Below are 67,951 nucleotides of genomic sequence, written 5' to 3'. Positions count from 1 at the left end.
TAAAAACTAGGTGCCATCACGACCTCCTAAGGAGGAAATTTGGGGTCGTGACATTCACACAGTTCTGACTACAGTCCAAATCCTAAGGCTTAAACCTCCATTTAGGGACTAAGTATCCCAAAATACTCCGAAATCAAAAATAAAATCTCCCGGCAAGTCACCTAAGCAGAAAAAAGTACGGGGGAAACAGTAAATAGGGGATCAAGGCTATTACTCTCAAAACTACCGGCCGGGTCATTATACCATTATATCATCTCGGCCACTGTGGGCAAAATCATAAACGTATACCAACTGATCAGGTGGTGATGTGTATATAACGCTGTAATATTTTCCCATATCCCATATACATATAATATACGCGTATATAATGCAATCTGGTCATGGGTCAATATACATGTATAAATGAATGAAGTGCATATGAAATACGTCAACAAAATCTCTCGGAACGTCATAGGACCATTATGCCTTTGATTAATGTCATAAAAGAAACTTATCAACTTACGTATTTTCTGAGACCCATGAACATATGATAGAATAATAAGACACACGGGGAAGCAAGAATATAGACACCCCTAGTATTTCTATGAATAGAGTCATTTATGAAAGTTGCGTATTTTGTTCGTTTCATTTGTATCATTTGGATCATGCCAAAAGAAAGAAGGGATAGCCTTAATATACCTGTACCGATTCTCTACTTTTGTCAATTCCTCTAACACACGTCTTTTGAGATAAAACACGTGCGAATCGAAATAGGAAAAAATTCGTACGATATCCTTGAGAAAGATTGTACCGTGCTCTCTTAGAATTGCATCTCGACCAATCCAGATTCGTGCTTCTTTTTCCTTTCCGTGTTTGTACACTCAACATAGTGTACTTTTAGAGATACTATTCATACAAAATCTTACTTTCTCACTAAAAAGATGAACAAAGGAATGACTTTTAGGCAAAGTATACCATCCGTAACTTAAAACACCTAGCATCCTCCTTAATAATGTAATATATCTTCTTAAAATTATTGGCTTTTGTGAGCCCCACTTTAGGATGACTAAGCCTTTAAGTGTGACACCTTAACAAATGAATTAAGAGTCATTGTCCTCTATTTGTCTTGCTGCCACTTTGGGCCCTTTAGGCTTATCCAAAATATGCTAATTAATCACCAATATCTTAATTAATTATTAATCTCCTACTAAAATTAATAATTACCTAATTATCCACATAATTAAGAATTATCTCAAACTACTTAAAATACTATTTACTTTTAACATACTTTATACATCTTACTATCATGGTTATACGGTACCTTGTATGGCACTAGTCCACAAATACAGGGTATTGTAGCTTGGACCGTATTTTATCTCAAAATATCAAACTTCGACAAAATTTATTTTCTTCTATTTGCTTACCCTCTAACCTTCACGAATTTACTTATCACTTGTTTGAAATAGCATAATGCTTATAACCTCAAAATAATCTCATTCCCGAACTTACGTCGATTAACTTACGACGAAACTTTAATGTATAATACTAGAGTGTGTAACATCATTGTAATATAATATTGCGGAGCATAACATTGATGTAATACTGTGGGATGTAACATCATTTCCCCTTTGGAATATTCTTCCTCGAATGTTGACTGATGCACTTATCATTTTCATAACTTATGTCTTCCAAATACTTTAGTACTCTTCTTGCCATCTAGGAATATGTTCTGTGAATAAATCCAAAGGCCTGGCATTCCCCCCTCTAGGCCTCTTTTTCACACCATGACTTGTGGTCAGAATCCTTCCAATCTCGTAACTGTTGCTACCTACTGTCATGTAGCCTATACGACTCTGACCTTGTAAGTGCCTATTCGACTCTTCTCTCCTTTTTCCTCCGGCTTTTAGCCAATCTCTAGGCCTCACTTTGTAAACATATACAAAGCTTGATAAGATGTCCCTCTGGGCATATATGAGTATACTGAAGTTCTTCGCTCGGTACTTTGTTGAACTTATGAATATTGTTATACCTTATTTCATAGATCCGTTTATCCATCCGTATGACTTTACTGCCATAACTCTTACTTTGATTTATCGTTACTGAGGTCTGCTACCAAACTCCAGGTTACTCTCGTTGCTTATCCCATATGTATAAATCTAAGTCCTTTAATGCTTCCTCATTACTGTTCATCTTAAGAATGATAGTTTAATCTCATCTTATACTTTGTAACTTTTATCTATCCATTGTTGATTCACCTTAATATCGATAACTTAACCTCTTATGTAACACTGCCGCTAGGGCTCACGTCTCATCGAGGAACATCTGAAATGATTAGACTGATCCACCTGGGGGCAATACCATGCTTCTAAAACCGTATTTCATAGCATTCCAACGTGATTCATCCTATGGGGGTATTTTAATCCTCTGTAGTTCATGAAATCATTACTCAATCGAAGTCCCAAACATCATCCTTCATCCATCACAATTACTCCCTTATTCTACTACCAGGGCAGCATTCCATCTCTTCTAAATGCTACTAGTCTTAGAATTCTTTGAGTTCATTCAGGCTATACTGAGCTTTCTATAACTTAGAGAAACCATCAGCTCTCTTGTTTTCATGGGCTTAATCCTAAGAACTTATCCACTCTCATCATCTTCTCATTCGCCCTTTCTTATCCTTACTCCTGTCTTCCTAAAACCTTGTCGCTTTACCATACTTTAGCTTGCGACCTACCGATATTCATTTATACTACTCGCAATCTTACTTCAACTTGCTTGCACCATAGATTTCCTTATGTTATTCTGGAACATCAAGCGATACATCACATTGTCTCCAACTCTTCTTTACTCTCTTGACTAGGTATCTCGATACCTAGAAACCATAGGCTGGAAGATATGCCACTGACGACGCCACTATCATTTCTGGATACTGAATCCCAGCGCTTCTAGCCTTCTATATGCAGTATGGATTATTCGTAACCTTCTACATTTAAGTATCTCGCACGTTGTTCACATTTTCCTTAGTTACCTTAAAATCTTGCATCACATATTCTATCTCTTTCATGACCTCGCTTTAACATAGGTATAATTCACATCCATAACTTGAAGCTCTATTATAATACTTGTACCTCTAGTGCATACACAATTTGGTGGGAGCTTCATACTGACTTCTTATGAGGCTGGTACTTTACTAACTGACTCTAACGTAAGGCCGTTATAGAATATGGTTGTTGTACTATCTCTCTTGTACCTCTGATATTAAAAGTTATTCTGCAATGTTCTCAATCATGATGTCTATAATTTTCTGGGTCCAATAATCAGACTCCTGATTTACTTCGTTGATGCAACTCTTTAGTTTCATTTTCCTTCTGATTAGCCTTTATGTAGGCTTAAGCTATCTTCTGATCTGCGGCTCATGGTATTAGTTATTACTTTAACCTTTCATAGAAGCTACAGAATATCCGTGATACCATCATCTATCAATTCAATCCCTTGTCTATGAACTTGACTCAATTCTTTCTTTTAACTTATACCAGAGTCTTCTACGGCTGTATGATTGTCAACATATATACTGCATGGATAATACTCCAAACTCTTAGGTGCGTTCATAACGTAACTAACTCTGGATCATTGATCGAATAATTCCTTTCGTTCCTTCTCAGCTTTCTTTAAACATAAGCTATTACTTTTCCTGGTCTTTCTGCCCCTTTGTTGCGTGCATACTTAGCTTATCTTAGTTTCCATGCATGTCAGAATTTTTGTGCAACTCATATGGCCTCGAATATTACTTTTGATTTTTACTTCCCGTTCATTAGCCACGGTATGTGTCACTTTCCTTTGGAGTGCATACAATTTTGTAGTGAGACTGTTTTTACATGACCATTTCTTCTTCAAATTACTATGCTTAGGTTGAAGCCTTTTTCCTTATTTTCTCAGCTAGCCTTTCATTGTAGTACTTAGGGAGGACCCTCTGACTCTTGTAAAGCTGCAAGCTTATTACATCGTATACCCGATAGAATTCTTGATGTTCGTACTCACCTATAATTATCCTTAGTTACTTACCTCCATACTCATGTGCTCATACAGTTGCTTATGAACTGAAGTTTTGACTATCTTTCCAGTGGCATTCTCTTTTATTTCCGTAACACTCATATGGTACCTTTAACTACCCTAACTCCTATCTGAATATTTCTCAAGGATTATAATGTCATAACTGCGAGGCTGAATTCACTATGTTTATCTTGCACGATCTGCTGATTTGTCTATATCCTCTTATCTATCCATAACTAGGCTCTTCTTGAATCAACTACTAACTACTCGTTGGCCCATTCTCATATCAATGTTCTGCGTAATCTTTCTTGGGTTATTTACTTTGTCTTAACTTACTTCTCGCACTGGCTCTTTATTTATCCATAACATCTCGGGTAGGAACCCTTACTTCCTTTCCTTGACGTCGTGTTTGCATAATATTCTGGAATCATTGCATATCTGTAGGATTTGAATGAGTGCAACCTCATCCCTTTATCTTTTTTATCGCATTCTCCCTTTACCATTCCATAGTTACTAAAACCACTTAATTTTGACTTAATGCCACATCACTCCATATTCCCCCTTTAGGGGAGTACTAAGATTTAGTGCTACGACAATCTACCTATAGATGCTTTACCTCTTCATCTTTGGCGTCTTCTCACATCATCGATGACTCTTACTAGCCTTGCGGTAATCCTTTTGTACCAAGGACAACAAATTTCCTTACTCGCGAGGGTGACATTTAGTATAACTGGCACATACAATCTCTTAAGCTTAACTTTGCTCACATTGCTTGCTTTAGGGAAGCGTCTTCCTGAATGACCTTTCTTTGAATTTCTTATGAATATTCTTTTGTTGTCCATTCTATTATCGCCGGAACGCGATATGAAATTCTCATGATGTTGACCATTATCAAATCACTCAGTCCCTACTTTATGTTTAGTTTATCTTGTTCACCAGCCCATACTGATTTCTATTATTCTAGGGTCTAACTTTTCCTTTTAGTAGTCGCGTTGGAGTCATGAACTTATTTCTCGAAGTGAGGATATGACTTTATGGCCTATACTCTTTTGTTGTCTCAAGGCATATCACCTCTCGTCTTTTTCTTCACTTGACTATAGACTCTGTAATACTGTCATATTTTTTATCTACCGTTGTCATCCATGTATCACATGTTACTCATAATGCTTCATTATCTCTCTTCTTATTTCCCTGCTAATATTTATGTCTATCACTATATTCTGAAAACTCGAACAACACATTCTTTTGCTTTTAGCTCCCCTTGCTCCATCCACTGGCTCTTCAGGTTGCCTAACATTCTCTCTCTACTAGGTACGGGAGCCATACTAAGGTAATATTTATCCCTTTCAAGATTCCAGTACATGTCTTTGTAATATTTTTTTTTTTGGAACACTCTAGTATTCATATCTAATTGTACTATTCTAGAATGCACCATCTGGGTATCTCACAAGGAGAATTATTACCACTTTTGTAATATCCTTTGAAAATGTCAGCTAATGCTAACAATCCATCCAACATTTTGGGTTACTTTAACCCCAGCTGGATCCTGATATCCCGTCCTTCTCTTAAACTATATCTGTTGGCTCTCATGGAGCATAACTGAGATGGGTGTGACTAATTGTACATACCTCTGTTGCAATTGATGATAACTCAAAATGCTTATATTTCTCTCCTTGAATTGTAAATACTGATAATCTTCATTAATTGGGTACCTCGTATCCTTCTTCACCTTACTTCTTTTACTTGCTGAGACTTGTGTCTACTTTTCGATTCTCTTATTCCTTTTTTACTGTAAGAGTGGATAGACATTCTTTCCTTAGGGATCCTTATCAAGAAGCTTACACATCTTAGTACACACATGATCTGCTGAATACCTCATATTTATCCATCATAAGCATGATACAAAAATCGAGTTCCTCTAACTCAACTCTTCCACAACTATATCTCTTACCAACCGTCTTTCTGGATGTAGGTATCGCCGTATTATGAATAAGATAGAGTTTAGGAAATTGAGTTCTTACAACTGAGTTCTACCACATGATCTAGAATAAGAAGAAAGAGTGACAGTCTTAAATGCCATGTAGCCTCCTACTTATAAGTGTGGTGCACAACACACCCATAAACAAGACTCTACTAGACACGGCTTGTAGACTTCATAGGACAGAACTGCTATGATAGCACTTTTGTCACGACCCAAATCGATGGGCCGTGACGGGCACCCGGTGCCTTAATCAACCGAGTACCAATGTAACATATCTTTCTTATTACATCATCATAGGTAAGTGGGCCAGAAGGGGCGTCACGAGATAACCAGAGTAAACATGAGGGAATACCCAATATAGAACGACCCAACCTGATATTGAAACTCATGCATGTGACATACGGGCCCATACAGCCAATGTGATCCATTATATACTTAAAATATAGGCCGACAAGGCCATACAAGTATCCGTATGCATGACATCTGTCTACAAGCCTCTAAAAATACATACTTATCATAAAGGTCGGGACATGGTCCCGCCATATCAAACAATACATGCCTAAATCATACTGATCAAACAAGCAATTCCGGAGCAAATGGAGCGCACCAACATTTTCCGTTGAGCTGATAGCCTACTTGGAGGACTCTCGACCTGTCTATCGGAACCTGCGGGCATGAAACACAACGTCCCCGGACAAAAGAGACGTCAGTACAAATAATGTACCGAGTATATAAGGAATGAAAATAAGTAAATAATAGACATGAGAAAAATATGAAGTAAAAGACTCAACATGTATGTATGAACAGCTTTGTGAATTAGTTAATATTATAATATCATACATATCTGTATAAATGTCATACCATGCATGAGTATATGCATTCATAACATCATCAAGCCTCTGAGGGCATCCCATCATATCACATCGGCCACTGTGGGAAAAATCATCAATGTATACCAACTAATTAGGTGGTGGTGCGTATATAATGCCGTAACCTTTTTCCATATCCCATATACATATAATATACGCGTATATAACGCCATCTGGTCATGGGTCAATGTACATGTATAAATGAATGAAGTGCATATGAAATACGTCAACAAAATCTCTCGGAACGTCATAGATCCATTATGCCTTTGATTAATGTAATAAAATAAACTTATCAACTTACGTATTTTCTGAGACCCATGAACAGATGATAGAATAATAAGACACATGAAAAATCAAGAATATAGACACTCCTAGTATTTCTATGAATAGAGTCATTTATGAAAGTTGCGTATTTTGCTCATTTCATTTGTATCATTTGGATCATGCCAAAAGAAAGAAGGGATAGCCTTAACATACCTGGACCGATTCTCTACTTTTGTCAATTTCTCTAACACGCGTATTTTGAGACGAAACACGTAACGGTAGATCAAAGTAGGGAAAAATCCGTACGATATCCTTGAGAAAGATTGTACCGTGCTCTCTTAGAATTGCATCTCGACCAATCCAGATTTGCGCTTCTTTTTCCTTTTCGTGTTTGTACACTCAACATAGTGTACTTTTAGAGATACTATTCATAAAGAAGCTTAATTTCTCACTAAAAAGATGAACAAAGGAATGACTTTTAGGCAAAGTATACCATCCGTTACTTAAAACACCTAGCATCTTCCTTAATAAGGTAAGATATCTTCTTAAAATTGTTGGCTTTTGTGAGCCCCGCTTTAGGATGACTAAGTCTTTAAGTGTGACACCTTAACAAATGAATTAAGAGTCATTGTCCTCTATTTGTCTTGCTGCCACGTTGGGCCTTTAGGTTTATCCAAAATATACTAATTAATCACCAATATCTTAATTAATTATTAATCTTCCACTAAAATCAATAGTTACCCAATTATTCACATAATTAAGAATTATCTCAAACTACTTAAAATACTACTTACTTTTAACATACTTTATACATCTTACTATCATGGTCATACGGTACCTTGTATGACATTAGTCCATAAATACGAGGTATTGTAGCTTGGACCGTATTTTATCTCAGAATGTCAAACTTTGACAAAATTTATTTTTTTCTATTTGCTTACCCTCTAACCTTCACGAATTTACTTATCACTTGTTTGAAATAGCATAATGCTTATAATATCAAAATAATCTCATTCCCGAACTTACGTCGATTAACTTATGACGAAACTTTAACGTACAATACTACAGGGTATAACATCGTCGTAATATAATATTGCAGAGCGTAACATCGATGTAATACTGCGGGGCGTAAACTTTAATATATCACTTACTTTTTGGTCCATTTTATTATAATAATGATAACTAGCAACACACAATTATTCTTAATTCAATGTATGTTAAGTCCATAAAATATTCTAAGAGTTTGGCCAAACAATCAAGGGTTTTAGGATTTCAGATGATCTTAATTTTGCAAAATTTAGTAGATTTGGGAAAGGACAACAACAGTGAGTAACTATATGGGGAAAAGACAAGCCTCAAGTAAATTTCTATTATATAGAAAAGCAGGACGACCAAGGGTAAAAGAGTAATTTAGATATCTCTATTAAAATAATCACTTTTATCGTTGGGTGTTTATTTCTTGTTGTTTCCAGGTTTGGCTCTAGAAACATCCTTCTTCAATCTTTCTCACCCCCAAAATCAGACGCAAGACTACTCTTATTCCAACATCAATTTCATACTATTCTTTCACTTCTCTTCATCTTCGCATCTGGCGTTGTCGTTTCAGGTATGCTTGTCTGTTAGTAATTTTTTGCCCAAATCTTCTTCTAATTCTCTTAGAATTTTCCAAATTCATGGCTAATGTTGTTATTTTTCTGGCTATCTTTTCAATGTTCTTCGGCATTTCATTTTCTTTTTGTTTATCTTTTCGAACTTAATCTGTTGTTTTTGCATGATTTTTATTTTTTCTTCAGTCTTCCAAAGACTACCCTTTCAGTTCGTTTCGTCTACTCGGCTTGGGGATATAATTAATTTCAGGTTTGATTTTCTTATTTTTTGCCAAAATTTCTTCCATTTCTCTTTTGTCTTCCCAGTTTTATGGCTGGAGTTAGTGACAATCTCTTCGGTGTTCCCCATTTTTATTAATTCATATTCTTGGAAGATAATATGAATTTTCAAGTTGGTAATTAGTTGAATTTGTCATCAGCTAAAACGATCTCTTATTTTAGCACATTTCTGACACATGATCTATGCATGTTATGTGTCAAGACAACAACTTAAATTAATTCGCAGACTTTTGAGTATAATTCTTCTTCTGCTACTTGAAATTATGGTACGAGTCCTCATTTTTTTATTTTTTTATTCGAGTGTATTCTATGTTTTGGAAATTTATGCATTGCTACTGTGAAAGGATTACCTACAAAATGTCATCATTGGAATTTGATTTCTTTTTTTATGATGCCCCTCTTTTGGAACTCCGAGCTTAGGCCTTTAGATATATAGCATAGTACACATTAAAAAGGAGATAGAATGGATGTCGATGTCAATTTGTTGTGTATTTCTCTCTTTATTATTTGTCGATCAAATGGACTGTTGTGACAGAATCATATTCCTGGGTAATGTACTTTTTCAGAGTGTTTAATAAATTAATAAAAGGTGATTGTATATGCTTTGTCGTATAGAGATGAAATGTTGTTGCATTCAATGTTTTCTGAAGTACTACGTTGTATTGATTAAAATTAACTGTTTATTACACCTAGCTTTATAACTTCCTATCTGAACATGTTACTGCAAATTCTTTTATTCATGATTACAGATAAACTGTTGTCAAAATAAAGTTATTTGTTTTCGTTATTTTCAGGAACTCTGAATTATAGTGAGAGGCATCGTCAACCTAAAAAGATAAGTTTATGCTATTTTACTTGACAGATATATAACTGATAAAAACTATTATTTTGTATGTGCCATTGGAATGAATGAAGTGTACTTTGTATCATTGTTAAGAAATTTATGCTCTTTGTATTAGTAATACCATAATATAATTTATTTCGTTTATGTTTGCTTTGTCGTGCAAGCTTTGAATGAGACTGTACTTTTCATTGTCTTTATCTGGTGTTAGATTTAAATAAACAATAAACAAAATTTTCTTGCGAAAAGTTTGTAAACCATAATAGCCCTTTGAGCTTAGAATTATTAAGGTCAAAGTATATATGAATTCTGGGATGAATTTAAGACAATGTGAGACATCTATATCGTCGTCTTTTTGAACATTCTATTGTTAATAAATTCAAGTGGTATTTCATCGTCATTTTATTGTCATAAGAAACTCATCTTTCTCTCTTCAAAGAGGTTATAAAGTATAGTTTCTTATTTTCAATATAGTCTATAGCACTACGTTTAATCGTGATTATGTGAACATTTGTCTAGGCTTCTGGCTTATCTCAGTTGGTAATTAATTTAGTTAGACAAATTTGTCAGATACATAAGAGCTTGAAGTTATAATGCAATAATAGATACCAACTATCGTTAATCTACTTGAGTACAACTTCTTATAATTGAAAATTGGATAATCGCATTAGAGAAACTACTGCCATGTACTAAGTTTAGGGCAAACAACCTACTTTTTTCTTGGCCATATTGACGTCTTCCTCTGCCGCCTTTACAAGTATACAAGGCATCGTTATTAGTAGCATGCTCCGATAGAATTCGTTTCTAGACTAAGAAATGAAAATGACAAGGACGAGATACTTTTAGCAAATAAGTTCACTTAACAATTTTTAGTTTAGTTTTTTTAAGGGTAAACTATCTTCTATTTTTTGCCTCTTTTTCAGTTTACCGCACTTAAACTAAATCTTATCTTTTTCATTTACCTTGTGTGATTTTTAAGAACCTACTCAATGCTTAAACTTTTTCAAATTAGAGCCTTACTCCGTTTAAAGAAGTTTAAATAGTACTCCCCTGAGATATCATATGATGTCGGAAATATTTGTCCTACTACCTTAATAGGAATTTTGATATGCTCTTGGGTTACTTTAATTATATTGGTCTACATGGCAGTTTGAAACTTTAGATTGTGATTTCGAGTATATCATTCGAATAAAATAAATCCAAGAGTTGCATTTTGTTAGTTTTTAAGGTATCAGTATAGTATGTAAAATACTGAAGGAAGATCATGATTCAACCTATCATGACAGATTAGTTTGTGAGAATGAGATTCTATTTAGTTTAATATTTCACCATCCATTTGCTATATGAATTCCCTTCTACCAAAAAATCTTCAGTACAAAAACAAAACTTTTATATCTATTCTCTTAAATTATACAAAAGTGTTGACATGAGCGGTTTTGATTTTGATGATTGACAAAGGAACATATGCATGAACCAGGTCCATGGACAGTGTACAGAAGTGGCCGGCAGAATCAAGGCATGCACGTGAAAGGGATAAGTATAAGTGGTTATTTTTGATAATCCCTCAACGAAAAGGTTGCCTATTTGATAAGGAGCAGGACTCATTACTTGAAGAGAACTCTATCCAAAATAAGAAAAGAGTTAGAAGTTGAAGATAACTAAAACTCTTCCACCAAGGAAGAGTAAAGCATTAGACTTCTAGTTAATATTTATTTACTAACTCTATATATATATATCAGTTTTGTTCTCTTTTACAGGCGATGCACACATACTGAAGTTAAGCACGAACTGAGAGCAAAATAGCAAGGCATTTTTTGAGCAATTCCTGTGAGATTTAAGAGTACGATCCTGAAGCTACACGAACCAGATTGAAGAACCAACTCCATAAAGAGTTTTATGTGTCTTTCTTTATTTCTAGTTCAAAGTGTAGTAGGCGTTTTGAGTTGTACCTTTCATCTTTCTAAGAAGCAAATTATACTAGGTACCTGAGTTGTATCTTTCAAGTTAGAGGTAACTTGAAGTTGTTGCAACAGTCTGTGGTGTGTTGCTATAAGGGTTAAAGTTAATCCTTAGGTTTACGAGAGGTTGTAAACTCTAGTTGTATTGTTCAAGTTAGAGTTAACTTGAAGCAGTCGCAACAGCCTGTGGCTGGTTGCTACAAAGGTTAGAGGTAATCCTTAGGTTTGCAAGAGTTTGTAAACTTTGTTGTTGGCTTAGAGTTGTAGTGAAGTGTTTGGAGAATATCCTACTGGGTAGTAGGTCATGGTTTTTTCACCTTTTGAGCCAGGTGTTTTCCACGTAAGAATTCTTGTGTTCTTTACTTTCTGCATTATTTATTCCGCAACTGTAGTGTAAGGAATGTATAAAAGAACTAGGTCCTTTGATAATCCAGTGCACGCGAAAATCAAACATCACACAAACCACCTCCTTCTTGTATGATATTGAAGTATAAAACATCAATTGGTATCAGATCCAGTTATCCTTAAAGAGGCTAACACATTAGGAAAATATCAAGATGAGTGCATTACCTGAAAACTGTAAAGTGCAATTCACCGCTAGGCCACCACTATTCAATGATCACTGCTATTCTTTGTGGAGGGAGAGGAGAAGAGATCACTTGTAGATGACTGATGGATGCTTCAAATGTGGTAAAAAGAACCACATGATCAAGAACTGTCCTACGTGGGAAGTCGAGTGGAAAAAGGAGAAATCTGAAAGAAGGAACATGTTCATGACAAGAAGAACTACAACAAAAGGTCATCCAAAGCAATGGTTGCTACTTGGAAAGATAGTTCAGATGAGGACACTGATGATAATACTGAACGAGCTCTCATAGCAATTCGAGAATCTGAAGATAAACATGATGAAGAATCCGAGATAAGTTTTCTGGACCTTAAGGATAAAATTAAACTCCTTTCTAAAGATAGACTATCAGAAGTGTTGCTAACTTTAATTGATGAATCTAAGAATATAAGTTATGAAAAGGAACAACTGTCTAAGGAATGTGTGATTTTGAAAGCAAAGTGTAAGAACCTGGAACTTAGGGTTAGTGAGACTATAAGTAAAAATACTGCATTAAAGAACCAGGTTCATGCATTTGAATCAAATGTCTTAGAACTTAGATCTGAAAATATAAAGTTAAAGTTAGGGAAGGGAAAAGAGATAGCAAGTGATATACAACTCAACCTAGAGGATGACTTAAGGAAAGTTAAATATGAGCTATACAAAAAGGAAGAAAATGTAAGAGTTTTGAAAGAGGACTTAACAAAGGTTAAACATGAGCTTGATAGAACATGTAAATGGAACAGGTCCTCCAATGCACTTTCATGGCTACAAGAACACCATAGTAGCAACAGAAAGGGACTTAGCTTTGGGAACTCTGCACCTAAATGGGATCCCAAAAATTAATACCTAACACTCCCTGAGAATAAAATTTGCACACACTATGAAAACACTGGTCACTACAAGAGTGAATACACTGCAAAAGAAAAGGCAAGTCAAAAGAACAAAGAATTTGTTCAATGGAAAAATAGGCTACCATGTTGGGCTAAAAAGAATTTGATTCATCCTTTTGCCTATACAAAGGGACCCAAACTAATTTGGGTTCCTAAGACTAACCCCTTATTTCCTTTTGCAGGTCAAAGTGAAGGGGAACAGCCAAATATGGTACATGGATAGTGGTTGCTCAAAGCACATGACAGGAAGCAAAAGCCAGTTCCTTTTACTTTAGGACCTCAAAGGAGGTAATGTCTCCTTTGAAAATGGGAAGAAATGTGAGATCATTGGGGTTGGAAAGGTAGGTAAGACTGATTCTCACTCTATTAAGAATGTCTGCTTGATAGATGGTTTAAAATACAGTCTAATAAGTGTATCACAATTGTGTGATAGAGGTAACTTGGTAGCATTCACCTCCACCAAATGTTTTGTGATTAATCTTACCACTGACAAGATTGTTTTGCAGGAAAAAAGAGTGAACAATATATATATTGTAGATCTGTCCATACTTTTAGAAAATGAACTCACTTGCTTAAGTGTGTTGGACAATGATCCCCTCCTTTTTAATTTTAGTTGATTTCGGTCAATATTTTTGATAAATGGGTCCGGATCCGTATTTTGACGGTCCCGGTGGATCCGTATCGAATTATGGGACTTGGACGTATGCTCGGAATCGAATTCGGAGGTCCCTATCTCGAGTTATGAATTTTTGATGAAAATTAAGAGTTTGAAAATTATTTATTTTTAAGAATTGAGTGATGTTTGGCATTGTTAGAACCAGGTCCGTATTTTGGTTTCGGAGCATGGTATAGGTTCATTATAATATTTATGACTTATCTGTAAAATTTGGTGAGAAACAGAGTTGGTTTGACGTGATTCGGACGTCCGGCTGTGAAGATAGAAATTTTAAAGTGTTCTTGAGAATTTTATTTGATTTGGTACTAAATTCGTAGTTCTAGATGTTATTTTGGCGATTTGATCGCGCGAGAAAGTTCGTATGATATTTTTAGACTTGTGTGCATGTTTGGTTTGGATCCCCGAGGATCCGGGTGAGTTTCAGATAAGCCTCGAGATGTTTGGACTTTGGAAAATCTGGTTGGCTGCAGATTCTGGTGCCTTCTGGATTCCTTCTTCACGTTTGCGAAGGCACTCTCGCGAACGCGAAGTAGAAACTGGGATGACTGATTTTTACACTTCGCGAACACGAAAGCCTGGTCGCAAACATGAAGTGATGGGGGATTTACCCTTCGCGAACGCGACCGGCTCATCGCGAACGCGAAACATACGAGACCTGGGGGAGGGTTGGTCATTCCTTCATCGCAAACACGAGCCATGTATCGCGAACGCGAAGGCCAATGGGGGGTAGCCTACGCGAATGCGAAGGCTTGGCAGCCAATGCTCTTCGCGAACGCGATGCACACTGTCGCCCAACACTTAACAGAATCCAAACACGGGATTTAGCCAAAATAATTCATTTTCTCAAAAACCAAACGGTGAGAGGCGATTTTCAAGAGTCATTTTCTTCCCTAAAGTGTTGGTAAGTGATTCTAAACCATTGTTTTTCAATTATCAATTACATTTTATGAATTATCAACCTAAAATCTAGAGTTTTCATTGTAAAATTAGGGGTTAGGGTAGAAACTAGGGATTTCGAAAAATTGGGGATTTAGACCTCAATTTGAGGTCGGATTCCAAAACCAAGTATATATTCGGGCTCGGGGGAGAATGGGTAAATGAATTTTGGTCCGAACCTCGAGTTTTGACCAAGCGGGCCTCAGGTCGATTTTTTTGACTTTTTGGAGAAAAATTTGAGAAATTAATTTTTATGCAATGTAATTGATTCCTTTAGCAATATTTGATATTATTGAGTCATTTTTGAATAGATACGAGTGGTTTGGAGGTGAATTCTAGAGGAAAAGCTGTGATTGAGAATTAAGTGGCATTCAAAGTAAGGTAAATGTTGTGTCTAACCCTGACTTGAGGGAATTAGGAACCTTAGACTATTTGCTATGTGAAATTCATGCGAGCGGCGTATATGTGAGGTGACGAGTACTTATGCGCCGCCAATTTACCTATTTTCCATGTTTCTTCTATTTTTCTTATATTGTCTCTTTCCTATGCTTAATTGCTATGTGTTTATACTAGTGTTGTTAAATTGATCGTTCTTATTATGTTTACGGATTTTCTGGTGATAATTGAGAATTTATTTCAAAGCTGATATTGATATTGTGGAACCAAATATTGAAGTAAGGCTTGTACTTGTTATTCTATCTCTCTGTTGTTATTTATGCATTGCATTATGGTAAGGGAGAGTGTTAATGCACGAAGGGTAATGTCGTGCCATACTGTGAGTGTTAATGCACGGAGGGTAATGTCATGCCATACTGTGAGTGTTAATGCACGAAGGGTGATGTCGTGCCATATCGTGAGTGTTAATGCACGAAGGGTGATGTCGTTCCATTTTGTGAGTGTTAATGCAATAGGGGTGATGTCGTGCTATATTATGAGAGTTAATGCACGATAGGTGATGTCGTGCCGTTTCTATTGATTTATGGTGAGATTGAGAGTAAAAGCATGAAGGGTGATGTCGTGCATTTTTTCTTTACTGTATTTGTGTTCCTGTTGATTCATAATATGTTGGTTGTTCCAGTTATCATTCTGCTGTAGTTCTTTATTTCGTATTTCCCCCAGCATGTTTCCCCCTCCTGATATCTTCTATCTAATTCTTCATTACTGTTATTTGTATATATATTGTTAAACTGTACAGGCTGATTTGAGGGTGTCTTGCCTTAGCCTCATCACTATTTCGTTGAGGTTAGGCTCGACACTTACCAGTACATGGGGTCGGTTGTACTGATACTGCACTCTGCACTTTCTGTGCAAATATTGGTACCGGCTCGGGTTGATTGAGATTTTGCAATTGGACCGCTATCCGGATACTCAAGGTAGATCTGTCGGCGTTCACAGACCTTGAAGTCCCCATCTATCTTTTCTGTTCTACTGTTTCTTTCATTCAGACAATTGTATTTCTTCCAGACTATTACTTGTAGTAAATTCTAGAATGCTCATGAATTGTGACTCTAGATCTCGGTGGTAGTAATTGATACAGTCTTTATATTATTTCGTACTTATTATATTTCATCATAGCTAATTATTGTTATTTACTGAATGCAAATAAGGATTTGGTTTAATGATTCTGTAACGTTGGCTTGCCTAACAAGTGAAATGTTAGGCGCCATCACAGTCCCGACGGTGGAAATTTCGGGTCGTGACAGACCTGGTGATAGGGTTGCCTAACATCAAGTTCAAGGAAGACAAAGTTTGTGAGGCTTGTGCAAGGGGAAGCAGGTAAGATCCTCTTTTAAATGCAAGAAAGTGGTAAGCACCACCAGGACGATGGAACTGGTCCATATGGATCTCTGTGGTCCAATGAGAACATTAAGCAGAGGTGGTAAAAGATATGTGATAGTGCTTGTTGATGATTATTCTAGGTTTACTTGGACATTATTTTTAACATCTAAAGATGAAGCATTTGACATGTTTACCTCTTTTGTTAGAAAAACTCAGAAACAACTAGGTAATCAACTTGCATCAATTAAGTCTAATCATGGCACTGAATTTGAGAATGCTAAATTTGCTGAATTTTGTGATGGGCATGGCATAGATCATAATTTTTCTGCTCCTAGGACTCCACAACAAAATGGAGTAGTTGAAAGAAAGAATAGGACACTTGAAGATATGGCTAGGACTATGCTTCTTTCTAGTAAACTGCCTCATAGCTTCTGGGTAGAAGCTGTAAACACTACATGCTATATCATAAATAGGTGCATGACTAGACCTCTTGTAGAGAAGACTCCATATGAGTTACTTAAAGGGAGAAAACCAAACATATCTCATCTTAGGGTATTTGGATGCAAGTGCTTTGTGCAAAATAATGGTAAAGACTCCCTAGGTAAGTTTGATCCCAGAAATGATAAGGGAGTATTCTTGGGATATTCTTCGCATAGTAAAGCTTATAAGATTTATAACAAAAGAACTATGTGTGTAGAAGAAAGTGTACATGTGGTTATTGATGAAACTAACATTCTTTCTGAGAAGCAGGAACATGATGATGAAGTAATTGGGCTGGTGAGAAACTCAAATGAAACCACAACCCAGACTGAAGTTGCACCAGAAGTAGGAAGAGGTGATGGAACATGTCCTTCCACCCAGGGCAACTTGACAGGGGAAAATGAACAAAGAGGAAGTGATCCTCAAATCTCGAGGGAACCTGTCCATGAACCTGTTCCTCAGCAACAAAACATTGAAGGAACACCCAGGGGAAACCATTTGGCTGTGAAACCTTACAAGTATCAAAGTTCTCATCCCATTGAGAACATAATTATTGATCCAACCTCTGGAATCAAAACCAGATCTTCGTTGAAGAATCTTTGTACTTTAGATGCTTTTTTTATCTCTTATTGAACCTAAAAATATTGCTGAGGCTTTGCAGGATGCAGACTGGGTAAATGTAATGTAAGATGAACTCAACTTATTTGAAAGGAGTCAAGTTTGGCATCTGGTACCAAGACCCAAGGACATATAAGCAATTGGCACAAAATGGATCTTCAGAAACAAACTTGATGAAGATGGAACAATTACAAGGAACAAGGCAAGATTGGTGGTTCAAGGATATAGCCAAGAGTAGGGTATAGACTATGATGAAACCTTTGCTCCAGTTGCAAGGTTGGAAGCAATAATACTCCTCATAAATTTTTGTTGCTTACATGGAATTCACTATTACCAGACGGATGTCAAGAGTGCCTTCCTCAATGGCTATCTAAAAGAAGAAGTGTTTGTCAAGCAACCTCCGTGCTTTGAAATCAAGGAATGCCCTGATCATGTGTACAAGCTTGACAAGGCACTATATGGGCTCAAGCAGGCTCCAAGAGCATGGTATGAAAGACTATCAAATTTTTTGCTTGAGCATGGCTACAAGAGAGGTAAAATTGAAAATACTTTGTTCTTGAAAGAAAAAGGTAAAGATCTCTTGGTAGTTCAGATATATGTTGATGATATAATCTTTGGAGAAACTACTGATAAGTTAAGTAAAGAATTTGCTAAACTAATGGGGAGTGAATTTGAAATGAGAATGATGGGTGAGCTTAATTTCTTTTTAGGCTTACAAATTAAACAAAATTCAAATGGAACTATGATCCATCAGCAGAAGTATGTAAAAGAGTTGCTTAAAAGGTTTAAAATGGAAGATTCCAAAGAAATTGACACTCCTATTGCAACAGCTAGAAAATTGGATGTGGATGAACCTGGTTCATCTGTTGATTATAAGTTGTATAAGGGAATGATTGGCTCCTTGTTATATCTTACTGCTAGCAGACCTGACATTGTTTTCAGTGTAGGACTTTGTGCTAGATTTCAGGCAAATCCAAAGGAGTCGCACTTGACTACTGTCAAGAGGATCTTTAGATACCTAAAAGGCACCACTGACATCTGTCTATGGTATTCAAAGGTTGTATCCCCATCTTTTGTGATAACACCAGTGCAATTAGTATGACCAGAACCCAGTCCATCACAAAAGAACTAAGCACATAGATGTTGGGCATCGTTTTCAAAGGGATAATTTTGAGAGGTGTTGATCACTATGGAATTTTATGCTACTGAGAAGGAAATTGCTGACATCTTCACAAAAGCTTTGAGTAGAGATCACTTTGAAAGGAACAAGTTAGAATTAGGGATGATTAAGATCACCTAAAAGAAACCGATTCTAACTCAATGATTGGTTAGATAATTTGTGAATTTTGTGAATAATTAGATTAGATATTGCTCAGTCTCATGCTTTTATTAGTATACTCTTGTGCCATATGATAAAATGTCTCACTGATGTCTAATGATATTATCCTTATTTTCTTGGAAAAAAATCAATCTTACACAAGAGAACTTTCAGTGAAGAACCTGGTTCATCGAGCTTATAAGGTAAGTATTCTACGCTCCGCATAATTTGAAATAACTGCATGTGGATATGAACTGAAAAGAGTCCCACTTTATCCCAAACTACTTTTGAACCAACCAGTTACAAACGAACCAGTTTCACCAAGAGCCTTACATGCCATAATTGTCGAGATTTATGGGGAAGAGTATGACGCCTCTTCAAACTGAAACTCCCAAGATGAAAAGACTTCTAACCTCCAAAAAGTTGTTGTTACACACTCAACCTTTTCATCTTTAAATTGATCTAACCTTACCCTCTTATCTCAAATATTTTTGAAAAATCAAAATCTCCTAAACCTCAAAACTCTCTCTATTTCTCTCAAGTTTCTGAACTGATCAAATGGCAAACACCCATGAGAATCCCAAAAACTCTGAACCCTTCCTCACCACTCAAAGAACCTTCACCCACACTTTCAACCACCCAAACCCCCAAGAAAAAGCATATCAAAATAACTGCATGCAACACAATGGCCAGTAGAGAACAAGCTAAGAAATTGAGTGAGATGTTACAAGCCAGTCAAGCAGAAGAACCCTAAAAATCTGATGAGTCCTTCAAGTCTGCAACTGAGGGGGAAGAACCAGTTTCATCTGAAACTGAGCAGATAACTTTTGGGTTAAAAATTTCTGATGTTGCTGCTAAAATTGCTGAGAATCTTGAAAATAGGTTTGTGTTGGTTGGTACGATTGCTGGTGTAGAAACTGGTCGGTCTGGAAAAATTGGTGGTAAAAATAAAAAAGAAAAAAAAAAGTGAGGGTGTTGAAGTAGATGTGAAGGGAAATGGAGAAGAAAGAGTGGTTGGATCTCTTTCACCCACTCTTGTTGGTTTGACTGAAGAAGCTGGAGCAATGATTGTATTAAGTGAAGAGATTAGTGATAATGAGGAGACTATGAATGAAAGTATGTGGATAGAATCATAGGAGATAGGTGATGGTTCCAATGTAGAAGTGCAGTAGAAGGGCTGGTTAGGTTAAGAAAACGGTTTCATGAACCAGTTCCTTCTCTTGCTAAAATAGACAGGAGTCCTGATCTGCTGCAAAAGGTGTCAGAAAGTTACAATCAAAAGAAGAAGAACAAAGTTGGAAATACTGCAGGAAAGGGCATGCGTGGCACTAAGAAAAAGAGTGCTCCTTCTATCCCTGTAGCAACTCCTCCCACAGGAGGAAGAACTAAAAGGATCCAGAAGAAGTAGAGTGAGGCCAATGTACAAAAGGCCTTAGCTGAGAATACCGAGAAAGTCGCTTGAAAAAACAAAAGAAGGCTGGTAAGCCAAGTGAAGTAGTCTAGATTGAGGAGATGAACCTGGTTCTTAAAGATGAATATGAGGATGTGGAAGTACTCACACCTAGTGCCAAAAGGAGAAAGACTTCTAAAAAGAAATTTCGAGAAACAAAGGCTGAGGCTGAGGGCTCAATTGTGTCTAAAAGAACTAGGTCTGCTAAAAGGAGCAAAGAGGCTCAAATAGTGGAAGAAAATGGCTATGGATTCTCATATTGAAAGGTTGAAGAAAGGATTGGCTGAAGTAGAGGATGAGAGAGACTCTCTCAAGTGTGAGCTTTCAAAGTAAAAGGAGAATAATGATAGTATTCTTCAAGATATGTTGAAACTGTTGCAAGCCAAGAACCAAGAACCTGGTCCTTCCCAGTTTTTAACCCTTCCTAAGCCTAGTTGTAACCAGTGACCCAAGTGAGATTTCTCTGTCTTTTGTTCATGGTTCTATGTTTTTATTTCTTCTTATGCTTTGTGGTAGGATCTTATCAATCAATAAAATTCACTATTTTTGCTCTCATTGTTTATTGATATTTCTTAGATGGCTAATATCCTTAAATTGATAAAGAAAAAATTGAATCCATGATTGCACTTGAAGTAGCCCTAGTGGCCATGAGTGATATCTGCTAAAATCGGGTTACTTAACTTAATTATATAACTTTTCGATGATGCCAAAAGGGGGAAGATAAGGTGTGCCTTTGCTTTGGACTGTGATGTTTATAACCTAATGAACTTGGTCCTTGATGATTTGTGACTTTAAATGAAAAGTGTTCTAACATTGTGTTGATGTTGAACTGAGTTGAAACAGGTTCCATGCTTATGAAAAGCATTAAGTTTGTCATCATCAAAAATGGGGAATTTGTTGACCTGAGCGGTTTTGGTTTTGATGTTGACAAAGGAACACATGCATGAACCAGGTCCATTGACAGTGTACAGAGGTGACGGACAGAATCAAGCAAAAGGAATGCACGTGAAAGGGATAAGTATAAGTGGTTATTTATGATAATTCCTTAACGAAAAGGTTGTAAATTTGATAAGGAGCAGGACTCCTTACTTGAAGAGAACTCTATCCAAGATAAGGAAAGAGTTAGAAGTTAAAAATAACTAGAACTCTTCCACCAAAGAAGAGTAAAGCATTAGAGTTCTAGTTAATCTTTTTTTACTAACTCTATATATATCAATTATGTTCTCTTTTACAGGAGATGCACACATACTGAAGTTAAGCACAAATTGAGAGCAAAATAGTAAGGCATTTTGTGAGCAATTCCTGTGAGATTTAAGAGTGTGATCCTGAAGCTACACGAACCAGATTGAAGAACAAGCTCCATAAAGAGTTTTATGTGTCTTTCTTTATTTCTAGTTTAAAGTGTAGTAGGTGTTTTGAGTTGTACCTTTCAGCTTTCTAAGAAGCAAATTGTACTAGGTACTTGAGTTGTATCTTTCAAGTTAGAGGTAACTTGAAGTAGTTGCAACAGCATGTGGCGTGTTTCTATAAGGGTTAGAGTTAATCCTTAGGTTTGCAAGAGGTTGTAAACTCTAGTTGTATTGTTCAAGTTAGAGTTAACTTGAAGCAGTCGCAACAGCCTGTGGCTGGTTGCTACAAGGGTTAGAGGTAATCCTTAGATTTGCAAGAGTTTGTAAACTTTGTTGTTGGCTTAGAGTTGTAGTAAAATGTTTGGAGAAAATCCTACTGGGTAGTAGGTCGTGGTTTTTTCATCTTTTGAGCCGGATGTTTTTTACGTAAAAATTCTTGTGTTCTTTACTTTCTGCATTATTTGTTCCGCAACTATAGTGTAAGGAACACATAGGAGAACCAGATCCTTCGATAATCTATGATTTTGCTAGAAATTATAGAGTATTGTTTAGGGCGCTCAAAGCGGAGGCGTGTTATAGTGAATAGTGAATACTGAGACTTTTCATGATGGGATTTCTCTGTCCAATTCAAACATCTCTTCTTCTTCTTTATTTTTTTTCTCCGCAGGACTATCTTATGATGAGACGAAGAGCCAAAGGAGTTATCAACTTCCATGCGCTGCAACAATACCTTTGCCATTGTCAATTCAGTATATGAATATTGTTGGGAGTGTCCAAATGTGCATGTGTTTTACATGTTTTCATAGCAGCTGTACTAATGTACTTTTAAGTGATTGCACTTTTCCTGATTTGTGATCTCAATGTGAGTGTTGTCATGGGAAAGACCTTGCTTTATATTCATAAAGAGTTTTTCTATTTTAGATTAGATTAGAAATATTTGTCCTCAAGATAATCTCATCTAGCAGTGATATTATGGTAATTTATTTGATTACGTCAGAAAAGTAATTGCACGAAAATAATAGCGACAGTTGCTACCATTAAGTGAACATCTCTGGATTAATTTGATAAAACAAGAATTTTGTTTTCTCTAAGAAAAATAATAATAAATTACTTCGCAAATTGAGGGCCCGTGCTGTTCTGAAAAATTTAGTGCCAAAGTCTATCCAACAAAATAGACACAGAGATATCCAAGTGGTATCGCATTACTCTTCCTACTTCGGTCTTACAGAAAATAGGGAATAATACATAAATGTGTTATTATTTCATCTTCTGCTAAAGCTAAATAAATTTTTGTTCTCCACTCTGTGATCAGAGTGCTGAAACATAAAAAAGAGAATAACATTAAAAAGCTTAGTGCCTCTTCATTTTGTCTTCCATACTATTTTATGCTACCTTTCTTTACCTCTGTGACTTCTCTCCTAAAAGTAGAGCAAAGTGGTAATAACGGTTCATGAGATCAAGCGAAACAATATCAGATAAATTAACTAACTACGTCTTTTATGCTTAACAATGGTATTTTTTCTAATTGCATTGTTTAAAATAAGAGTAAAAGGGAGAAACATGACCCAATATTTCAGGTGCAGATTTGTTGATGTAAGAACTTAAGAGTGGGAAAAAATGGGACAAAAGATATTAAACAATTCATAAAGAGAAAAGAATTTGCGTAGGAAAAAAAAACATAAGAACTGAAGAAGAAATAATTGTCATGTCAAGGAACTATATCTTCTTAAACTTTTTCTAAATGAGGCTCTGGACTTATTAACTCTTACTGATGAAATTCTGGATATATTAACTCTTACGAATCATAATAAGAGTCTCTTACCTTTACAAATGGAATACGTCTATGGAAAATGTTGCATTTGAAAATTCTTTAAATAGACCAGTGGATCCAAACAACGATACATAATTCCTACATCCGGAGAAGATGAATGAGATAAACACCTTGACTATAAATTTGATTTTCTTTGGAGATCTAAAGTAAATCTTCTTCGGGTTCTCACAATTTCATGGCTAAAGTTGTTATTTTTCTATTTATGGAGGGAACGAAAGATTGAAACTTTGAGTTGAAGAAACAAAAGAAGAAGGATCCTAATGCTCCACTAATTCTTCTATCTGCTATTTATTGCTTTACATCTTTAGTTGGCCTTTTCGCTTAATATATATTGTTTCAGATGAAAACTGTAATTTAGGGGGAATATAAAAGAATGCTTTTGAAATTTATTGGCACTCCTACTTTATTTATCTAGATGGAGTTTGACACTGATTCTATGATTAAATACCTGCAGGATTTGCAGGCTTCCATTTTTCGGGGAGCATTTAATCTCAATTGCCATGAACTTAAAGATGATAACGAGCAGATTTTTACCAGTTGAGTTTTTCTTTGCTTATCCTACTTTGGCTTCAATTTTCTGATATTGATATTTGTTTAGAATTTTCGTTACTCTTTTACATGTGCAACGTATAATTTAATAGGATATATGTAAGCAAGTAATTTGACACTACTTTTCATCTTCTAAGACAAGGTTGTCCTCTTAATTAATGCTTCCTTCATTGAAACTTGATAGAAATTTTCTTGCTACAAGTTGATGTGTCATGTTATTGTCATAAATGAGCATGTTTTTAAAGCACTTAATCGTGTTTTGATACCTCTGTTTAGTGTTCGTGGGGAAATAGGTGTATGTTGTTCGCAAAAAACCAAAATTCACACAATCGGAATGATACACATTGTTGATATGTGTAGGACTTTGTATGAATATATAGTGATTGGTACACTACTAAAAGAGATTGGCTTGTTGAGAAAAGGAAAGGTTTTTGCCTTGGATGCTAAACAACTCAAGACCAATGTTAACCAACTCAAGATTGTTTCCTCCCAATCACAACTTTCTAACATTGTTGAAATGTTAGTGTACTTTGAGTGTTTGTCATTGTATGTGGACATTTCATTTTCTTGTTTGAGCTAAGGGAATATGATTTGCCAGTTGTCACCATTCAATGTTTCACATTGAAACTTTCATGAATTCAAGTATATGTCGTGTGGCATGGATGATTGATTTCTATGATTAAAATATTAAAATACTTCCTTTTTTTTGGATTTACCCTGCCTGCTTTAAACTTTTGTAATTCTTTTATCTCGACATTTGAGACTTTTGAATTTTCATACCTTATTAAAGAAAAAGAATGTTTGAGGCATCTGAAGTCATCTTACAACACAAGTTCTAAAGTTCATCTTACAACACAAGTTCTAAAGTTCACGATTAGATGGTACCTCGGATTATTTTTCACTTATTTTCCATACAAGGAAAGTATGTTGATGATCAATCATATATTTGAAACTCATTCTCTGTTGAAATTCTCGACATATTGAATGATATGCTTCTTGCCTTGACTTAAACCAATTCTAAGGCTTGAAATAATAAGAGGTTGCTGCCGGAAAATGAAAAATGTCGGGCTAACCTTATCTAGTGTAAATAGAAAAGTGGACAATGTGTTCTACACCTTGGCCCAACAGATTTATAGCCTGTTTGGCCAAATTTTTTTTATTTTTTTTGGGCCAAAAGTACTTGTTTTGACAAAAGTGCTTTTTTTTAAAAAAAATGAGTTGTTTGATCAAGCTTTTAAGAAGGAAAAAATGCTTTGAGAAGAAACAGAAATAATTTTTGAGAACCAAAAAAAAATAGCTTCTCTCCAAAAGTAATTTTCTGAGATGCTCTTTTAAGAAAAATACACTTAGCATCAGATTTTAAAAGCTTGACCAAATATTAATTACTACTCAAAAGTGCTTTTCAAATTAATTAACTAAACACAAATTGATTGTCACCAAAACTACTTTTTTGAAAAGTATTTCTAAGAAAAACACTTTTCAAAATAAGCTTATTTTAGAAGTTTGGCCAAACATGCTATCAGACCCGATCCGTTGTGAAGTTGGTTTGCTATAGGTCACTAGTTAGGCGGTTACCAGGAACAATATATGTTCCAGATCAAAGTTAATACAGGAAACAAATAGAACTATATAAAGAGTTATTATTTTAAATTAATTTGTCTTTTAATTGCCAAATTTTAATATACTTAGAGATAATGAGATATAACTAATAGGGGGTGCTAGTGTAAAATTTTCATAATACAGGATGTGTAAAAGTTTAATTTTAAAACATAGTTGGTGTATTCGAAACTGAGTCAAATAAGGGTGTTTAGTATAACTAACCCTTTAATTATTTAGAAAGGAACAAATTATATAAAATGACTGCGACTTTCGCATTAGAAGAATGCGTCTTACAAATCGCATTATCGAGTGCCCCATAATTGAACTAGAAATAGCTAATACAATTACAAACACACTTTCCCCTCGTCGTTTTGGCTAACAGAAGTAAGAGAACGAGAAAGTAAAAAAACTCCGAGAACACAAAGGAGCTTCAGCTACAGAATCCTACGGAACAATCAGCTTTTTCCGATTGCATTACTGTAGAAGAAAGTTTACCAAAATTCTATTGGTAAGTTGAATTAACAGCTTTGATCGACACTCTACTCATCAAAAACCCTAAACTCCTCATTTCGTCCGATTATGCTGGGTATTCGTAGAAAATTGTGCCAATTTAGTAGACAAGTTCACACGTTATCTCGTGATCGCCCCAGTGAAACCTTAAAGATGAATATTACTAAATTGAAGGAGAAGAAGAAACGAAAGGATCCTCGTAAGAACCAATTATTTGTTCAGGTACCAGAATCAAGAGCGTGGCTTGACACTGCTACTATGCCCATGATACTCACTGTCGTTGGTACCGCACTTTTCGCTAAGCTCCTTATGATGGTACGTTTATATATTGCGTAGCACTTCTGTACTGTACTGTGTTAATTCAAAAACTAAATTTCTTTTTTTTTTGATAACCGTGGTGACTGTGCCATCTTGCGCGCACCTCGACGGTAACTCTATCCACCAAGTCTTGGATAGATTTGGATAGATGGGAAGAAATCACATATTGCTGGTATAGTAACCTACAGTTAAAATCCTATTTTAGTATGAGTTTAAGTTTTGTGCACTGACACTGTAATTTTTTTACATGCAACAATGACCCAATAAAATCCTCATAAGTGGGGTATGGGGAGACGCAGACCTTACCCCTAGCGCGATGGGGTAGATTTTTTACATGATCCGGTTAATTTGACCTACAATGATAGGTAACTCTTCATAGCAAGTCTGATATAGTAACCTAGAAAATGGAAAAGAACCTTGCTGTAACCAGTTAAATTTAACTGATTTGCTGTATATAACTTAAATACTTTTAGGAGTTTAAGTTATGTGCACTGACAGTGTATATATTTTGGCACAATCAAGTTAATTTGGCCTATATTAATAGGTAACTCTTCATAGAAAGACTGGTATGGAACCTAGAAAATAGAATAAGAAGTACGAACCTGCTGTAACCAGTTAAATTGAATTGATAGTGTAAGAACCCTTTACATTGTCAGTGTATAACTTATAGCCTTTTAGTATTTGGCTGAAATGTGGATGACCTTGAAAATGGACGAAGCATTAATTTATTCATTTGTTGGTTGTGATTCTGGTGAATGTAATAGTAGAAGGGAAGCTTGGGGATAGTGATAGTTGAAAAAGTTCAATGTTGCTTCATACCTGGAGTGATGTGTAAATAAATTGATGTTGTCTCGTGATGTTCATATTCTTAGCAGGAGAACTACTTTAGTACTGTAACTTACCAAAGAAACCTAACTTATTAGTAGAACTACTTTAATACTGTAAAATACCTTTGAGTTTGAATACAACAGCAATTCACCTCAGTACTAAACAAGTTGGGGTCGGCTAAAACTTTGGGGTTGGTTTGAATGGATGCTGCTTATTTTTATAATATTTGTTGCAATGTAAAGTGCACTTAAGCGGATCTTGTTGATATTGTTGAGGAGTTTGATGGAATTGAGCTGAGTGAATCCACAAACCTCAAATGGTGCTTTTGTAATTTTACTCTAGAGGTAGGAACACGGGGGACTTGCGCTATGCACTAAGATTTTTCAATTCCTTGGCATAATAAACTTGCTTGTACATTTTTACAATCTATATCTACTCATAAGATACAGTTGTTTTTGCATGCAGTATGATGACTCGAAGTCTCAAGAAATGATTGAGCGAAAAATAAAGAATGCGCCTGATGGTCAAGGGTCAGTTAGGATGCTTACCCGTGAGGAATGGGAATCAGTTCAAGACGTGCGACCAAGAACTCCATTTGAATCTAAACTGGCTCGTCCAAATGCAAGGTTAAGGACAGGGGAAGCTTTGAAGATGGTAAATGTATTACTTCTTTAGTCTTTCATTCATCTGGTGGTGGGTACTTTTCCTGGTAACATTCTAGGGAACAAACTAAGTGGGTTAGAAAGCTTCCTATAGTTGTGAGACTTTCAGTTGACAAGTGGGAATGCAGTTTCTAGCAGAATATCATATTCACGATAATGACTATTAATGGTGTTGTAGTATTTAGAGATCTATCATTATGGTCACATCGGTTGCCTGTTGGCCTAGAACTATGCATGTCTACCTTGTGCCTGATTAAGTTCACTTTTCATCTTCTTATGGGCAGAAAATGTACTCATCAGTAGAGGTTTTGATAAGCTTGGGAATGAAAATAAAGGGGAGTTCTAGATGTTCGACATCCCCATGTCCTTAGAAAACGGAATAAGAGAAACTGCATTTGTTTTAGATTTTTGTGTTTTCATTATCATGGACCAATAGGATTAACTTTGTTCCGAGTTTGCTTTTCAAATTGGACTTGCCTTGTTCGTGTGGATGCTAATATTTCTTCTCATTTTCTTTCTCCAGTAGGAATGTCAATATAAAAAATTATAAATATGACAAGAATTGGTACCTCGTAAATATGGGAAAAGCTTGGACTGCCTGTAATTGTGTAATTAGGAATATGAATTGCTTTTTCCCCTTTTCTATATCACTTGTAAATTCGATTTAAATATCAACATGCTTGAGGGAAATAATCAAGCAATTCATTCTCTTATTATTTACATGGTATCGGAGCCAAGGGTTTGAGTTCACTCTGGAATTCTTCCTTCTGTTTCCAAAAAGGAAAAAGAAAAGAGAAAGAAAGGAAATCTCAATCAGACGAGTATTGAGTCTCAACTCCCTCCTAGAAAGGCTACCCAGTCGCTATTGACCCCAACCTCAAAAGCCCAGCTCTAGAAGCCACACACATGTATCTCACTTGCCATCCATCACCTTCACCAAAGTTTCACGCACCGACGCGTGGGTCGCTTTCCGGTGACCTTCCGACTGCCAGTGTGTCAAGGTCGACCAAGTCCCTAGCTTCATCTTCTCTTCTCATTTTTTATTGGCTTCAATTTTCTTTCCCTCAATTTTCTTTCTGTATACCCATCCTAGTCCAAATATTTCTGTTGCTGACCTGGCCTTGAGTTTGTTCTCCTCTATGAATTGTTTCTTTCCTTTCTAACTGCTTTATCCTCAGTCCTCACTGTTCAGATCTTCCTTCTAATTTGTCATAATCACAATTTCCTAATATTGACATTCTTAATATCTGCAATCCTCACATACAATTTGGTTGGAATGTTAAAAGTCCAGCTCTTCTATGATTTAGGCCAGAAATAATGAAGATCATATATATATATCTATTGGAAGTAGTGCACATCTAAAGGCAACCAGCTATTAAGGCCATCAAGTTATGAGGGCTAATGGAGAACTCTCAACTATATATTTTAAGTTTGAAGTTTCAATTCCTGGTAAAACGTTACAGGTGTAGTTTGGGGAAAATCTTCTATCCAAATAATGGAAGTCTGGGAATATATATATGAAAAAACTAATGAGACCTTCATTTTCCAATTGAACTTCTCTACTTTTGTTTGGTGTCAGGTTTTTGTTAAGTCAGGATCAGTGTAATTCTGTCTTATTTGGAAACTTTGTCGTAAGATCACGCAAGACATCTGTTTAAATGATTAGGCAATGGTGAATTTAACATGATTATGCAGTACACAGTTTGTTACTCATTTTCCAATCTTTCAGATGTCTTAAACGTCTTATGTTACCTTATAAGTGGTAACTTATCATTTATTCTTCTCTTCTTCTGATACTTCTTATTATCCCCCCCAAAATTCTTGCTGGTTCAGTGGCATGACAAAATTTTGAATGACTATGCTGTTTGTTTGATCGCTTATATGCAGGAAGATGTCAAGGATTGGACAATAGATGTTATAACTGATGCACTAACACGAGCTGAAGAATGTGCTAAACGAGGATCTAACTAGCTTTTAAGTTGATAACATCAGTATCCTATTTAAACCAGAGCTGCTTCTTATGAACCAGGAGGTCTCTTCAACCTCATATGCCCATCTCAACATGCCATCCTTCTATTAGCAGAAGTGAAGTAATGCTGCCTTTCTTACTGGACAGCAATGACTAAACTTATGCTAGCTGAAAGTGTGCTGTGCAAAATTTTAGAACCTCAAAGATTTTTTTCTCCATAGTAATCTACTCCATTATTGGAAATGGCGAACTTTAGTCAATATACTGAACATTTTCCTTTGATTAACATGCCAGAAAGTACTGGTCTAAGAAGCCTCTCTTTTGAGATTGCTTCTAGTTATCTTCTTGAGTATTGTTGGAAATAGTGTTTAGACTGTTTAGAGGAAAAGTGCTAATTCTTGGTGTTATGGTGGAAATTTGGTTTTCGGTTAAAGTGTGTTCCACTACTCAGTTCATGGGTATATACAGTTCAAGATCACTCAAGAACTGAGTCAATGATTTTGACCACTAAATCAAGTCTCAGTTAAATGATGAGCTACTATTACTGGTACATCTGCACTAATAAAAATATTGAATGTCATCTTTTTTAACCAAATTTTAGCTGTGGTGAAGAGGCCATACATAAATATTATTGTCTGAATAATCTTATGTGCATGGTTTGTAATGTTGGTATAGGATTGACTCATTGAGTAATTGTAATATCAGAAATGACCACCTAATTTCAGCAATGAAAATGCCAGAATAACATGAGTTTCACCCAATTCTAATGATGGTAGTATTATTTATTATTTAATAAGGAAAATGCGACAATTATTTTTTCTTATGTGATCAACTCAAATATTACATTATTTATGCAATATTTTTTTCTTTTATGTCCAATAAAAAACTACAATATCAACAACAAGAAGAAACCTAGTATATTCTCACATGTAAGGTCTGAAAAGTGTAATGTGTACGCATGCTTTACCCTTACCTAGTGAAAGTAGTTTTCATGACTAATAAAACACTAATATATTATTTTACGCTAAAGTTTATGTTTTATGCCAATATACTCGACCAAACCACCCTAATATTTGCTTTGTGTATGGAGTTGCCTTTAATAAAGAGCACTTACTTCTAGAGTTGGACTTTTCGATGCAAATCTAAATTAATCTAGTCTTTAACATAGAACTTAGTACACCCGACTGCCTTTTTTCTTATGTGTATATCAAACAGCGAATAGGAACCCCAAAAAATCTACCATTTTGCCCCTCTATCCCAATTCATGTCTTTTATTTTTTTAGTCTGTCTAAAAAAGAATACTATCTCTTTTAATCTATCTCAAAAAAATACGTTCCTTTAGAAATAATTTAACTTTATACTTCATATTTTACCATAATAATATGATATATAGTCATATAAAATTTTATGATTTATTTTAAATCACCAAGACTCTATGCCGAATCAAATATTACGGCATAAATTGGGAAGACGGAAGGAGTTTCTTTTTCCCATTTTCCTCGTAAGCTGATTAGAGATTCAGAGTACCGTACTCTTAGCTACAGTTTATTCACACCGTTGAGAAAATATCCTTTCCTACTCTTCTTACTTCTCTCTCTCTCTCTCTGATCTCTCTTTGAGTTACCCTTTACTGTCATCTCAGTTGACGGACAGCTTAGTTTTTCCAAGTCTATATTCGGGTTGATAACTACTCTGGATCTGTTTTTGACCCATATATTTTTTGCTAATTTTAGCTGTTTAAAGCTACTTAAACGAGGAAAAGAATTCTAGGTCACAGTGTTCTTGGAGTTTCATCTCATGTTTTGACTTCTCACTTTTACTCTAATGACTCATTTGGTGAGTTCCCATATATCAGTTTCTCCACTGCCTATTTGAGATTTTATATAAGTTAGTATTGGTTGATGTTGAATTTGATAGCTGCTTGTGATTTGAATTCTGCTCTAATATTCTGGATCTAATGTCTCTTTTATTAGTTAGTATTTGCATGTCAATGAGGTTTTTATCTGCAAAGTCGCATCCAGGATTTGAACATTATGGGTTCGAGTTCAGAATTCTACCACAACCCCTTCGATTTACTGAGTTCAAAATCTATTATTTTGTACTTGTTTACTGAAGTTCTTAACACATAAACTAGGTCCGAGCCAACAGAGGTGGATTCGGGATTTAAAATATATGGGTTTAGCTTTTAATACTTTTGGCATTGAATCCATTATAATTTTATAGTTATGGGTTCATATCTATTATTTGTTGCAGTTTTATTGAATTTTGACACATAAATTTATGCTCCGCTGAAAATACTGAGTTCTGATGAACCCGATACTCAAATGTTGCTTCCGCCCCTGCGAGCCGAAGCTACTAGGTTTAGATGAACCTATTAGTCCTTAACTACATCGACCCCTGGCTATAGGATATCGTTACTTGTTAATTGGCAGTTTATGTTTTTCAGTGAGTCTTCAGTTTACACATGGAGAATGTATGTACTAGATGTAGGAACTGAGGGCTTCTTTTGTTTTGTCATCAACAGTTCAGATTTTGATTCAGGAATCTTGAATTATTGGACTAAAGACCTCGGTTCCCTTGCTCTCCAGATCTTCCCAGCGTGAAATATCCCCTTCTTTTTAAATTTGCTTTTGCATCTTTTAGTGCTTAGGAATGGGAATTTGATTCTCTCATATTCATGGTTGCATATGGCAAGATTGAAGTTAAAGGTTGTGCTTTTGGGCTTTGAGTTGGGTATTATCATATTTGACTCTGTATGTTATCTTACGGTCTTACAATTGCAGATTCCAGTCAGTATTTGGTCAGTTGAATATTGAAATCGACACAACATCTGAATGTAACCATTTCGGATTTCCTTTTGGACATGAATTTGTGCCTCTTATCCCCAATCAACTTGTCTATAAGCAGTTTAGGCTTATTGTTGCAAAAATGCTTGAAAGCTAAGTTGCTGCAACCGTGCAAGCAAATTCATGCATTAATGTTAACATCGTACATTGACATGAATGCTTTGTCACTGGATTCAAAGCTCATTGGTGCCTATGCAAGTTGTGGGGATCTCGGTTCTGCTGAGCTCGTGTTCGAAAGAACCAGAAACCTGAATATTTTTGCATTTAATTGGATGATTTCAGCTTTGGCATTTCATGGCTACCCTGAAAAATCCATTGGTTACTTCTCTCTTCTTCAACAATCAAGTATTATTCCGAACAAGTACACATTTGCTATTGTATTGAAAGCATGTGTTGGTCTAATGGATCTGAACAAAGGAAAGGAAGTGCACAGTATGATATATAGAATGGGATTTGAGTCAGAGTTATCGGTTGCCAATGCCTTGATTGATATGTATGGTAAATGTGGCAATACGGAATATGCTCGTTTAGTTTTTAATGTAATGGTTGAGAGAGATATTGTATCCTGGACATCATTGATACATTCATATGTCAACATGGGGAAAATTGAAGAATCCTTTATTTTGTTTGAAAAGATGAGGTTAGAAGGCATAAGGCCTAATGATTTTACATGGAACATTATGATTGCTGGATATGCTAGGAAAGGAGATTGTGACATAGCTTTTATGTTATTCTCTAAAATGAGTAAAGAGGGGTTGACTCCAGATTTGATTACTTGGAATGCAATGATTTCAGGGTTCGTTCAAAGCCAGAGGTCAACTGAAGCATTAGCATTATTTCTGGACATGTTGGATGCTGGAGTTAAGCCTAATGAAGTCACTCTCACTGGGCTCCTTCCTGTGTGTGGGTTGATTGACTCTGTTTCTACGGGGAAAGAAATTCATGGCTTAGTATATAGATTAGAGCTTTTTGCTAATGTCTTTGTTGCTAGTGCTCTCATTGACATGTACAGTAGATGTGGGAGTGTGGAAGATGCTTGGAATATTTTCAAGTCCGTTCCTTTCAAGAATATTGCATCATGGAATGCTATGATAGGATGTTATGGAAAGCATGGCAGAGTAGAACATGCAATCAAACTATTTGAGAAGATGCAGTATGAAGTAGTGCTGCCAAATGAAGTAACGTTAACTTCTCTTCTTTCTGCATGTAGTCATGCTGGTTTAGTTGAGATAGGTTTGAAGATCTTTTGGTCCATGAAGGAGTCTTATGGCGTTAGAGCAAGGAAAGAGCATTATGCTTGTGTTATTGATCTTGTGTGTCGTGTTGGGAGGCTGGAAGAGGCTTACAATATAATCAAAGATATGCCAACAGAAGTTACAGATTCAATTATTGGGGCTTTCTTCAGTGGTTGTAAGGTCTACACAAGGAGAGATCTTGCTGAAAAGATGGCTAAGGATATATTGCACATGGATCTGAAGAAGCCTGAAGGTCTTGTAGCTCTCTCAAATATTTATGCTGCTGAAGGAGAGTGGGAGAATGTTGAGAATGTGAGGAGCGTGATGAAGGACAAGGGATTAAATAAGATGCCTGGTTCCAGTCGGCTGTAGAGAACAAGATGATATCCGGAGGTAGATCTAGGAGTGTGAAGCAAAATTTGATTTTAAACCATTAGATAACGGTAAGAACATAGTCCCTCTATTTCAATTTATGTGAACCTATTTGACTGGGCACGAAGTTTAAGAAAAGAGAGAAGACTTTTGAACTTGTAGAGTAAAATGAGGCACATATATTTTGTGTGGCTATAAATCATTGCATAAAGGTAAATTATTTCCAAATAAGGAAAGGGGCCATTCTTTTTGGCATGGACTAAAAAGAAAATAGGTTCACATAAATTGAAACGGAGGGAGTATAAGATATACATACTTTGCTGTTTGCAATAGTGTCTGATTTTGTTGCCTTTAATGTGCGCTTAAAGTTGAAAATGATTATTCAAGGTCTCGCATCCTTTTCTGAAGAACCTGTGTATCGAGAATGAGGAACATGGTTTCCATGATATAATTTACTTTTGCACTCAGCTAAATGCTCTAAGCTCTCTGTTATGTGGCTTTCTTTACCCTTTCACGAATTGGAAAATTTGCTGATCTGTTAAGTAGCGTAGGCTGCATTGAGAGAGTGCATATCTGCGAATATTTCATTCATGCCCAAATAAAACAAAGAACTATCATTTTTAAAAACAAGTGGGATTGATGCAGTCTTACTTGCATTTCTTCCTTATTTGGTGCTCCTTTGCTCATATTGGCTGAAAAAAGTTCTTTATACACTTTCACCTTGAAGTAGCCTTTTGATTTGGTCAAGTTATTTTGTGATTTTACTCTATGAAGTCCATCTTTCGGCTTTGAGGTTTAGTTGGCTGGTTAACTCTGTGAAGTCCACTATTAAGTAATCTAGTATTGTACCGATCGGTAGTGTTATTTGTGTTCTTTTTCTTTCTTTTCTTGGATGCTATGTTGCAAACTTGCAATCATATCCTCAGAACTAGCTGTACTGTGTTTTTCAGTGTATTCTAGAAGCTGTGGCATAGGTGGAGCATTACTAATTTTGGTTAGAGCCAAACTGATTAGCGCTCTTAAAAAAACTAATCAGGGCTCTAAATATTTCTGTGCAAACTTCAACTAACAGTCTGTTTTGGGATCTGAATCATTTCATATGTTTCTCATTCTTGACCAGCTAGTCTTGTGACCAAGAGGTATGATTTATTTTAAGAAGTATGACGTCAAACAACTTTCATCTCTTTTATTTTTTTAAAATATAATGCTATGCTGGGATGGACACAAGGGTCGTGATACTCAATATTTGTTTCACTTAAAACTATATTATTTCCTAGAAAGGATAAGAATCTGAAGAGAATATAATTACCTTTAGGTGATGTATTGATACTTGCATCCAGTTTACTACATAAATGGAAGTAAAACTGTTATACTTACTCCTCTCCATCGATGAAAAATCTGAAGGGCTTTTTCTGTTCCTCGTTCACTTCCTTACAAAGCGAGGGTAATGATGTGTACATTCCCCCTTTTACTTCCACTCATGCACCACTTCTTCCTTTCACCCCAATCAAGTGTTGCTTTAGTCGTAATGTGAAGCTGTTTGTGCATAGACTTTACATCTTTAACTTGGAATATACAGTAGAAGTGAGTCTATTTCTACATAATGTTATTACCTTTAGTATTGCCTATCATAGTTGAAAATTAAGAGCCTTGCAAGTTTGCACTTGCCTACTTTTAAAGCCTTCTGCAGTTTTTATGTCACCTCTTGAGAGTAACTATAGTTGATCATTTAACATAGGGCACTTGGCTATTCTTTCAGACTGATACTGGCGGTGACAGCAGGATAGCTGAAATATACTGACTGAAGCTAGATATAGTTGGAAGTACATATCTCTATATGCATCATCTTCTGAATTAGGTTGTCGACATATCAAAATCCGTATTTCTTTGTTCCAGATTTGGTTTTTGGTTGGTGACTTAGTGTGGAGTAGTACAGAAAAGAGTGGATAGTGTGTTTTCATGCTAATAAGTGTAGGAACGGGAGGATAATTCCAACTTGGGGTACTTATCGATCATGTAGCAACTTCTTTACACTTTGCCTCGCAACAATCAGAGTTAACTGGGAATGGAGGTCTTGACTGCCGGTCATTGTCGCATAATTTAAGTTCTCCGGGTTGTTTTTTTTTTGTAGTGGTAGCTTTGCCTTCTTTTTTGACAGCCAGTTCTCACCTCCCATGCATGTAATCCCTGAAAAAACAAAAGGAAAAAAAAAGAGAGCTTGTATGTACTTGATCGTCGACACACCCATGATTATTAAGTGGTGTGTGCATTTTTCTATTGATTACTTGAACATCCTTCTGTAAAGTTTTTCTTTTTGAATCTTCCATTGGAAAACATAGTTGATTCATGTCTCCCTGAATTATTTTATTTAGCAGGCGTGTTTGCTGCTAGTTTGTTAAACCCTGGGGTTATCAAGGCAATGGGTCGAGGAAGAGGAAAGGGCTGAAGCTGACTGTAATTGACCCCGATGATCCAGGAAGTGATGATGAAGAGAAAATCCCTACTCAGAAGAGGAGAGGAAGGCCACAAAAATCACTCAAAGACGACATTGACGAACAAGCAGCTGAGATGATCAAAGAGGAAGATTCTGCGAATGAAAAAGGTGGAATTCTAAACTTGGAGATAAAAAGTTCTGCAACGGAAAATGGGAAGAAGAGGAATCGGAATACTCGGATGAAAGAAAAGCATGATTCAATTAAAGAGGAAGATGGTAATGGAACAAGATCAAACACTGATGAATCTACTAGGTCAAATAATGCTTTCCATCATAGGCGGAAAAACAAGCCAACTGACATTTTGGCTGCCTTTTGTGATGGCAGATAGATCCTTTTACAATGTAAACCGCGCCTTAGTTTCTGTCTTCCTTTCTGTATGCTCATTTTTGGCGCTTTAGTACATTGACATTTCTTAAACTTTTTGGAAAGGTATTGAGCCGGTAATACAATTTATGATTTCCAATGCTGCTAAAAGTATATCTTGATCATTTCTACTCTAGATTCATTTCCTATGCAATCTGTTATATTTCTGAATTTAGATCTGATTTTCCCCCATGTTGCTTTCGATTGTTTTCTTGTCCCGTGACAGGTGAATTCAATCAAGAGGTAAAGCCAAGCTCTTCCACTTCAATTTTTGCGTGGTTCTCTACTTTGAAGAGCAACAAGTAACCGACCAAAGTGGTGGGTGAATTGATTGGGCAAGCATCACTAATATAAACCATGGTGTAAATGGAAAAGGTCTTGTATTTAAGGGGAAAAGAATAGAACCCGCTTAATATTAATCACCAGTTTCTAATCGTGCGCCAATTATTGCAAAGAAAATCTTCAATTGTTTTTCTTTTTTCATTCTAAATCAAGCAGCTTAGGGGAGATTGAAATGGAGAAAACACTCCCATAAATTTAGGGATTAGATTAAGCGAATACTATGAATTACGTTTATTGGAGTCAACAGTTGACAATAACTATGATTTGTTCTAGAAAAATGAAGACGCTACCGAATGTTGGGGCTGCAAGTAAAGGTAATCAACCAATCATTTCTATGTTCCTATAACCAAATTAGACCTTTAATTGATTAAGAACTCATTTACTCTGACATCCGGAAAGTAAGAAGAAGAATTAACCCAAATAGCCGCTCACCCTAGCACTTAAACTAAAAATAGCTGGTGAATAAATAATATATGCATAATTTATGTATTGCATATGTATAATTGTTTATAATCAATGTATAATCTATATATATGGCTAGAAAAAATAAACAATTAATATGGCCGGCTATTAATTGTCTGAGATTGCACGAAACATGAACTAAACAAAAAGTTGCATGCCATTCATGAGAGCATCACAAAGCAATGCATTGAGCGCTAATCTCGGCAATCGTAAGAATATTGGACGCAAATTGCTTTTCTCTAACTACAAAAGATGAGGTAATAAGAAAACTGGTAATATATAAACTTCCTAGCACAAAGCATCACATGGTTGTGTTTAGTTCAACGTGACTAAAACCAAGACCTACACACATCAATCTCAGGCATACCAATTTGACTAAAATGTAATCATTCTTCTTGAGTTTGACCAAGACAGTGTTGAACCAAATGTAAGATGGTAGAAGGCAAACATTATTAATTTACTATGGCTTACTGATAAGAGTAAATGAGAAGACATGTGCCATACTTCTACTGGATTAGTGTAAACACCAATGCGAGAGTACTTAGCTCACCAATGTCATCACCAAGCCAAACAATTTAACCTTAGCAATTGAAATTTAAGCGAATATACATAGAACTCACACATAGTTAAGTCATAAGGGGTCATTTGGTTGGTGAGATAAGGAATAACAATCCACGGATAAAATGTAAAGATTATTGTATCCCGCAGTCGTATCAATTGGTCCTAAAAACCATTTTACAGTAAAATGGTGGGATTAGCTATATCTCACCCCATTAGATATCCTTACCTATCTCATCCCACCAACCAAATGACCCCCAAGTGTGTTTATACAAAACACATATCTTGTATTCATTGATTTGGTGTAAACGTTAGGCATGATTAAGTTTTCACCGTTTAGCATGCTTCGATTTTTTGATATTGGTTAATCTTTGTCCAATAATACCAAAAAATCAAAGCATGTTACAAGGATAAATACTTAAATACATCCAATATTTACACCAAACCAATAAATGCAAGACATGTGTCTTGCATACACACACTTCTCAATTAAATATGTTTGAATAATATGTATTTTCACTTAAATTTTTGGCTTCTCACTTGAATTCAAGTCATCTAATGTCTCTTCTCAATATTTCCTTTCGGCTACAAAAAGGGAAAAGGGTTACCTTGGCTTTCCAGAGGTCAGGCTCTCCCTCAAAAGATCCAATCACAGGGTTCAGAGAATACCAGTAATCAACAAAATATTAACAAGATGTTTGCATTTCAAAAGGTTAAATAAACTCGAATAGAAGATGAATTTACAAAACTGTGACCAGTACATCATCCTAGAGACAAATTTAGATCTGAATTTCAGGCAGTTAAAACAGGAATGCGCCAACTAAAGACACTAACCTGAGATTATGAACAAATTAAATCTTGAATACCGATGCAAAACAATTTAAGTGAAGGAGAAAAAGATGAAGTGGGAGAAAACAAAAGAAAGTACTATTGGACAGCACTACAGCACAAACCAGTAAGCTGTGCGTTCCCCCCCCCCCCCCCCGACAAGGCTGTGAGCACCTTAACTATGAATGGTTGAAACAAGACACACAGATCCTGTCAAAAACTAAAACAAAGACTGGAGCAGACTAACATTCTCCAATTTAAGCCTTAAAAATGTAAATGGCTTCATCAAATTCTCAGATACGTGGCACAACACACATTTCTAAAAAACTTAGGTGGCACGAAGGAAAATAACTTAAAATATCCACCAACTATGATTGAGTGTGACCAAGCTAAGCCAACTACACCAATCAAACCGACAACTAGACACCAAGAACCATAGATCTCTAAATATAAAAATATCATTAATCTATCATAGAGTGGTGCCTGATGAGGTGCATTACTAAATAGAGAAGCAACACGTGTATCTATGAAACCAAACTCACAAGACACATGAATCTATCATAGAGTGATTCCTTATGAGGAGAGTACTTACTAAATAGAGAACAATAAGAGACTGCCTGCATCACATGTATCTATGAAACCAAACTCACAAGACACATGAATAACTCCAAAGAAGGTTCTAGCTAATTCATAGTTCATAAAAAGAGAAAATGTCTAAACTAAGATAAAGCACAAATTATATTATATTTATCTAGATATGGTTCTCCGGTCACACAGTATTAATAAGAAGTGGCAAACTAGGTCTCTTCAAATCTTCTAGGTGGTGTCTGCTTGCTAGTGCTCCAAATATCTACTCAACCCTGAGCTGAGGATGCGATAACCAAGAGACCTGAATGCAACTCCTACAACGCTTAGGAAAATCTACCTGGAGTAAGGATGGTAACGGCCACTGCCACTATAGCCTGCCCTACTTCCATATAAACCTCCTGGTCCACCATAACCAGCACCAGATTCATAACTAGCATCAGGGCCAACTCCACCATAACCTCCATAACCACCTCCACGGCCATATGAACCTAGTCCACTGCCACCATATCCCCCACCAAACCCACCAGCGTAAGAGCCAAACCGACTAGAATAACCAAGTGATGGGTCCCCACGGTAACCACCAAAATCACTACCACCAAAGTCTCCATATCTACCACCAAATTCACCACCACCGTATCCATATTCACCAAACCTAGCTCCAAACGACCTATAAGAAGCAGGGCCAAAACTGCCACTGCCAAAACCGCTATATGAATTGCCAAATCCTCCATAACTATCACCGTATCCACGCCCCCTAGAGTCACTACCATATGCAGGAGCAGATGCTGGGTTTGAGGGTTTCTTTGGTTCTGCCTTCTTGATCTCAACCTACAATAAAGAAGCAAGTTAACCTAGAAGTTCCACCTGCATAATAGTCTGACAGCTGAGCACTATAAGATGCATACCACATTGGAAAACCTACAAACTTATATTCCTTAAATTAAACTGTCACACGTGCAGGAAACTCCTAAAGGCAGAGAGGTATAGGTTAAAAGAAGAAAATTTGGGCTGGGAAATGGTACGAAAGCGCAACTTGTAGATCCACTTTGCACGCACGACAGCCATGTCCTAGAACGTTTGACATCAGAGAAAAATATCCTACAAAACTTACCTGAGTACCCATCATGTCAGTCCTATTTCCCTCAGCCAGCAAATTATCAACTACTTGTTCGTTGTCAAACACAATAAATCCAAAACCCCTAGAACGCTTGGACACATGATCTCGTATGATCTCGTACTCTGTTACTTTCCCAAACTTGGAGAAAAAGTTCTTGAATTCATCTGACAAGTAATGTACAAGAGACATCAGTTAAAGTACTTCAAAGCTTACAGAATACTATTGCAATTGCCAAATAACAAAATTAATGATGTAACAAAAAAGCACTGTTTCTTTATAACCGTGTTATTGCAAAAAGCACACTGTTACCTTCAGTCATGGTAGTGGGAATGCCACCAACAAAAATCTTCTTTGTTTTAAAATCTTTTAATTCAGCAGATCCTTTCGGAATGGTTCTTTTAATCTCAACCTGGCAAATACCAATACATTCACAAGACGCGATCTTTCATGTACTTATAAAAAATATGATTATCAGTAGAAGCTTCAGGAAAACAGTAACATTCAGACTCTAATAAGCAAATAAAACATTTAAGATTTTATATATATATATATATATATATATATATATATATATATGCTGACAGTGTAATGATATTTTACACCATCAGTGTGATTTTATATGTTATAATAGGTCACTTATCATTTATTCCAGGTTATCAATGATTGCAATTTAATAGAGTTAACCTTGTAACTGACATGATTCATAAATATCTTTTACACCATCAATACATAGAACTTAAACTCATAAATGAAACCCATCAACCCAGCTCATGATCTCATAAGCATATGAATAACTAAAGTATTTGTGCATATGGCAAGTGGTCAACAAGTTGACCATAGTTTCCTAATCTGCTGACAGTGTAATGATATTTTTACACCATCAGTGTGATTTTATATGTTATAATAGGTCACTTATCATTTATTCCAGGTTATCAATGATTGCAATTTAATAGAGTTAACCTTGTAACTGACATGATTCATAAATATCTTTTACACCATCAATACATAGAACTTAAACTCATAAATGAAACCCATCAACCCAGCTCATGATCTCATAAGCATATGAATAACTAAAGTATTTGTGCATATGGCAAGTGGTCAACAAGTTGACCATAGTTTCCTAATCTTTCAACTAATTTCGACTACAATTGAACATCATGCAAGAGCGACATACAGCAGTAGAAAAGTGAGGCTAAACTACTCACTTGTTTGTCATTGATAATATGGTTTTCGGCTATAACAGTGTCTACAACGGATGGATCTTCATAAGTGATGAACCCAAAACCTCTGGGTCTACCAGTATGCCTATCCTTCATAATCACCGAGTCTATTATCTCCCCATACTTCTCAAAGTACTTGACAAATTGTTCTACCAAAATCAAAATCCAATTTTTAACGCCACCCCTTCAGTAAATAAAAAATCCACTAGCAAGAAACAATTAGTAATACATAAAAACAAGTATGAAACAGCTTAAAAATCTAACCTAGAGTCGTCTCTTTCGCTAAACCTCCAATAAAGATTTTTCTGTTCAATACGTTAACAAATAACAAAAAAAAAACTAATTAATACATATAAATCTTTATACGAAAAAAAAAATAACTTGGGCAATACACCTACATATTTTCATAGAAATTTTTTAATTTATCTAACAAAAAAAAAAAAACGAACCCAGGACTAGCGCCATCGCCGAAATCGGTCTTTCTGGAACCCATCGGTAAGATTTGTGGGGGGGCGGGGGGGGGGGGGGGCGCGGAATAGTCAGATCTGAGAAAGAGCTACACAAGGCTAGGGTTGTCTATGATGTTGGCACAATAAGGAGGGATTGGGTTTTTATGGTGCAATATATAAAGTCTAATTCAATAAGTTAAAGGTTATTTATTTATTTTTGGATAAATTACATATTTGGCCGGTGGATCAAAAATAATTACATATACTAGATATGTATATTATATCTATATTATAATCATTTATATGGGTATGGGTGGGTATGGTTATGATTATTAGTCTTTTTAATTAATTATGAGATATTTAAAATTGGCCAACATGACGATGACAAGTGTCCATGCGTTTAAACGAGGGGTATATTTGAATCCAAAGTATAGCGGTAGGGGTATATTTGGAATCATAGTATAACCAATGATATTTTTAAACCTTTTTCGAAAGTACAAGGGTATATTTAGCCATTTTTCCAAATGAAAATAGCTTTCTATCATAATTTTTCCAGCCTCATTATTTAGGTAATTCCTAAAGAAGTGGACTACAGGTGCATTAGTTTTTTTAAAAAAATAAAAATATTTTATTGAATCTTTTTTTCCCTGTTTTTACAAAAAAAAAAATGGTTTAGAAAATTGCTTTTCGGGTATGGGTAATGGGTATGATTATGGGTATGAGTCTTTTTAATTAATTAGAAGATATTTATAATTGGCTGACCGGACGATGACACGTGTGCCTCCATTTAAATGAGGGGTATATTTGAACCCAAAGTATAGTGGCAGGGTATATTTAAACTCATAGTATAATGAATGGTATATTTAAACATTTTTCAAAAATACAGGATTATATTTGTCTCTTTTACCAAATGAAAATAGCTCCATATCATAATTTTTCCAACCTCATTATTTAGGTAATTATATTTATCTCATGATAACTTTTAGTTGTAAATACGTTAAACTTATGTTCCATTTTGGACTTCATATAAATGGCAATTACTTGAATTTTTTTCCCCTATGATACTCAATTGTACAAATCATTTGATTTGGTCGATTAAAAGTGATTAATAATTAATAAGCAATACGTATTTAAAAGTAAAAATACTTTTAAATATTAAAATTATTTTTATAAATAATTAGTAATTCATAAATGTTTAAGATAATCATAAACAGTTAATGGACCATAAGGACTACATACCTTGGCTAAAATCCACACAAAAAATAATAATTTTCCAAGAAAAATCTTGAGCTATAAGTAAACATGCTACGTAGTAGTAATTATTTAGTTGACCATAATAAGCCAATTACATTGGTTTGAAATCCTAATATCATGATAAAATTTTATGTGATGACGCCCAACATCACCGCTACGCAAGCCAACTAGTGAATTAAATATAAATTTCTTCTTTTAACAAGTTTTCGAGTAATTAAACTTTTCTCATTTGTAAGATTTAAGAAAAATAAAAGGTTTAAATAAGAAAAACCAAGTAATAGTTTCAAAACCACAATTCTACTAGTGTGTGTGTCAAGACCTTGTGTCACAATTATATGAGCATCTAGTAGATTATACAAACTTCTAACCATTGTCCGAACATGAAATAGACAGAATACAAAATACAAAAGAGAGAGACTCTAGGCCAAGGGATATCTCGGGTACGCGCCGGTAGGACCGCCTGATGCAACTGTCTCAAATCCTGCACAAAAAGTGCAGCAAGTGTAATATGAGTACGTAAACAATGTGTACCCAGTAAGTATCAAGTATAATCTCGAAGAAGTAGTGACGAGAGATCTACTTCGATACTTACTATGGGTCAATAATATTAAAGATGGAAATATTTAAATAAACACAATTTATGTGAACAATAACAAATTTTCCTTAGCAGGCATAGACAAATAATTCTTTCACAATTCGACAATTTCCAAATAATCATTTACCTTCATAAGCTGCAATAAAATAAATATCAAAGCACTGAGTAATTATTATTATTAAGCACGATTTATGTCGAGGTCGCACGACCCGATCCAGAATAATGTGTATACTGCCGAAAGTCGAGTGGCATGAACCATAGATGCATCTATCTACTGCCGAGACGTTCGTCCGCTCCACAAGAAGAGGAGGACACTTTAAAAGCATCTGACTTAAAACATTACTGAGGTTTTATACAAAAATAATACGAATTTCATTAGCGATCTTTCACAGTTTCTCTAACAATTACTAATATAACATAGGCATTTTAAATTAACAAGTATGGTGCAAAAAAATTCAAATAATTCATGAATTGGGTCCTAAAACTACCCAGACAATAGTATAATAGTAGTTAAGCACGGACTTGTCACCTCGTACGTACGTAACCCCACAATTATAAATAAATATTTATTTAAAATGCATATGGGGTAAATTCCTTCTTACAAGGTTAGACAAGACACTTACTTCGTCTCAAAGGTCACTTTCCGGTCAAAATTTTGCGTTAAAGCCTCAATTTGGTACCGAAAATTTCGAAACTAGCCAAATATTATATAATTTAATCAATACATGCTCAAAATTTAATAATTTATCTATTAGAGTAATTACCCAACCCAAATTAGTAAAATTCATAAGAATGGAGAAATAATCTTGATTTTTATAATTTATATGTTATAATATACTCATAATCTATGTATTTAACTCACGATAAGTAGAAATAACTTATCTTCAAGTTGCTAGGTGAATACCCTTCTCAAGAAGCGCCAAAATCGCCCAAGAATGAAGAAAATGGGCTTAAAAAAGGCCGAGCCCCATTTTTAAGGCATTCTGCCGAGCACAGTAAAATCCTTCTTCGCGAACGCGGTGAGGGTCTCGCGTTCGCGAAGTCAAAATTCACCAGGCCTTGAAAATGCTCTTCGCGAACGCGACACGGGTCTCGCGAACGCGAGGGGTAAAATACGTTGACCCCTCCCAGGCCTTGTCCTTCTACGTGAACGCGATAAGGCCTTCGCGAATGCATATGCCTGGGATCCCCAAGCTTCACGAACACGACCCCTCTTCCCATGAACACGAAGGGTAACTGCTCAGCCCCCAAATTCCTTCATCGCGGATGCGAGAGACCTTCCGCGCTCGCGAAGAAGGAAACCAGAACTGGAAAATTTATTTTTTCCAACTTAGCTCTGGGTGGTTCAAAACTCACCCGAGCCACTCGGGACCCCATTCAAATGCACCAATAAGTCTATAAATAATACGGACCTATTCGAACTCTCAAAACGTGTAAATCAACAATGAAACTAAGAATCGCACCCAGAAACCGAATTGAATCAAAATATGAACTTCAAGTTTCCAAATTGCTCTGAACGCGCCGAATCATACTTAGACTACTCTTAATGACACCAATTTTTGCGTGCAACTCTTAAATCACCATACAGAGTTATTCCAAGGATCAAAATTTTAAACGGATCTCGATTACTCCAAAACATACTCCCAACCAAATTTGAAGAACTTTAAACCTTCAAAATAGCCAACTTTCGCTATTAAGCGTTGAAACACTCTCGGGTCGTCCAAAACCCGATTCGAACATACTCCCAAGTCCAAAATTATCATACGAACCTATTGGAATCATCAAATCCCGATTCCGAGGTCGTTTACTCAAAACGTTGACCGAAGTCAAACTTAGCCATTTAAAGTCAAACTAAGGAACCAAGTGTTCCGATTTCAACTCGAATTCTTTCAAATCCCGAACTAACCATCCCCGCAAGTTATAAAATAATAAAAGCACATACGGTGAGTCTTATTTAGGGGAATGGTTCTAGATAGCAAAACGACATGTTGGATCGTTACACCTAAGTTGTTATAGATCACTCTCATATATACGTCAAGCAATTTAGCGAACTATAAAGTGAATAGTATATTAACTTATACAGTGTGATATGACAAATTAGAAAATCACTCAAATCTTTTATGTATTCAAATGGCATATTTCAATCAATCAAATCTAGTTAATTATTATTAGAATTAGACGATTTGATTACTGAAATACACAAATCAAATATAGTAAAATAGTTCATATGCAATACAATTGCGATCTTCTACAATTAGAATATACTCTACATGTAAAAATTATCCTACAATATAAGATAAATAACAAGGTTAACAGAGACAATACCTCTAAAAATCTTTGATCAAGTTTCAAGCACCTAAGTTTACGTATCATAATAAGATGGGTGCAAGATAAAGATTTGCGCATTTGATCACAAGCCATTTTATTTATGGTGAATGAATCTCGTAAAAGGTCATCAAGGACATGTATAAAAGAGTTGCTATTAATATGAGAACAATAGTACGAGATATGAAGAAGTTTTTCCCAAATGTCGATTTACACTAGGGAACGACATTGACTTTGTGCTTGTTTATTCTAGTTATAAAAAAGTTAATCAATACAAGATGAAATTTCATGGTGTATTTTATTTTATGATAACATTGTGCTAATTGATGAAATCAATAAAAGCATCGTTAATTATTGGAACAGTTAAAAGGACTACAAAAAATAAAGGTGTTAGAATTAGATAACAATAAGATTAAATGTATAAACTTCTTTTTTGATTTTTAGAATTTCACAAAATCATCATGTTGCAAAATTATTGATTTTGGTGATGGGCATAACTTCGAGGAATCTTTTTCACAACTTATATAATTAACCAAGATACATGTGATAATGATATACATGTGACACATGCATGCAGTAATTTTACCACAACTACTGCTAAAAATCACCCTAAACACCACTTGTCCCGCCATAAGAATGCAAAAGTTATTTGTTAAAAGTTTTAAGTAAAAAACTCATGTTTAAAATATGCTCCGTAAAATATGTAGTTGAATCTTTAAGTAGATATTAAATTGGTAAGTATAACATTTTTTTTTTGTCTTCAATATAGGAATTTTTTGCGCTCACATGTGATGATCCAAAATGTCAATTTTAAATTTAATAATTAATTTTAAGTTCTAAGACCTCGAAAAGCACTATTTATCATTTCTCGACTTGCGTGCGTAGTTTGTAAAATTTTCTGGAAAGTTTTTATGTAAAAAATGGATTTAAATGTGAAATAAGGCCTTAAAACTCAACTGAGTTGACTTTGGTCAATATTTTGAGCAAACGGACTCGGGGTCAGTATTTTGACAGTTCCGATAGATCTGTATCGTAATTTTGGACTTGGGACGTATGTCCGAAATTTAATTTAGAGGTCCCTAGCTCAAGTTATGACCATTTAACTAAAACTAGTAATTTAAAGGCTAAAGATTTCCAAAAGTTTGACTACGGATTTGACTTTTTGATACCGGGGTCGAAATTCAGTTCTTAAAATTAGAATAGTTCAGTTATGTCATTTATGACTTGTGTGCCAAATTTGAAGTCATTCCGGATTCATTTAATATGTTTTGGCACGAGATTTGCAAATTGAAAAGTTTAAAACTCAAAACTTCGAATGAGGGTGTGAATTATAATTTCAGCGTTGTTTGACGTGATATGAGACCCTGAGTATGTCCGTATTATGTTATGGGGCTTGTTGGTATATTCGGACGGGGACCCAAGTACCCCGAGTGTGATTCGGATCGAAATCGGATCAAATTGTGAACTTAAGCAAATTCTGGAAATTTGCCGCCTCTAATGTAATCGCACCTGCGAGGGGTCTTAGCCGCAGGTGCGGCAGAATTGCGCATATGCGGGACTGGGCTGGCCTGGGGTCTTCGCAGGTGCGGCAATTTTGCGCAAAAGCGGATGTCGCAGGTGCGACAGGAATGTCCGCAGATGCAGAACTTCACATGGCAGCCTGGAATTGCAAATGCGAGCCTTGTCTCGCATATGCGAGTCCGCAAGTGCGGAACTTTTATCCGCAGATGCAAAAATAATTGGGCAGAGCCCATAAATTCGGAAGTCGCCATTTTTACTTATTTTTTAGTTTTAAGTGTCGGATTTGGGCGATATTAAAGGGAATTTTCACGACTTTGAAATGTGTAAGTATTCTATAACCAAAAGTGATTATATTTCATGAATCCATGTCTATATTCTTCACTTATTTCGGATTTAGATGCAAGAAATTGATTTTTTTGTAAAACTTTCCAAAAACGAAAAATTTAGATTTGAAGGTCCATTTGACATCAGAATTTGATAATTTTTGTATGGTTAGACTCGTCTCAGAATGGGTGTTCGAATTTCGTAAGTTTTTTTTTGAGATTTGAGAAATGGGACCTACTGTCAATTTTTAAAAGTGAATTTTGAATTTTATCCAAAAAATTAGTAAATTCATATGGAATTAATTCCTACGATTTGTATTGAGTATATCGAATATTTTTTGAATAGATTTGTAGCTTTTGAAGTCAAATTTCAAAGGAAAAGTTATGGTCGAGTAATTGATTGAAATTGCAAAGCGAGGTAAGGGTCGTGGTTAACCTTGACTTGAGGGAATAAAATTCTTAAACTATTTGTTATGTGAAATGCATGTGATCGGCGTATAGGCGCGGTGACGTCGTCGTCAAATTAATTGTTTGCATAATTATTTGAATATCATAAATTGTTCTGAGACACGAATTAATTATTATAATAGTTGTTTCTTTCATATTCTTTGTCAAATATTAATTCTTGAATTCCTGCAATAATTGTTACATGCTATTTGATTTATGTGTCTTAATTGTTATTTGACATTTAGCATACTAAATATTAAACTGCCTATTTTATTCGCGATTTTCATAATTAATTATTAATTGCCATTGTTTGTTCATAAATAAATTATAATTATTGTGTGCCTTGATGCTTAATAGTTTTTCATTGTACGTGGTATTTATTGGAGTAATTTTTATTATATTTATGAGTTGTTTAAAGTTATATTGCGGGAACGGGTTGCACGCCGCAACGGAAATAAAAGTATATATATATATATATATATATATATATATATATATATATATATATATATATATAGGGAATCAAATTGCACGCCGCAATATACTTATTAAAAAGTCTATATTGGGGGATCAGATTGCACGTCGCAATAGACTTATTAAAAAGTATTATATTGGGCGATCGGATTGCATGCCGCAACAAACTTATTAAAGTCCATATTGGGGGATCGGGTTGCACGCCGCAACAGACTTATTAAAAATCTATATTGGGGAATCGAGTTGACGCTACAACAGACTTATTTAAAAGTCTATATATACTTGATTAAAATAAATATATGGGATGATTGAAAATAAATATTTTGTGTGAGCGGGTTGCACGCTGCAACGAAAATTGGTTGAAATAATAATTGGTTATGATTGTTGAGTTGGCTTCAACTATTAAAAATGAGTTACCTGATTTATTTCTATTATTGTTGTTTTTACTAATATTGCGTACAGGTTAATGTAAGTGACATGCCTTAGCCTCGTCACTACTTCGTCGAGGTTAGACTCAGCACTTACCAGTACATGGGGTCGGTTGTACTGATACTACACTCTGTACTTCTTGTGCAGATTTCGGAGTTGGTTCTAGCGGCGTACCATAGACTTGCTCGGATTTCAACTACCAGAGGAGACTTAAGGTATAACTGTATGGCGTCCGTAGTTCTGAAGTCCCCATCTACTTTACTTTAGTTGTGTTTTTATTTTCAGACAACTTTATTTTATTCAGACCTTTATTTTTATTATTCTAGAAGCTCGTGCACTTGTGACACCAATTTTGGGATGGTATTTAGACACCGTTATTTTATGAAATATTCACTACATTTCAGACTTTACTTCCGCATTTAATTCTTTGTTATTGATAAATTTAAAAATTATTTTAAAATGGATAATATTATTCTAACATTGGCTTGCCTAGCAAGTGAAATGTTAGGCGCCATCGCGGTCCCGAAGGTGAGAATTCCGGGTCATGACAGTTGGTATCAGATCACTAGGTTACATAGGTCTCGCGAGTCACAGGCAAGCTTAGTAGAGTCCGAAGGATTGGTACGGAGACGTCTGTACTTATCTTTTAGAGGCTATGAAGTTTAGGAACAATATCACTTATTTCTTATCCTGTCGTGCAATTTTATCCTATCATCGATAATTGAACCATTCTATTCTTATTCTCTCACAGATGGCGAGAACACGTAATACATCTGCCGACGGACAGGGACCAGAGCCCCCGGTGGCAACTATGGCCAGGGGTAGAGGTCAAGGCCGAGGTTGTGCTAGAGGTCGAGGCAAAGGCAAAGGTAGAGCTCAGTCTAGAGCTAGAGCAGTTGCACCTGTTGTCGAACCTCAGGTGGATCTTCAGGAGGAGGTTCCAATTCAGAATGTACCGGTTGGACCAGTTCAGGTCCCGGAAGGATTCATAGCTACTCCAGTGCTGCAGGACGCTCTAGTCCATTTGGAAAGTCTTATGGATGGCATGGTCCAAAATGGTACATTTCCAGTGGCACCAGCCGTCTCACAGGCTGGGGGAGGAGCACAAACTCCTACTACTCCCGCTCTGGAGCAGATGGCTCCCCAGAATCAGGTTCCAGCAGCCCCGCCAGTTGGGGTAGTTCAACCAATTATTGCGGCACAGACCGGTAATAGGCCCGACATGTCTTTTAAGACCTTATTGAGACTGGATAAGTTTACCAAGCTCTTTCCAGTTTACTTTAGTGGTACACCTTTTGAGGACCCACATGATTACCTTGACCGCTGCCATGAGGTGTTGTAGAACATGGGTATAGTCGAGATCAATGGGGTTGATCTTGCTGTATTTCATATGACGGATTTCGCCAAGAGGTGGTAGAGAGATTATACATTGGCCAGACCAGTTGGATCGCCTGTACTTACTTGGGAGCAGTTCTCTCAGCTATTTCTGGAGAAGTTACTTCCTATCACACTGAGAGAAGATTACCGTAAGCAATTTGAGTGTCTACAGCAGGGCAGTATGACTGTTACTCAGTATGAGTCCCATTTTGTGGATTTGTCTCGTCATGCTCTCCTTTTACTACCTACTGAGGGAGAGAGAGTGAGGAGATTTATTGAGGGGCTCACTCACCCTATTAGGCTTCAGATGGCCAAGGAGACCGGAAGTGAGATTTCTTTTCAGGCGGTTGCTAATGTCGCGAGGAGGATCGAGATGGTTCTTGCACAGGAGAGAGGGTAGAGGTCTGATAAGAGGCCTCATCAGTTCGGTGGTTTCAGTGGTGCCTCATCTGGAGGTAGGGGTAATTTTGGTATGGGTCATCCTCCCACACGGTTTCATGAATCTCCCGGTGCTTCAGGGAGTCACGGTCCTATTATGCCTTACTATGGGCATCCAACATTTAGTGCACATTCAGCTCCTATCAGTGCACCACCACTCTAGAGTTACTACAACGGTTATCCGGCCCATTCGGGTTAGCTTCAGCTTCAGTAGCCACGACATCAGGATGGGTGTTATTGTCACGACCCAAAATCCTAATATGTCATGATGGCGCCTATCTCACTACTAGGCAAACCGACAATATCAATAACCCACGATTTCCTTTAAATTTTTTTAAAAATGTAGCGTTTAATACAATACCAAAAATCTAGCAATTCCCGATACAACACTCCCAAAACCTAGTGTCACTGAGTACTTGAGCATCTAATATGAGTACAAGTCTGGAAAATACGTTCTATAATAGTCTGATACCAAATACAGTAAACAAGGAGATAGAGAAGGAGAGACAAGATCTGCGGAATACGGCAACTACCTCAAAATCTCCTGAAAATCAAATGCGCGAAATGATCAACACCCGCTATGTTCAGGAACACCTGGATCTGCACACGAAGTACAGGGTGTAGTATGAGTACAACCAACTCAGCAAGTAGCAATAATAACTAAGGAACTGAAGATAATGACGAGCTACACAGTCATAGTTCACTTTTAGTAGTTCCACCAAAGAATTGACATGCTATCAAATCCGGCAATTTAAGTCAAATCATTTTTATACAGTTCAATTTCAAGTAATCCAGATGTAAATTCTTTCAGAGATTTTACAACAATGACAGATAGCAACCAAGTGCAACAACAAATGCAAAGCAAGTACAGCCTCTCAGGCAACAGTCACTCAACTTATCACAATAGCTCAACCACTCGGCTCTCAGCCCTCATCACTCAAACTCAATGGGTACCCGCGCTCATTGGGGGTATGTACAGACTCCGGAGGGGCTCCTACAGCCCAAGCGCCATAATCTGCACGGACAACTCACGTACTGCACGGACAACTCATGTGCTATAATATCCTACACGGACAACTCACCTGCCATAATATCCTCACCTCACCGACAGGCCCTCGGCCTTACTCAATCCTCAATCTCTCAAGTCTCTCGGGCTCTCAGGAATCACAAAGATCAGCCCAAATAAAGATAACATAGTATATCAACAAATATCCAGAAAGACTGAGGTATAATACACAAGAAAAATCATGACTGAGTACAAGACAACAATTAGCAAATAATTCAACAAGTACGCGACCTCTACGGGTCTCAACGGTACTATAACATAGCCTAAGCATGATTTCTAACATGATTTATAGTCAAATTTTTTCAACACATAGAGACATATAGCTAACAATAAATTATTCAACTTTACAATTTTCCGGGACGGACCAAGTCATAATCCCTTCGGTGTACGGCCACATGCCCGTCACCTAGCATGTGCACCACCTCCAAAATAATTACATGATACCAAAATCTGGGGTTTCATACCCTTAGGACCAGATTTATAATTGTTACTTACCTCAACCCGTGTAATTATTTATTCCGCTATGCCCTTGCCATGAGAATTGATCTCCAAAAGTCTCGTATCTAGCCACAATTAATTCGATTCAGTCAATACAAATTATTGTAATTAATTTCATAAGGAAATACTAATTTTTCCAATAAAATCCGAAATTAAGTCAAAAATCGCTTGTAGGGCCCACGTCTCGGAACCTGACAAAAATTACAGAATATGAACGCTCCTCCAACCACAAGTCCAACCATACAAATTTTACCAAAATCCGACACCAACTCGACGCTCAAATCTTCAATTAAAGCCTATGAAGATTTCTACAATTTTCAACCCAATCCTTACCCATTTGAACTTAACAATCTTTCCACAACCTTATTGGTATGTATACATAATACTTTTACACCCAAGAATCATACTATTAATCACCCATTTTTACTCCAAACCCGAAATTGAAGGACTGAGGAAAGAAATTCTTACCTCTTTGAAGCCCTAATAAGATCCTTGTGAAATCTTCAAACCTTGAACAAGAATTGATGGATAAATGACTAAGTCTTCACTTTCTCTCTCTAAAATGCTCTCACCTCTCTCTAAAATATCAGATTTTGGCTAAAAAATGAGCTTCAAAGGCTATAAATCGAAGTTGGGTTGGGTCAAAAATTAAAAAGAATGGAAGCTCCGATGCAGTTATGCGATCGCATAACAGGTATGCGGTCCGCATACCGGCCGCATAATTTGGCTCCAAAGCTGGGAGTTACTGACCTGGTCTGCGGTCATTAAGCGGTCCGCATACTTGTTCTGTGGTAGCATAATGCACCGCAAAACAGGTTTGCGGTCGCATAGTGCACCGCAGATTTTTCTCAAATCTTGCCCCTCTCCTGATCCACTTTGCGACCATTATGCGGTCCGTAGAGTGATTCTGCGACCGCATAGTGGTCGCAGAAATGACCTTTTCTGATAAAATTTTTCTTTACATATCGGTGCATTGTTCAACCCAAAAAGTCCGAGCCTATAATCTTTGTACTAATTGATCTACCTTGGCACCACCAAACCTTAATTTCCTTAGCAAAATTTCTCCGGGGTCGTTACACATAAGTGAACATCCGGTCAACACTTAAATTCTAAACCTTGGAAATAAGTGCTCCAAATCATTTCAAAACCTCATCGGACCCAAACCAATTACCCTCAGCAAGCAAAATAACAACTGTAATTCATAATTTGAGCAGTAAATGGGGAAACGAGGCTACAATAGTCAAAATGACTGTCCGTGTTATTACATTTATCAGTGTGGGAACATTGGTCACATCAGGAGGTATTGCCCTAGGTTTGAGAGTAAGAGATCTCGGCAGGATTCTCGTGCCATCATACCGGCACCGGTTGCTTTATCGCCTGCTCAGCTAGCTATAGGTAGGGGTCAGGCAGCTAGAGGTGGAGGTCAGGCCATTAGAGGTGGAGGTCAGACCATTAGAGGTGGAGGCCAGCCAGTTAGAGGCCGTCCCAGAGACGCAGTTCAGAGTGGTGGGGGCCAACGCTGATTTTATGCTTTTCCAGCTAGGCCTGAGGCCGAGTCATTTGATGTTGTGATCACAGGTATTATTCTAGTTTGCCATAGAGATGATTCAGTTCTATTTGATCCAATATCTACTTATTCCTATGTATCCTCCTATTTTGCTTCATATTTGGTTGTGCCTTGTGTTTCTCTGAGTGCTTCTGTGTGTGTATCTACACCGGTAGGAGACTCTGTCGTAGTAGATCATGTCTATCGTTCGTGTGTGGTTACTATTGGTAGTCTTGAGACTAGTGTGGATCTTCTACTTCTTGATATGGTAGATTTTGATGTCATCTTGGGTATGGATTGGCTGTCACCCTATTATGCTATATTGGATTGACATGCCAAGACGGTGACCATAGCCATATTGGGGTTACCTCAGTTATAGTGGAAAGGAACTCCTGGTCATTCTGCCAGCAGGGTTATTTCTTATATGAAAGCTCGGCGTATGGTAGAGAAAGGGGGTCTAGCCTATTTGGCTTATATTCGCGATCCCAGCGCGGATGTTCCATCTATGGATTCAGTACCAGTTGTTCGTGAATTTTCAGAGGTATTTCCTCCAGATTGGCCGGGGATTCCACCCGACAGAGATATTGACTTTTGTATTGATTTGACTCCGGGCATTCAGCCCATTTCTATTCCACCATACCGTATGGCCCCGCCGGAGTTGAAAGAATTAAAGAAGCAGTTACAAGACTTGCTTGATCAGGGATTCATTAGACCGAATGTCTTGCCCTGGGGTGCACCGGTATTATTTGTAAAGAATAAAGATGGTTCTATGCGGATGTGAATAGATTATCGGCAGTTGAACAAGGCCACTATCAAAAACAAATATTCGCTGCCAAGAATTGATGACTTATTTGATTAACTTCAAGGCACCAAGGTATTTTTGAAGATTGATTTGAGGTTTGGTTACTATCAGTTGAATATTAGGGCATCTGATGTCCCTAAGACAGCTTTTCGGACTCGGTATGGGTATTATGAATTCTTAGTGATGTCATTTGGGTTAATAAATGCCCCAGCAACATTTATGGATTTGATGAATCGGGTGTTCAAGCCCTATTTGGATTCTTTTGTGGTTATATTCATTGATGATATCTTGATTTACTCCAGCAGTCGAGAGGAGCATGAGTAGCATCTTCAGAGTGTGCTTCAGACTTTGAAGAATAATCAGTTATATGCCAAATTTTTAAAATATAAATTTTGGTTAGACTTAGTTGCCTTTTTGGGGCATGTTGTATCGACAAAAGGCATAAAGGTGGATCCTAAGAAGATAGAGGCTGTTCAGAATTGTCCTAGACCTACTTCAGTTATAGAGATCCGGAGTTTCCTGGGTTTGGCAGGTTAATATCGTCGGTTCGTGGAAGGGTTTTCATCTATAGCAAGCCCATTGACCAAACTGACCCAGAAAGGTGTCCCATTCAGATGGTCAGACGAGTGTGAGTTGAGCTTTCTGAAGCTCAAGACTACTTTGACTACGATGCCAATGTTGGTATTACCCATATGTTTAGGATCGTATACAGTATATTGTGACGCATCTCACATTGGGCTTGGTGCAATATTAATGCATGATGGCAAGGTGATTGCATATGCGTTGCGGCAGTTGAAAGTTCACAGAATTATCCTATTCATGACTTAGAATTGGCAGCCATTGTTCACGCGCTGAAGATTTGGAGACATTACCTCTATTGTGTCTCGTGTGAGGTATTTACTGATCATCGTAGCCTTCAGTATCTGTTCAAGCAAAAAGATCTTAATTTGAGGCAGAGAAGATGCTTGGAGTTATTGAACGACTATGATATCACCATTTTGTATCACCTCGGAAAGGCCAATGTGGTGGCCGATGCTTTGAGTAGAAAGGTTATGAGTATGGGCAATTTTGCGTATATTCCGGTTGGTGAGAGGCCATTAGCTACAGATGTTCAGACTTTGGCTAATCAGTTTGTGAGGTTAGATATTTCAGAACCCAGTCGGGTTCTAGCTTGCACAGTCGCTCGGTCTTCTTTATATGAGTGCATCAGAGAGAGGCAATATGATGATCCTCATTTGCTTGTCCTTAAGGACACAGTGCGGCACGGTAATGCAAAACAGGTTGTTGTGGGGGAAGATGGAGTTCTGCGAATGCAGGGTCGTATTTGTGTGCCTAATGTTGACGGGCTTCGTGAATTAATCCTTGAAGAGGCGCACAGTTCCAGGTATTCTATTCGTCCAGGTACCACCAAAATGTATCAAGATTTACGGCAACATTATTGGTAGAGGAGAATGAAAAAGGATATAGTTGTATATGTAGCTCAGTGTCTGCATTGTCAGCAAGTTAAGTACGAGCATCAGAGACCTGGTGGTTTGATTCAGAAGTTAGAAATTCCTGAGTGGAAGCGGGAGCGTATCACTATGGATTTTGTTGTTGGGCTCCCACGGACTCGGAGAAAATTTGACGTCGTTTGGGTCATTGCCGACAGATTGATCAAGTCAGCACATTTCATTCTAGTGGCAGTTACCTATTCTTCAGAGCGGTTAGCTGAAATTTACATTCGTGAGATTGTCCGCCTGCACGGTGTGCCCGTGTCTATTATTTCATATCGAGGTACGCAATTTACCTCACACTTCTGGAGGGCTGTACAGCATGAATTAAGCACGCGGGTTGAGTTGTGTACAACATTTCATCCATAGACAGACGGACAGTTAGAGCGCACCATTCAAATATTGGAAGATATGCTTCGCGCTTGTGTTATAGACTTCGGAGGATCTTGGGATCAATTCTTGCCACTTGATCAGTTTGCTTATAATAATAGCTACCAGTCGAGCATTCAAATGGCTCCATATGAGGCATTAACGAAAGGCGATGCCGTTTGCCAGTTGGATGGTTTGAACCGGGAGAAGCTCGATTGTTGGGTACCGATTTGGTATATGATGCCTTGGATAAGGTCAAAGTTATCCAAGATCGACTTCGCACAGCTCAGTCTAGGCAAAAGAGTTATGCCGACCGTAAAGTTCGTGATATTGCATTCATGGTTGGAGAAAGAATATTGCTCCGAATTTCACCCATGAAAGGTTTAACGAGGTTTGGAAAGAAGGGCAAGTTGAGCACTAGGTATATTGGACCCTTTGAAATTCTTGAAAGGGTGGGTGAAGTAGCCTACATGCTTGCATTACCACCTAGTTTATCAGCGGTTCATCCGGTGTTTCATATGTCTATGCTCCGGAAATATCATGGTGATCCGTCCCGTGTGTTAGATTTCAGCTCAGTCCAATAGGACAAAGATTTGACTTACGAGGAGAAACCGGTAGCTATTCTAGCCCAGCAGATCCGACAGTTGAGGTCTAAGAGTTATCCTTCAGTTCGGGTACAATAGAAAGGTCAATCAATTGAGACATCTACATGGGAGTCAGAGTCGGACATGCAGAGTAAATATCCATACTTATTCACCAGCTCAGGTACTTTTTCTAACTCCGTTCGAGGACGGAAGCTTGTTTTAGAGGTGCAGAATGTGATGACCCAAAATATCATCTTTAAATTTAATAATTAATTTTGTATTCTAACACCTCGAAAAGTACTATTTATTATTTCTTGACTTGCGTGCGCAGTCCGTAAAATTTTCTGAAAAGTTTTTATGTGAAAAATGGATTAAAATGTGAAATAGAGCCTTAAAACTCAAATGAGTTGACTTTGGTCAATCTTTTGAGCAAACGGACTCGGATCAGTATTTTGACAATTTTGGTAGGTCCGTATCGTGATTTGGGACTTAGGCTTATGCCCGAAATTTAATTTGGAGGTCCCTAGCTCAAGTTATGACCATTTAACGGAAACTAGTAATTTAAAGGCTAAAGATTTCCAAAAGTTTGACCACAAATTTGACTTTTTGATACCGGGGTCGGAATTCGATTATGAAAATTGGAATAGCTCCATGTCATTTATGACTTGTGTGCCAAATTTGAAGTCATTCCTGATTCACTTAATATGTTTTGGCACGAAATTTGCAAATTAAAAAATTTAAAACTCAAAAGTTCAAATCGGGCTGTGAATATTAATTTCGGCATTGTTTAATCTGATATGAGATCCCGAGTAAACCCGTATTATATTACGGGACTTGTTGGTATATTCGAATGGGGTCCAGAGTACCCCGAGTGTGATTGGGATCAAATTGTGAACTTAAGCAAATTTTGAAAATTTGCCGCCTTTAATGTAATCGCACCTGCGAGGGTCTTGGCCGTAGGTGCGGCAAAATTGCGCATATGCGGGACTGGGCTGGGCTGGGGTCTTCGTAGGTGCGGCAATTTTGCGCAAAAGTGGATGTCGCAGGTGCGACAAGAATGTCCGCAGATGCAGAACTTCACCTGCCAGTCTGGCATCGCAAATGCGAGCCTTGTCTCGTAGATGCGAGTCCGCAACTGCGAAACTTTTATCCGCAGATGCGAAAATGATTGGGAAGAGCCCATAAATTCGGAAGTCGCCATTTTTACTCATTTTTTAGTTTTAAGTGTCTGATTTGGGCGATATTAAAGGGGATTTTCACGACTTTGAAGTGTGTAAGTGTTCTATAATCAAAAGTGATTATATATCATGAATCCATTCTATATTCCTCACTTATTTCGGATTTAGATGCAAGAAATTGAAATTTTTGTAAAACTTTCGAAAAACGAAAAATTTAGATTTGAATATCCATTTGACATCGGAATTTGATAATTTTTATATAGTTGGACTCGTCTCGGAATGGGTGTTCAGATTTTGTAAGTTTTTCTAAGATTTGAGACGTGGGCCCCATTGTCAATTTTTTAAAGTGAATTTCGAATTTTATCCGAAAAATTAGTAAATTCATATGAAATTAATTCCTACGATTTGTATTGAGTATATCAAATTGTTTGTGAATATATTTGAAACTTTTGGAGTCAAATATAAAAAGAAAAGTTGTGGTCGAGTAATTGATTGAAATTGCAAAGCGATGTAAGTGTCGTGGTTAACCTTGACTTGAGGGAATAGAATCCTTAAACTATTTGTTATGTGAAATGCATGTGAACGACGTATAGGCACGGTGACGAGTGTCTATACGTCGTCAAATTAATTATTTGCATAATTATTTGAAAATCATAAATTATTCTAAGACACGGATTAATTATTATAATAATTGCTTCTCTCATATTCTTTGTCAAATATTAATTCTTGAATTCTTGCAATAATTGTTACATACTATTTGATTTATGTGTCTTAATTGTTATTTGACATTTAACATACTAAATATTAAACTGCATATTTTCTCCACGACTTTCATAATTAATTGCTAATTGCCATTGTTTGTTCATAAATAAATTATAATTATTGCGTGCCTCGATGCTTAATAGTTTTTCATTGGACGTGATATTTATTGGAGTAATTTTATTACATTTATGAGTTGTTTAAAGTTATATTGGGGGAACGGGTTGCACGCCGTAACGAAAATGAAACTAAATATATATATATTGGGAGATCGGATTGCACGCCGCAACAGACTTATTAAAACATCTATATTGGGGGATCGGATTGCATGCCGCAACAGACTTATTAAAAAGTATATATTGGGGGATCAGATTGCACGTTGCATCAGACTTATTAAAGTCCATATTGGGGGGATCAGGTTGCACGCCGCAACAAACTTATTAAAAATTCATATTGGGGGATCAGGTTGCACGCTAGAATAGACTTATTTAAAAGTCTATATATACTTGATTAAAATAAATATATGGGAGGATTGAAAATGAATATTTTGTGTGAGCGGGTTGCACGCTGCAACAGAAATTGGTTGAAATAATAATTGGTTATGACTGTTGAGTTGGCTTCAACTATTAAAAATGAGTTACGTGATTTATTTGTATTATTGTTGTTTTTACTAATATTGCGTACAGGTTAATGTAAGTGACATGCCTTAGCCTCGTCACTACTTCGTCGAGGTTAGGCTCAGCACTTACCAGTACATGGGGTCGGTTGTACTGATACTATACTCTGCACTTCTTATACAGATTTCGGAGTTGGTCCTAGCGGCGTACCATAGACTTGCTCGGATTTCAACTACCAGAGGAGACTTAAGGTATAACTGCATGGCGTTCGCAGTTCTGAAGTCCCCGTCTACTTTACTTTAGTTGTGTGTTTCTTTTCAGACAACTTTATTTTATTCAGACCTTTATTTGTATTATTCTAGAAGCTCGTGCACTTGTGACACTAATTCTGAGATAATATTTAGACACCGTTATTTTATGGAATATTCACTACATTTCAGACTTTACTTTCGCATTTAATTTTTTTGTTATTGATAAATTTAAAAATTATTTTAAAATGGATAATATTATTCTAACATTGGCTTGCCTAGCAAGTGAAATGTTAGGCGCCATCGCGGTCCCGAAGGTGGAAATTTCGGGTCGTGACATCATAGTTTGAGAAAAAAAGAGTTTTAAAATTCTATTGGTTGCATTATAAATAAAAATTGATTTGGAGGGTTTTCTTGTGGTAAATTCAAGTTTGAGATACTGGATGGTGGTTTGAAAAAGGATTAACGTGAAAAAAAAATGAGATAGAGGGGGTGGGGAAAAGGAAATAGGAAAGATTGGGAGGGATAAGATTTACCAAAATTAGAGCCTCAAATCAAGAGATACATATTCCATTAAGTTGTTATATTTTTTTTAAAAATTATTATGTCGGATAATTATTTGAAAATATTTATATAAAGTGTGATTAGGGCTCTTAAATCATCAGGAGGTGCAAAATTTCATATCTTAAATTTCACTGTCCTAAAAAACAAATACATACTTTTAAGGTTCAATCAGTAAACCAAGAACAATTAAAACTATTTAACGTGTAAATTTGAAAATAACAGGGAATAAGGCCATGTACTATAAAAATATAAGGGTTTGATTAGTTGAATTTTTTAAAGAAAAATTAGTTGAGCTAAAAGGACTTCACTTTCTTTCACCTCATTTAAGAACTCCTTTTTAGGCGCACGTTAAATTATGCCTCTCTTTGGTGTGACGGAAATATTTTTCAATTTTTTTATATTTGATTGACTTAAATACTTTGAAAAATATTTTTCTTATAAACTTATTTTCCTCCGATTTTTCTTATCAAGAGAAGAAAAATTATTTTTCAAAACTCTCTTTCAACCTTTTTCACCACCCCTACCCTCAACCCTTGCCCATCTCACCCCCAACGCAACCCCTAAACCCATACTCCATCCCAAACCCCACCTCACTCAGCCATCCCTCATCTCACCTCGGACCCTAAATCCTCACCTACCACCCTCCCACACTCTTATTTCGTCTCTCGTAGTATTTGCCTATATTATATATATTTTTAAAAATATTTCCCGGTAATTAACCAAACATCATAAAATAAGTAAAAATGATTGCTTACTTTCCAAACAATTATTTTATAGGAAAACATTTTTCTTCATACCAAACACACTCTATATATGTTTATAACACATAAAGTAAAAATTTGTATTTACAAATTATATAAGTAACTAAAATTGAGGTTTTGTCTTTGCACGTTTAGGCGATATTCTAAACTCAACTTCCATGTCACTAACAAGGTCACATTCATCATTTGAAAAACTAATATTTTTATACTTATAATTTGTGTATTGCTAATTAAAAAAATGTCACGATACAATTTCTCCTATAGATTGTGATGACGCCTAGCGTCGCCGCTAGGCAAGCCAATGGTGAACTAATCGATGTTATTTGTCTTTTTAATAAGTTTTGAAGTAATTAAATTCTATTTATTAAGAAATTAAGGAGTAGAAAATTTAATAAATAAAACAAAGACAACTGAGCGGCAATCATAGTGATAGTACTCCAAAACCATAAAGTCTACTAGTATATATGCCAAGACCTAGTGTCACAAATGTATTAGCAACTAGTAGATTATACAAAACTCTAACTACTGTCTAAAATAAAAATAGTCGGAAAATAAGCGCAAAAGAGAGACTCTAGGTGCTGCAGGACGACTCAGGAAACAGCTCACCACTAGGCCTTAGGGTAGCGGGGGTGCACGCCGGTAAGACTGCCAGATGCACCTGTCTCGGATCCTACATGGTTAGTGTAGAAATGTAGCATGAGTACATAAATAACATGTATCCAATAAGTATCTAGTCTAACCTCAGAGAAGTAGTGACAGGGGGTCGATATCGACACTTACTGTCACGATCCAAAATTCAAAAAGGTCGTGATGGCGCCGGACAACACTGTCAGGCAAGCCAACCATAGTCAATTAGCTTAATTATCCATTTTAGTATTTTTGAAATAAAAATTTCTTCAATGAAATAGTAAAGATAAAACTTATAGAGTAAATGATAAATAGTTTTAAAACTAAATTTCTAAACAATTCACAACCATTCCCAAAATCCGATGTCACAAGAGCATGAGCATTTACTAGAGAATTAAAATAAAATACAGCATCTGTCCAGAATACAAATTAGACAGGAAAGTATAATAACATTGACGGAGATTCTATTAGCTGCGGATCGTAATATAGAATGCAGCTCACCTATGTCCCCACAATTATTAACCACACATCTGCACCCACAAGGCCGCTATACATATATGTACCTGCATAATAAAATGTGCAGCAAGTGCAGTATGAGTACGAAAACAACGTGTACCTAGTAAGTATCAAGCCTAATCTCGAAGTGGTAGAGACGAGATAGCCGACTTTGACACTCACTATGGGTCAATAATAATAACTGAAATAAAACTAGGATTTTTAAATCATCATGATTTACAGAATTTACAATAATTTATTTAATCAACGAAAATAATCAAATTTCTTCAAATGTAACAATTCTCAATATATTAATTAAATTTCTTCAATTCAAATAATTTCCAATTTATCAATTAAATCTCATTTGCAGGAGTAATAATTAAATTCCTTAACAAGCAAGAATAATAATTCATTAAATTTCAAGGATTTTTCCAATTTATTAACTAGCTTCACAAGCTGAAATAAATTATTTAAGTATCGTGTAATTATTATTATTAAGCACGATTTCTGCCGAGGACGTACGACCCGATCCAGAGTGTTGTGTACACTGCCGAGGGACGTGCGGCGCGATCCATAGATGCATCTATCCTGCCGAGACTTTCGGCCCGCTCCACAATAAAGGAGGACATTTTCTTATGTGCCTCCGGAAGGAGAGTATATTTATTATAGGGTAAATTCTGGAAGAGAATAATTTCTTTTAATAATTAATTGATTTAAACAAATAATCAAGCCTGTGAGATTTCCACCCTTTAGTATCTTTATCTAACAATTCACAATATATTCATATAGATATCAATTAATATAAATAAATCAAATAATACAATTTCCACAAGTAAGGTATGTTTTGAGTCCTAAACTACCCGGACTTTAGCATTAATAGTAGCTACGCACAGACTCTCATCACCGCGTGCGTACGTAGCCCCCCACAATTAGCAACAATTATTTAATTTTAATCACCTATGAGGTAATTTCCCACTCACAAGATTAGACAAGAGACTTACCTCGTCTTGCTCCAATTTAATCTACTATAAGGCCTTTTCCATGATTATCCAACTCCGTCTGGCTCGAATCTAGCCAAAATAATTCGATACAATCACTAAATACTATAGGAATCAATTCTATAAGAAAATACTACATTTTAAAGAAAAGATCCCGAAATTAATTAAAGATTCGCTCGCGGGGCCCACATCTCGGAATCTGGCGAAATTTATGAAATCCGACAACCCATTCAATTACGAGTCCAACGATACCAGTTTCACTCAAATCCGACTCCGAATCGATACCGAAATCTCAAAAATTCGTTTCTATGAGATTTCTAAATATTTCCCAAGTTTAAATCTCAGAACAATAATTTATAGCGAAAACAATGATATACTTGTATATGTAGACCAAATACAAGTTAGAATCACTTACCCCAATGTTTTTCCCTTGAAAATCTTCCAAAAGTCGCCTCTGCTCAAGCTCAAGTACGTCAAAAATGGTAAATGGGACGAATGCCCTCTTTTTATAAAACTGCCCAGCAGCCTTCGGAACTGGGCCTCGATCGCGGCTTCGATCACAGGCTCTAGCCTGGACCTTGGTCATGGCCTCGATCAGGGCATCGAGGTTGGGCCTTCGATCAGGATATCAAGGTTGGGCCTTCGATCAGGGCATTGAGCATGGGTCTCGATCCTAGCCCTCGAGCCTTACCTTCGATCATGTCCTCGAACTGGACCTTCGATCGTGGCCTCGAGCTAGACCTTCGATCGTGGCTTCGATACTGAGCCCCGTCCCTGGCTTCGACTCAGGCCTCGATCGTGGGCTCGATATCTGGGTTCGATCTGGGGCTTGATCACAGCTCAGAATATACAACAGAAGGGAAAATTACAGCAGCTTTTAAGTCCAATTTTTGATCCGTTAACCATCCGAAACTCACTCGAGGTCCTCGGGACCTCAACCAAATATACCAACAAGTCCTAAAATATCATACGAACTTAGTCAAACCTCTAAATCACATCAAACAATGCTAAAACCATGAATTATACCCCAATTCAAGCTTAATAAAACTAAGAGTTTTCAACTTCTACATTCGATGTCGGAACCTACCAAATCAACTCCGATTGACCTCAAATTTTACACACAAGTCATAAATGACATAACGGAGCTATGAAAATTTTCGGAACTGGATTCTGACTCCGGTATCAAAAGTCAACTCATCGGTCAAACTTCCAAACTTAAATTCTTGTTTTTAGCCATTTCAAGCCTAATTTAACTACGGACTTCCAAAAATAATTCCAAACATGCTCCTAAGTCAAAAATCACCATACAGAGTTGTTGGAATTATTAAAATTCTATTCCGGGGTCGTTTTCACATAATTAGACATCCGATCACTATTCGAACTTAAACATTTTAATTTTTCTTCAAAATTCCATATCTCGGGCTAGGGACCTCGAAATTTCATTTCGGGCATACTCCCAAGTCCCAAATCACTATATGGTCCTACCAAAACTGTCAAAACACTGATCCGAGTTCGTTTGCTCAAAATGTTGACCAAAGTCAAACTTGCCTCTTTAAAGCCAACTTAAGGAACATAGTGTTCTGATTTCAACCCAAACACTTCCAAATCCCGAACCAACCATCCCCACAAAGTCATAAATCATTAAAGCACATACGAGAAGTTTTATTTAAGGAAACAGGGTTCTAAAAGTCAAAACGGCCGGTTGGGACATTACATTCTCTCCCACTTAAATATACGTTCGTCCTCGAACGTGCTAAGGACTCTTTCGGAGTTGTCCAAAATTACTGTTTAACACTTCGAGCACCTACCCGTGCTACCACAACCAATTGAGCACATTAGCTTGAGAAAAATCTGAAAATTCTCCCCTTTATTTAGGCAAATAAGCCTTAGAGCCGAATTCTAACATCCAGAATTCTCCACCATGCCTGTTTCTAACCTATGAATGTTGTATCAATCACTATCCGATGCACCAATACAGGATTGCATACCTTTGTTGAATTTAGACCATGCACTGCATCATTCACATGACTATAATAACATCCTCTGATAACAATAGCCAAAATTCCACGAATCTGATGTTCACAACACACCTCATGATACATATAAGTCATGTTCCAACTCTTGAAATGCTTCCACGATGGAAGGAATGTGTAAAAACTCATAACCAACTGCCGAGTCAACAATTATTGAGTTTTCTCCTTATGACAAGAACCATTGCCTCATTATAACCAAATAATGGTATTTGCTCTTTATTACACTTCATATAATCCGATTGCACTGATCCTGAATCCAATAATCTCGTCTCACCAAGTATAAGTTGCTCAGGCAATAAACCACCTCAGACGCAGACAAAAAGCCTCATATGACCCACAATGAGCTAATAAGCTACGGACTCGATTGCGATGCATAAGAAAAACGAACTCTTGAAAGGATTTCTCAACCCTCGTGACTAATTAGACAACTGAAAAGGTGTCATAAACCTTCCTCAAAAAATAGGACACAAACATACAAAATAGAATATAGGGGACTATTCTCAACATCACACTGTTGCGACGTTCAACCCGATCCACACATGATACCGTTGCGGCGTGTAACCCGATCCATACATAATGCCCGTGGCGGCGTACCACCCGATCCGCACAAAAAGAATCTATAAAAAAAATACTTACCGAGCTAGAATGCTCATTACTATAAAATATCTGAATATTGGACACAAGCACACTCAGTGCGTAATATCATCCCTGGAAGGACCGACAACGCCATATGCTACAAAACTCAAGCACAACTAAGGTGCGATATATGATCTGAATCTCGAGAGCCATCCTGCTCATATAACACCATCGTTATGCAGAACCTCAACACATAAGAAAATTATCAAGCCGTTTCGCAACTCACACAGCATAATATAGTATTACATGAAATAGCCGGCGACGAAATGACATCCATCGTCTGAATACTCCTCCATAGGGAGCGGTTATGTTGAAATGAACACACCCGTCTTGATATAGAGCCCATATTCATATTCAAATCCATCCACAGACCTCAAGCCGATTCTGATCGCCTCGTACTAGGCTAATAACCTTTCAAGTATCCA

At 36.5% G+C, this 67,951-nt stretch overlaps 3 protein-coding genes and 1 long non-coding RNA gene across 14 annotated transcripts; 3 read left to right on the top strand and 1 right to left on the bottom strand.

Moving 5' to 3' along the window:
• Window positions 1-8,522: 8,522 nt before the first annotated feature.
• Window positions 8,523-12,144, top strand: LOC138896418 (uncharacterized). 3 transcript variants are annotated; one of them, XR_011409502.1, is made up of 4 exons: window positions 8,523-8,749; window positions 8,937-9,000; window positions 9,824-11,552; window positions 11,628-12,144. It is a non-coding gene; the product is annotated as an uncharacterized lncRNA (long non-coding RNA). The 3 variants fall into 3 exon arrangements; XR_011409503.1 differs by having other exon boundaries at window positions 8,524-8,749; window positions 9,824-10,277; window positions 10,701-12,144; XR_011409501.1 differs by having other exon boundaries at window positions 8,525-8,749; window positions 9,824-12,144.
• Window positions 12,145-26,175: 14,031 nt separating this feature from the next.
• Window positions 26,176-30,613, top strand: LOC104107532 (uncharacterized). 2 transcript variants are annotated; one of them, XM_009616358.4, is made up of 3 exons: window positions 26,176-26,735; window positions 28,032-28,220; window positions 30,116-30,613. In XM_009616358.4, the coding sequence occupies exons 1-3, from the start codon at window positions 26,490-26,492 to the stop codon at window positions 30,197-30,199; spliced, it is 519 nt and encodes a 172-aa protein (XP_009614653.1). In that variant the 5' UTR covers window positions 26,176-26,489; the 3' UTR covers window positions 30,200-30,613. The 2 variants fall into 2 exon arrangements, with proteins under 2 accessions (XP_009614653.1, XP_033514911.1); XM_033659020.2 differs by having other exon boundaries at window positions 26,260-26,735; window positions 28,032-28,226.
• Window positions 30,614-31,631: 1,018 nt separating this feature from the next.
• On the top strand, window positions 31,632-37,619 carry LOC104107534 (putative pentatricopeptide repeat-containing protein At3g49142). Of its 8 annotated transcripts, none has more exons than XM_009616361.4 (4): window positions 31,645-32,033; window positions 32,981-34,721; window positions 35,601-35,789; window positions 37,026-37,619. In XM_009616361.4, exon 2 carries the CDS (start codon window positions 33,061-33,063, stop codon window positions 34,648-34,650), a length of 1,590 nt encoding a protein of 529 aa, XP_009614656.1. In that variant the 5' UTR covers window positions 31,645-32,033; window positions 32,981-33,060; the 3' UTR covers window positions 34,651-34,721; window positions 35,601-35,789; window positions 37,026-37,619. The 8 variants fall into 8 exon arrangements, 5 of the variants coding, with proteins under 5 accessions (XP_009614656.1, XP_009614659.1, XP_009614658.1 ...); XM_009616364.4 differs by having other exon boundaries at window positions 36,410-37,619; XM_009616363.4 differs by lacking the exon at window positions 35,601-35,789.
• A 2,635-nt stretch (window positions 37,620-40,254) lies between these two features.
• LOC104107533 (heterogeneous nuclear ribonucleoprotein 1-like) lies at window positions 40,255-43,212 on the bottom strand. The gene is made up of 6 exons (XM_070181295.1): window positions 43,073-43,212; window positions 42,888-42,928; window positions 42,609-42,772; window positions 41,713-41,812; window positions 41,398-41,567; window positions 40,255-41,114 (listed from the first exon to the last, which is right to left on the bottom strand). The coding sequence occupies exons 1-6, from the start codon at window positions 43,114-43,116 to the stop codon at window positions 40,620-40,622; spliced, it is 1,014 nt and encodes a 337-aa protein (XP_070037396.1). The 5' UTR covers window positions 43,117-43,212; the 3' UTR covers window positions 40,255-40,619.
• Window positions 43,213-67,951: the final 24,739 nt, after the last annotated feature.

This window comes from Nicotiana tomentosiformis, chromosome 7, assembly GCF_000390325.3.
Source record: "Nicotiana tomentosiformis chromosome 7, ASM39032v3, whole genome shotgun sequence".
NCBI lineage: Eukaryota > Viridiplantae > Streptophyta > Magnoliopsida > Solanales > Solanaceae > Nicotiana > Nicotiana tomentosiformis.
This window is presented reverse-complemented; position numbering and strand designations above follow the sequence as displayed.

Coding starts and splice junctions, on each gene's coding strand:
- LOC104107532 (XM_033659020.2), top strand. CDS start 26,490: ATGCTGGGTATTCGTAGAAAATTGTGCCAATTTAGTAGACAAGTTCAC. Junction 26,736..28,031: donor TCGCTAAGCTCCTTATGATG/GTACGTTTATAT, acceptor TTTTGCATGCAG/TATGATGACTCGAAGTCTCA. Junction 28,227..30,115: donor AAGCTTTGAAGATGGTAAAT/GTATTACTTCTT, acceptor GCTTATATGCAG/GAAGATGTCAAGGATTGGAC.
- LOC104107534 (XM_009616363.4), top strand. CDS start 33,061: ATGAATTTGTGCCTCTTATCCCCAATCAACTTGTCTATAAGCAGTTTA.
- LOC104107533 (XM_070181295.1), bottom strand. CDS start 43,116: ATGGGTTCCAGAAAGACCGATTTCGGCGATGGCGCTAGTCCTGG. Junction 42,929..43,072: donor GGCGATGGCGCTAGTCCTGG/GTTCGTTTTTTT, acceptor CGTATTGAACAG/AAAAATCTTTATTGGAGGTT. Junction 42,773..42,887: donor AGCGAAAGAGACGACTCTAG/GTTAGATTTTTA, acceptor TGATTTTGGTAG/AACAATTTGTCAAGTACTTT.